The following is a 71,060-nucleotide window of genomic DNA, read 5'->3' as shown; positions in this document are numbered from 1 at the left end:
TGATTGGAGGAATGCTGTGGGGGGGGGGGTCTTAACTGGTTCCCAGCTTTTATTTAAACCAAACACAGGAACAGGAAGTTGTCCTTGCAACTGGGTCCCCCTGCTTAGAGCTGCGTTCCCTATTATACCTGCTCCTACTGCCTGACTCCAATCTCCTGGTAACCTGACACTGCCTGCTTCTTGACACCTGACTCTCGGTTTTGCCCTCTGGCCTGTCTCGGACTCTGACTTCCTGGCATCTGACCCAGCCTGACTCCTGCTCTGACCACTAGGGCAGACCACCCATGTCCAGGTCGTGACAATAGGGGAATGAATCTGCTCCAGCCCTTTTCCTGGTTCACCTTACTGCCAGTGCAAGCTGGCTCCAGCCCCTCCCAACCCTGCCTAACCTTTCCCTGCCCACCTGTGCAGATTGGGGAGCAGCAGCATGGGGGGTCAGTTCTCCCTCTCTGCAGGGTTTGGGGAGGTGGACAGCCAGCCAGGCTGCTCACCAAGCCCTTTACATGTAGGCGTGTTACTTTAAAGTACTCTAATAGTCCCCACAAAACGTGTTGGTTCCAAGTGTTATTTGGTCAACACAAGTAAGTGACGAGCATCTCTAGTATCTTGTGTCTAGAAGTAAAACCAATCATTGCTTTTCTTTGAGAGGAGCAGTAGAAATGGGGCATCCATCTTTAACCCCTTCCCATCCACACTGTGATGGGGATCAGTGAGAACATATATTCCTGGCCCTTTAAAAGCCCTGCTGTCCTGCATTAAGGGAAGAGTTTTTCTTTTACGGGCACTCAGTGTTACTAAATGGAATTAACCTGTAGGGCAGGAGGAATTTCAAAGGGTCAGGACTACCATACCCATACATTACCCAGACCCATTTGCCTTTAGTATGATAAGGAGCGGCCGTGGTTTAAGATGACTGCGTATTTCCTAATGGACTTGGTGAATTCCAAACTAGACAGGATTTCTGATTCCCAGATTCCTGGTCAAGTCTCCAAGGTCTACGAAACAGACAACAAGGAGTTGTGGTATCTGGATCCTCCCCACAGACTCCAGTCACACCAATGGGCAAGCGTGCGCCCGCAGGAGGAGGTGCGGAGGAGACACGCTGTGACGGGAGGCCCCAGGAAGAATTCTGCCTGTGTGGGCCCAGGTGGTAGCTCTGCCATCTTGCTCCCTGCTCTGTGTCCGCCAGCTGTTGTGAAGGGGGTGGAGTTTCAAGTTTCAGATTGCCCCTTCCCCACCTTCCTTCAGACAGTTAGTGCTCAAGGGCCATTGCAATGGACAGTGCCCCCCTGGGGGTTCTGGCTGCCTTTGTGCTGAGGCACAAGTGGAGAGAGGAGGTGGGAGCTCTTCGAGCCCTCTCCACCTCACCAGCCAAAATCTGGCAGTTGTAGAGAAGACACCCAGAGAATGCAGAGCCTGGGTTTACAGAGGGACAGAGCTGAGGGAAGAAAAGAGGCCAGGACTGTCCTTTCCCAGACTTTCAGATGCTGGGGTTCGTCTAATGTTTGCATTTTAAAAATACAGGTGTCTTGTGCATTTGTTTCTTTCAATGTCACTGACGCACCCTCACTCTCTTCCTCAATACCCCACCTCCCGTTTGCCCTTCTGATAACCCCTGTGCAGCGAGCTTCTGCTTCTGCGCAGAGACTCACAAGGATGCCGACTGTTCTCGCAAAGTTCTTGGAGTCAATTTAGAGCCTATCGGTGTCTGACTGGCTCAGACTGTCCCTTCCAGTGTGCATTACTTCATACCTGTGCAGTGAGGTGAGAGCTGAGAGCTGGAAAACTTACCAGGGTGCCCTTGAGGAAGACACGGGAGTGGGGGGTCAAAGGTGCAGTTAATCCTGGAACTGTGACAGCGCCAAGATGCCTAACCCTGGCTTCATGGATCTCAGTATGTTCCTGTGATTTTCTAGGCGCCTAACAGTTAGGTGTTGCAACGCTCAGCGTCACAGCGCCCACATCCCTTGGTGAACCCAGGCCTGACGGGATTAAAACATTCCTTCACTCTGAGATGTGCCCAAGTCCCTGCTGAATCAGAAGCTCACAGTCGTGAGCCCAGCTCATGCTCTTAAAGGAAGTTGTGTGTGATGCCTGTAGGAATATTTCATAGCTTGACAAAATGGTGCCATAAATGTGTCTTGGGTGTGTGTGTGTGTGTGTGTGTGTGTGTGTGTGTGTGTGTGTGTGTGTGTGTGTGTGTGTGTGTGTGTGTAGAGTCGCACTAACACTGTGTGGCATGTGTTAATTTTGGGGGGTCCTGCACTGATTATATGTGGGGGTGGGGATAGCATTAATTGTAAGGGTGAATTGTACGGCTGGCTGTATGAATTGTATGGGGGGACGTCATGAATTAAATTTGGGGACAGCCTGAGCCAGAGACCAGCCCTCTCCTAAACCCTTCTCCAGGCAGCCTTGCAAAGGGACCTCCCTCACTGACAGCTGGGCCCCACCCCTGTACCGAGCAGCTTGTGAAGGGACCCCCCCCTAACTGTCAGCTGGGCCACAAGTAGGCAGAATGTGGAACATCTGGGGTTTGCTGTACTTTGTGCCCTGAGCAATACATTATCATGGGTTTTTCAAGGACGTTTCCTCACTGGATGAGTTAAACAAACAGCCTTGCAAGCTATTCCAGGCTGCCATACCCCTGACACACACAGAGCCCTGAAGCATCTCACCACACAATGCCGTGTAGCTGAGAGGAAGGTGCACCAAACTAGAGGGCCTAACTTCTCATCCCAGCTTCTCCAATGACTGTTAATATTTCTGTGTCCTTCACGGCCCTTATTATGAGCCAAAGTCTCACACTACCAAGTGGGGATAACTGTCATCCGCCCATTTCACAGCTAAGGTCATTGAGAGCTCACTGCAGGCAGAGCTAGGACTGGAGCTCTGGTCTCTGAGGTAACAGCCATTTTACCAGAGAGTTGTCCGAAGGATTGTGCCAAATTAAGTGTCCATGTAATGCACAGTGACAATGTGGCTTTGTGTTACCCTCCTGCAGCCAGACCACATTCAGAGGTGAATGGACTCTGACCAGGCTCCTTAGCTCCCGTGCTGGAGGTTCAGGCTTTTTCATCCAGAGGTCCCAGGTTCTGTCACCTCAGATGACCCAGCCAGGGACACTGTTGTACTTGGCTGTGCTGGCTCTAACCACAGAGCTGGGAAGAGAAACCCAGACTCCTGATGCCCAGTGTCCCACTGCCATTGCATAAGTACTTGTGTAACCCACTGGCACTGTGTGTGGTGCCTCCCTGAATGGGCTGCTCCACCAGCAGGATCCTCACGCGCCCCCAGCCCAAAGTTATCCCTGGAGCAGAGCTCTATGCAGCAGAGCTGAAAATTGTTGGTTGATGGCCCATGGTGTCGGTGGTGGGGGGGATGACAAGAATACATCTATGGGTAAAGTTAGTGTGAGGACCCCGGAGGGAGTGTACCTTGCAAACCATTGTATTTAGAAATGAATGTGGCTGGTGTGTTGATGTTTAGGTTACTGCTGCATTTTAGTATTTGGTTAATGGGCGCTGTCCCTTGAAGAGCCCAGGGTGGCAGATGGAGAGCGTGTTTGAGACAGAGCGCAGTGGGTGGGAGATGCTGCCTGTGGCCGGGGAGGGAGAACTGGGCCTGTGACAGCACCACAAAGGGCAGAGTGTGATTCCATAAACATATCGTTGCAGAAAGCAGCCTCACTCTCACAGGTGTAACGTTAGTGCTCCAGGGCACTGCTCATCAGCTACAGAGCCTCTCACCTGTAGGTCACACCTGTGAATCCTGCCCAGTTCAGCAAGGGTTAAAAGCTGTTCCCATCTAACGGATGTTTGGAGTGGCACAGCACCCTCTAGTGCTGCGGGGTCAGCACTGTCAGAGATGAGAGCACCTCCTACTGATAAACCACACTGCTCCCTACAGAAGAGCACCTCCTAGTACCACTGACTGCAAGGAGACAGGGCCCCCTACTGAGCCCCTCACCTCGCTCCCTGCAGCACCTACACTTCCCATCTTTATACTTTCCCAAGGAGCTCAGGAGAGCAGCGAGGAACACGGCCCAGGTCAGAGCCGCAGGCCACGCACAGTACAAAGTTATCCTCAGAAATATTCTGAATGAGGCCTAAAGCATTTTCTGAGATGCAGCGGTACCACTTTCAGTGGCTTTATTTTACCCTGATAAGGCTGGATAAAATCCATATCCTTCCAGTCCTTCCCTTCCACACTGTACAGCCGCTCTTAGAAAAGCCCCAGACAAGAGCAACAGTAATAAATGCAAATCCCACTGTCTGGCTTGTGCCCAGCATTGCCACCCATCTCAGTGCTAATCCCAGCTCGGAGTATGACACATATCCAGACGGAAAGGAGTGATACGGAGCAAAGAATAACCCCTCTGATTCCCCACTGTCCCATGGCGCGTGCTCATTCCCAGCTGTGCAGTGAGAGTAGAAATTCTACTCTGGGTGTGAGTGAACAATTCTGGTTGGCTAACATTTCATATCCACGCTGCACTCACTTTCCCGTGTGCGAACGGCAAGATGTGAGGCAATGGCAAACCAGCCCCAAGGCTAGCATCAGCTAGGCCAGGGGCAGAGGGAGTCCCCACGGAGGAGCAGTAGCATCAGGCTGTGGCACAGGGAGGATGTGTTCATCCACAGAGATACCCTGCACCCAGACCACTGCTCAGGCTAGATGCTGGCATACGTGTCCAATCACGAGTGATCATGTCTCCCTCTAGTGGCTGGTCCTAGCAACTGTACAGCCTACTGCCTGAATCAAGAGTTAAAGCAATTCTCCTTTTGCTTAAGTGATAGAGACTTGTGGGTTTGGGCTCTGAATGTCTTGTTCAATCCTATTAGTGTGATAGAGGAGCTGTTACACTGGCTCCCTAGTGTTGACCATTAGAATCCAGTCCTGCTATCTCCTAACTTCAACAGAAGCAGGATCCCCTGGCTAGCAAAGGCACTGGCCCTCAACGTGGATTATGGCCATTCTGAGTTACATCCTTTATTGCTGCGTCTGTGTAGGAAGTATGGGGCTTTTCCATAAGGCCACAAAAATGCATTTTTCCCACTTTCCCATAACTCAAAAATGGATGAAGGGATTTTCCAGAAGGTCACCATGTGGCCATGCCTGAGCTTGAGAAATATCAGCCCAAAAGGCAAAAGGTTTTACTTTTCCCCCAGAAAATTATGAACCTGGAAAACAGAGGATTAAACTCAGAATGGAAACTGTTTTGCCATTTTAAGTAAAACAGTCACTACTGCCCACTGCTAGCTTATAGCAGTGGCCAGGGGGACAAAACTTAGTTAAGAGAGAGTTACAATTGTAAATAGTTATTAATAACTTGAGAAAACACCTTTAAATTTCCCTCGCTCCCCACCTCCATGTGTGCTCTCCATTTCTCAAACATCACAGCTAGTTGTCATGGTGAGCCCCAGATACCTTGCCATTTCACCTGCAGATATTCACATCTGAAGCCACACTCGCCGTGATTTACTCATAAGGTGGCTAAGCCAACAGAGGGTACCTAGATATATGGGGCTTAAGGTGACCAGGGTGGGATAATAATGGGTTGAAATGGTTGTAAAATTTCCAGTGGCCAGCACGAGGAAAGTGTATTAGGAAGGTGGGATGGGAGGGTGAACTGGAACCTGGTTTCTGGTGGAGTAGTGGGTCAGTGGTGCCTGCCTTTAGTCCAGTACAGTGCTGTTAGGTATGACATGATGCTTTTTCTCCACATGTACATACACTGCCTATGTGTTCAGTGCATGACATTAAAGCAACCTAGTATTTTGTATCACTATTAATTTATACTTTTAAAATGAAGGCTTGGTTGTTATATATTTTCTCCTTTTCTTATCATACGTATAGGGCAGAGTTAAGGTTGTTTGTGTGTTGCATTTCTGTTTAAATATGTTTATCTCATATGAGTTGTATGATTTGGCTAAAGAGTGTGTGTTCTATAAGTTGCTGTGGGTTGCTTGCTTTGTGTGTGCTCAATGGGGCTTAACTGTTAATTTCCTAGATATTTAATGTTTGTTGTGCTGGTTGTTTATCTTCACAACCTTAACTGTTACCCAGTGCAGCGTTTTTGTGCATGAATATATTTTGGAGCAGAGTGCAATTTAATCACAGCAAGAATATTCAAAAGATTAACAACCATCCAATCTTAATATCAAAACTTTGTTTCATACAGCAGACACAATATGAATCAGTGTGGCACAGTCACTCTGACATGACAGTGTAAGGACATCCACCATTCAGATTCTGAAATAGCAGAATAGGAAGTTCCATGTGTGTTTGTGTCAATGAGCAAATGCAGATAACAGGTGTACAACAGGGTGCAACAGACGTTCTTAAAGAATCTGATCAGGTGTTGAACAGACTGGGATGGATTAAGGATATTAAACATCACACTGATATATATCCTAGTATGCTACCAAAAATGTGTGCACTATGTAAAGTCTCATTAGCCCTGAGAGATAAAATATGAGCAGAACTTGATCAGATGATAAAATTAGCTGTTATTTAGCTAATTAAGACAGCAGTTGACTAAGTCAACAATATGGACACAATAATAAAACTAAGCAAGTTAAAGATTTGCTGACATCCAAAAGATCTGAATAAGGCAAGCGAGGTTGCAAAGCGAGGATGCAAACCGAGGTTGGGAAATGTTTTTTGTTCCCATGGAAATTTTTGACAAAAATGAAAAAGATTTTGGTTTTGTTAAAAATTTTCTCCAAACATTTTCAAGTTTTTATCAAAAAACTGGAAACCCCCAAACCAAATAAATAAATAAATAAATAGTTTTTGGTAACCAAAAACTGGATCAGAAATGGACATTTCCCACAAAAAATATCCATATTGACTTTTTTTAATAAAAAAAATTGAGTGAATATTTTTGAGCAGCTCTAGTTTTGGCTGGTCTGATTCAATACAGGAAGATCAACACTCTGCACCTACATCCCCTCCTTTACTAGCAACTTCCCTTTGTCATTGTCTCTGCACCTGACATGCTCCAAGGCATCACTTCCTGGATCTTTCAGAATGGGGATGGGACAGAAGTAACAGTTGGTGACCACGAGTGGAACCCCTACTGCCTCCATTCTCAAGGTATTTCTATGGTTCCCAGCTAGAGGAAGGATGCTACATCTTCCCTCAGTAATTTCTAGTGCAAGGTATGAGGCACAGCTTGGAACTGCCTGTACAGCCTCATCTGAATGTTCCTGGGTCCATCGCTCTCAGGTGATTCCACTATGTGTTGGGAAAGATAAGCTGCCAGATGGGACTAAAACAGAGTACAGATTAGGAAGGTTGTATCTGGGGCTCTCCACCGGACCCCAGACTTGCTGCTTGTCTCCACATGCACCAGGAGATACATGTACCACTGAGCTAGAGGATACTGAAGAAATCCTCTTTGGGAAGAAACGTGGCTTTTCCTTGAGAGACTCAGGTGGTCCGTGGTGTGGCCTCTGGGCTGGTTTCTGCCAGGAGGGTCCTGGCACTCAAAGGAGGACGTTACCCTTCTGTTAGCGTGTACAGATGCAGAGAGCTGAGAATGGCCCTAGAATCATACCCATTACCAAGGGGAGGCAATAGAAAGTGTCACTGCCCTACACCTGCCCTGCAGCCCCCAGCACTCAGCAGCCATGGGAGTAAAAGTGCAGGTCTGTCTGTCTGTCATGCTGCAGTTGCTCAGCCGCCCCCTGCTGTATGGACAATGGGGAACAGAGGGGGAAATAGGAGCTCCGGCTGCTCCCCACCTCTGAAAGCCCCAGAGTGAGCAGAATAGGTGCTTCCCTGGCCTTGCCTGATCCCTGGGGAGAGTGCATAGCACCGGATGGCTCCCTCCCCAACACAGCACCCATGACAGCATGGGAAAGGGGCACAGTGGTGCTGCCAGTACTAATGACCCCCCCCCACACACACACACACAGGTTCTTTGTAAGTTAATTGGGGGGCTGAGAATCAATTGTCTGGGAGGGGAATGGGATGGGAGAGGCGGGGGGGAGGAACTGAGAATCAGTTTTAACAAGGGTTTCCTCAAAGCTGTTCTGCCACTATTGGTGATACGAGCACCGTTTCCTGGGTAATATGCTCTCCGCACGCAACCTCCCCTCCCCATTCCAAACTCCTCCAGCGCCTCAAAAGTGCTTCAGCCAGGCACACTGAGAGCTTTCCCTTCCGCCCACCCAGACCCTGGCTTGCAAATCTAGACCAGTGGTTCCCAAACTTTAACAACCTGTGAACCCCTTTCACCAAAATGTCAAGTCTCGTGAACCCCCTCCTACAAAAGAATATTTCCAGGGATTTTCTCCTTTACCTGAGTATAAATTATAAAAGCAGTGATCTTGGAAATATAAAATTTGCTTTTATGACATGCTTATTACACACTATTATTAATTATTATTTATCATTACAGTATTTTTATTACATTATGAAAATGGCAACACTCTTCCAAGATCTCGCTTTCGTAGCTTGTATCACTTTGAATAAGCTTGTTATAAGACAAGGCTCCTATGTTTCATCAAGAAGTATCAGATGTGAAACAGCATGAAGGTATCTAAGAAGCCAACTCAAAGAGTTCCTCTTATACAAGCATTCAGGTCTTGAGCAGTTCAAGCAAACAACACACGTTACAACAAAGCTTAAACTTGTTCTTCATAATAATTTTAAAAACAAGACTAGCTGCCTATTTCATTTTAAAAACAGCAAAAAATATCCACCTCCCTTTCCATTTCTTATAAGGAGTCTTGAAGTTTAAATCTCCTCAGTGTGATAGATAGGCTTGCTTTGATCTGCTTAGCTCTTGGAAGTCCAGGGGCTCCGGGCTGCCGGCCCTATGCTGCCCGGGGTCCCTAAGGACAGCTCTGTCTGCCATTAGGGAATTTTTTCCCGAGAACCCCCTGTAACATTTCACGAACCCCAGTTTGAGAACCACTGATCTAGACAGAGCAAGGAGTCGATGCCCTTGGCAGGTATGAAAAATGTAGCGAGACTGTTGGCCCCTTACGGAAACTGAGTGGGGTTTGGTTGGCCCTTCCCCAGCACCAAAAGAAAGGGGAAGGGCCAATGAGAAATCAGAACCCTGAGACTGACAGCCCCCAGAGCCAATGGGAAGAGGCTAATGCCACAGGTCAGCCTGATGACAGGGCAGGCAGGCCAATGAGGGAGCCAGGAGGCTGGGGGGTCCCGTCCTCCGTGTGAGCTGGATCTGCCTGGGCCAGAGCGGGGCCGAGCTAAGGAGAGAGCGGGGCCCGAGCTGAGCTGGGAGCAGAGCTGCACTGGCCAGGGCCAGAGAAGAGCCCAGGGAGCCGGAGGCAGAGCAGCAGCAGCGCTGGGGCAGAGCGGTGGGGCTGGGGCTGGGGCAGAGCGGTGGGGCTGGGGCTGAGGCAGAGCGGTGGGGCTGGGGCTGGGGCAGAGCGGTGGGGCTGGGGCTGGGGCAGAGTGGTGGGGCTGGGGCTGAGGCAGAGCGGTGGGGCTGGGGCTGGGGCAGAGCGGTGGGGCTGGGGCTGGGGCAGAGTGGTGGGGCTGGGGCTGAGGCAGAGCGGTGGGGCTGGGGCTGGGGCAGAGCGGTGGGGCTGGGGCTGGGGCAGAGCGGTGGGGCTGGGGCTGGGGCTGGGGCAGAGCGGTGGGGCTGGGGCTGAGGCAGAGCGGTGGAGCTGGGGCTGGGGCAGAGCGGTGGGGCTGGGGCTGGGGCAGAGCGGTGGGGCTGGGGCTGGGGCAGAGTGGTGGGGCTGGGGCTGAGGCAGAGCGGTGGGGCTGGGGCTGGGGCAGAGCGGTGGGGCTGGGGCTGGGGCAGAGTGGTGGGGCTGGGGCTGAGGCAGAGCGGTGGGGCTGGGGCTGGGGCAGAGCGGTGGGGCTGGGGCTGGGGCAGAGTGGTGGGGCTGGGGCTGAGGCAGAGCGGTGGGGCTGGGGCTGGGGCAGAGCGGTGGGGCTGGGGCTGAGGCAGAGCGGTGGGGCTGGGGCTGGGGCTGAGGCAGAGCGGTGGGGCTGGGGCTGGGGCTGGGGCAGAGCGGTGGGGCTGGGGCTGAGGCAGAGCGGTGGAGCTGGGGCTGGGGCAGAGCGGTGGGGCTGGGGCTGGGGCAGAGCGGTGGGGCTGGGGCTGGGGCAGAGTGGTGGGGCTGGGGCTGAGGCAGAGCGGTGGGGCTGGGGCTGGGGCAGAGCGGTGGGGCTGGGGCTGAGGCAGAGCGGTGGGGCTGGGGCTGGGGCAGAGCGGTGGGGCTGGGGCTGGGGCTGAGGCAGAGCGGTGGGGCTGGGGCTGAGGCAGAGCGGTGGGGCTGGGGCTGAGGCTGAGGCAGAGCGGTGGGGCTGGGGCTGAGGCTGAGGCAGAGCGGTGGGGCTGGGGCTGGGGCAGAGCGGTGGGGCTGGGGCTGAGGCAGAGCGGTGGGGCTGGGGCTGGGGCTGAGGCAGAGCGGTGGGGCTGGGGCTGAGGCAGAGCGGTGGGGCTGGGGCTGAGGCTGAGGCAGAGCGGTGGGGCTGGGGCTGAGGCTGAGGCAGAGCGGTGGGGCTGGGGCTGGGGCTGGAGCAGAGCGGTGGGGCTGGGGCTGGGGCTGGAGCAGAGCGGTGGAGCTGGGGCTGGGGCAGAGTGGTGGAGCTGGGGCTGGAGCCATCTCGAGCTGGGTGCGGTGAGCAGCTGGGGAGAGTGAGGGGGACCCTGGGCAGTGGGCCCAGCGCAGGGAGACGCCCCCAGCCAAGAGACCCTGCAGGTCAGACTTGGAGGGGGATCGTAATGCCGACGGGGTAGGGGCGACACTGGGAAGAAGGGTCCTGCCACCTAGAGCCTGAGGGTGTGTGGCCACCCCCAGACCTGCAGCGTCCCTGCAGCACGGCCAGGGCCTGAGAAGGAGGCCTGCGACGTGCGAGGAACAGACTGAACTTCCCTGACATGCCAGAGATGCTGGTTGTGACGTCCCCATGCCACAGAGCGGGGTTGTGTCTTTTCCTTTGACTTTTCCCATTTTTCCTTATTTTTTTAAATTGTTGGTCTTTAATAAATTTTATTTGCTTTGAACTGTATGCAATTATTGGGGGTCAGGGAAGTGTCCAGAGTGGAGACAGCATCCCGGAGCAGGGACAACCTAGCCCCTGTGCTAAGTGCCCACGACAAGATTGGGGGTCGAGTCCCTCAGAAATCCTGGGCCCAGTCTTGTCGGGGTTACGAGGACTCTGCCACCCAGGAGAGTGGTAGGGGAGTCCTCAAGGTCAGGCAGGCCTCTGAGTAAAGGGAGTGGGAGCGAGGCCTAAGATCCTTTTGCTGTCCAATTCCACCAGGGTCGTGTATAAGCCAGGAAAGTTCCCCGCAATAGCAGGACCATTCCCCTCCTACATATAGCAAGGAGTTGATCACCTTGGTAGGTATGAAAAGTAATGAGTATCCTCAGCAAATTCACACCACTGACTCTAAGGGCAGAGATTCAGCTTTCTGATAAATTACAAGTAAATCTGTTAAACGCGTTAGAAGTTAGGGGTGATGCAAATTGCTCCTTTCTGAAATGAAAACTTGCAAGGTGGCATGCTCAGCTTCTAACAAAATCTCCCATGGAAGATAGTTTGGTTTTTCATCTTTGATTAAAATTCAGAAAGCACTGTCCACCTTACGTGTTTTATTTATTTTTAATGCATCTGATGTCAAAGCAGCTGGTGGTTTTAAGCACAGCTTGGAGTCACATTGGACAGGCATATTCTGGTACAAACCTTTCTCTCCCTCATCTCTTCACCCCATAATACAGCCCCCATCTGACCTGTTCAGTCATCAGTGTAAACATTTAGGCCAGGATTTTCACAAGTGACTAGTGATTTTGCATGTCCAACTTGAGACACCATGATTTTCGGAGGATGGGTGCTCAGCGCTGCCTGGAAATCAGGACCCTCTGTGGTTTATCAAGTTGGGCACTGAAAATTACTAGTCATTTCTGAAAATCTCGGCATCAGATTTTACATGTGTAAAACATAGGCGCTTACAGTTCATGCGCAGCAGACTGGGCTAGATTTGGGAACAAGAAATGTCTCTGGGCAAGAGAATCAAAACTGACCAGAGTTCAGCCCTGCTAAAAATCCACTTGTTCAACCCTCCTAACTTTCCACTCTCCTTCCTTTCCACTTCTCCAGCTGCTGCTCCTGCTTAGCTCTCCCCAGTCCAGGGAGAAAGTTAATTCTGTTGCTTGGCCTGTCCATTGATTCAAATCTTTACTATATGTGGGCCTTTGCAATCTGGTTTGTTTTGGCTTGTCACACTAGCACTCTTTTTTGGATTCAGGTGAGACCTGGTTTTTGAATATTTGAGATCAGGAAGCAGAAGGCCCTGTAACCTGAATAAAGTGGGGGTCTTTTGAGGGGGGGGAAAGCAGGTAAGTGAATTAATGTCTTTGTTAGATTAAGACCCTTCTACTTTGTCATGTCTGCCAGGCGGCTCAAATACATGTGTGTTTGATGAGTCAGCAGCCTGTGATTCCTGTGAAGTGCCTGTCTTGTCGTGCGTGTCTGGGCTTTGGTGCATGCCTGTCAGATGATTCAGGTGCTTCTGGTGTTAGTGCATTTCTGTTAAACAACCCAGGAGCACCATGTTTTCATGTATGCCTGGTTGGAATCAGGTCCTTGACCCTTGGCCACCTGGCCCTGGTGGAAGTTAGAGCATAGGTAGGCTACTCTGACATAGCAGTGGAGGGTCAGGTATAGTGCACCTCCTCTCTCCCACCCACAATACCCCATTCATGCCCCCTCCTTGCCCTCGCAATGGGAGCATGGGGCAGCTTATGTAGGCATGGGGAATTTGCTACTATCTCTGGCCACAAAGTGGCCTTCGCAGACAGAAGACCAGTTGTATTTTTCCATGTACATTTGGTGGCTTTATCTCCCAGAGGCTTCAGAAAGCTTCATTAGACAGATGCATAGATCTCTCCTTTGACAATGATTTCTTTCTGCAGCAGGTTTCTCAAGCTTTCCTATTAAGTGTATTTATTTAGCCAGGTACTAAACCCTAAGCAGGTCACAGGGTCCCTTCAGTTTTGCTTGAATCTATTGTTTCATTTTCCTAAAAACCCTGGTTTGTACAAATATTTTAATAAAAGTCTAGATTTCTGTATGGCTTCTCTCCCTCTCAGAGAATAATTCCCCCAGATCCTCCAAGACACTAGAGAAAAATGCAATGGCTTCACTATGTTATAAAAATATACGTTGTTCTCCTGCTGTGTCACTAGATCTCCTATTTGTCTTTGCCTCTGAATCTTTCAGTTCTCTTTTGACCACCATGTTTATGTACAAATGGTCTCCACACTTGATTTGCATCATCTCTTGTCTATTTTCCTGTTCTGTTGTTTTAAGTGGTCATTTCTAAAAATTAAATACAGAGTTTAAACACTCAAAATCTGGTATGATAAAAAAGATTCATGTTCTAATTTGAAAATGAAGTTAGAGGTAAAAAAATCTCTACTGTGACGTTCATTGTTCGTGCGTTTATGAAGAAGCAACAGATTGCATATGAGATCAGATTGGTTAACATGCTTTAAGATCTCCATTTTGCTGATTTCTGATAGGTAGATAAATGGTAGGAACTGTCTGATGCATCACATGAATGTTTTCAGCCAGTTGTGAGCCAGAACTATTTTTCTTGACTGTACCAGTATTGGTTGTATTTTTTGTTTGGCACAATTATGTGACCAGAGTCCTTTCTACAAGGAAAGAGCATGTCTCCCTGCCACCTTCCAAAGGTCATACCCGCACACTTCTTCTCAGTCGGAGCTAGATGTCCCACTCACAGCATTGCAAGGCCTTTGCCCAAAAGGCTGAAGAGAAGACAGCTAGCACTTTGCTCCGAGGAGCCAGTAATCTAGTCTTCCTCAATGTCACTCTGAGAGGCTGTGTAAATTCAAAGGAATGACTCAGACACTTAGGAGAGCTGTGTATATCACTGGAAGAATAGCAACACTTAGCTCTCATACAACAGTTTTTGCCTCCATAGATCTCAGAGCGCTTTGCAAAGGAAGGTCAGGATCATCCTCCCCTTTTAAAGATGGGAAACAGACACACAAGGGAAGGGATTTGTGCAACATCCCAGAGCTACTCAGGATTAGAACTCAAGACTCATAGGCCAATGCCTCATCCACAGGCCCAGGCTGCCAGTCCTGGAAAGAAGCTAGGCACCTGGCCTCAGTGCCCTGGAGAAGACTTTCAGCATGAGTTATCAGTGGTTCTTGCTGGCTTAGTTTACAATATTTCCTTTACAGCTGTTAGTCAATTCCACAGTTTTCTTAAGACTTTCTCCTTTCCCCCCTCCAGTCCTGGGGGTTGGCATCCTCAGACAAACAGGTCACAGGGTTTCTTCTGTAAAACACCCCTCAAAGGGGGCTATATTTATTGTGCTTCTAGTGACTCAAAATGTCCTGAGTCAATGAGCCCTTCCTCCTCAGACAGGGCTCCATCCTGTGCTCGTTGCCATCAGTGGCAGAACTCGCATTGACTGCAGGTGCAGGATCAGGCCTAAAGGGTCTGAACCTGCAAGGTGCTGAGTGCAGTCAATGGCAGTCGAAGGTGCTGATCACAGCTCAGGGGTCACTCAGTTTCCTGCAGGATTGGGCCCATGGCTAGAAAGTACATGCCGAAAACAGACAAAAGATTAAATTGTTTAAACAGAAAACAAGGGCGGACTATGTGATAAATGTAAAGTGAGAGGGGTTGGTCCTCATATAGCTGTTTCATTACAATTTATGACCGGTTGTTCAACATCTGAGTACATATTAGCTCAAAAGACTTACTACACGTTTATTTAGTTCAGACAGTACCTTGGTGAGTCGTATAAGCCGATTGTGATACCCCATCTTGGAGGTTGGAACCATGATTCAGTCACAGAATCATAGAAGTCGCATCTTAATACAGTACCATTCAGAATACACAATTCATTTTCATTTCTATGAAATGGAATAAGTTTGTCCAATATCCAATTTGGCCATTTTCTCCTCCTTTGTACAATGTGACGAAGTTCATGTAAGAGCTCCGATTGCTGAGAAGGGATCTTTAGTTCCTCCACAGTTAATGCTTGCAAATCTGTGGTACACACTGAAATTCTGTCATGCTAAGCCACCTGCTATCGGGTCAGAGGCAGTGTCTGGAAAAAGAAGAGGTCTCAAAGCATCAGCAACATTACTTTTTCCTCTGATGTGCTTCCTAGTAAACTCATACGGTTGAATTTTCCATCTTAGGTGTTGGATTTTAGCTGATAGGTGGTAGCATGATAGATTAGCTACGATTTAATATTTGAATTAAGGGTTTATGATGAGTCATGTAAACAAATGTACATCCCCAAACACACACATGAAAGTGTCCTATGACCTACACAAAGCCAGGGGGCTTCCTGTTCAGTCTGAAAAATAGCCTCTTCACATTTATAGTAAATGACTGGAGTAGGCCACAGCTTTCCTGGAATCATCATTTTGCACTTGGAACACACCTACGTCAATTGGGCTAACGTCACTTACAGCAAATATTGATTTCATTTGGTTTATAATGTACCGGACACAGTTTATTTGTTAAAGCATTTTGAATCCTTGCGAAGCTGTTGCTGTATGTGAATTCCACTGTCATTCAGCACCTTTGCTGACTGGTCATCAGAGTGGCTCTAAAATGTTTGGATAGTTTGAAATAAATTTCATAAGAAAACCACAGGTTTCTATAAAGGAGTGCAATTGTCCTGGCCTCAAGGCTTTAAGAACAGCTTCCCCTTTCTCTGGGACAGACTTAATACCATCTGCTGTGATGAAACCTTCTAATGTTTGTGTTTCATTCAGTTTAAAACAACATTTATTTCCACTTTCAATCTCCTTTCTTGAAATTGGTCAAAAAGATCTCAACCTTCCCTCCAGCTGTTACTCACTGTCACAAAGATGACCCCATCATCCATATAATAAACAACTCCAGGTAAACTACATAGCATTGAATCCATAGCCATCTGATAAGCCTTAGGAGCACTGGGAAGTCCACAAGAAATGTTCGAGTACCTGTAAGAGCCACAGCAAGTAATAAACGTCGTCAGATTCCAGGAATCAAGCAATGTCAGAAACTTGTTCTTAGCATCAAGTTTATTGAAAACTTTTGAGCATTGTGAAGTGTGGAGTATATTATCACTTGTAGCTAGAAGGTGATGTTCTCTAACTACAGCTTTATCTACTTCTCTTAGTCACCTTTTTTATATTCATTTTGTCCTCTCCTGCTCTTCAATAATTCTGTCACCTAGCATGTTATCCACTTGCTGGTTCACAGCTTCTGTCCTGGAGTGTGGAACACATCAATCACTGAGCTACTAGTGCAACTTTGTCATCTCCTGTGTCATTGTCCTTGAATTTCTACAAAGCCTTTGAATAACAAATCCTATACCCGGACAGGCTTATCAAACTGCTCTCTGGGATTTAGTGTTTCATTCTCCCATTCCCTGCTGGAGAATTTATACATCAAATCTGGTTTTCTGACCTAAAAGGGCTTTGATCTTCCCTTCAGTAATATACATGTCATCTCTCACACTGATGCACTGATTCAGCAAAGCTTTATGTCAATGGAGCGACTGGTGTGGGTATGGTTATTATTAATGATGTTTATTACATTAATACCTAGGTCAGGAGCATTGTCTAGTGGCCTGAGCAGTAAACTACCACTCTAAAGACCTATGTTCTCATACCGGGAAATCATGTCACAGCCCAGTGCCTCAATTTCCCCATTGGTAAAATGGGAATAACAATAATGACCTCCTTTGTGAAGTGCTTTAAGATGTGTGGTCACAAAGCGCTATGAAATGCCTGCGTATAATAATTTATTATACAGGCCAGCCCGGAATGGGCTTTGTGCTGCACAGTCCGTGTTTCAAAGCATTTACAGTCTAAATAATATTAATACAATTAAGCACAAGCTGAAATGCTTTGCTGAATCAGAGCCTATATGGTTTCCAACTGATCTGCACTTTGAAATATTCCATATAGTGAACTGGTATTGTCCAAATATAGATAAAACATTGTTTCTTACTGGATAATAATGTACCAATGTACAAACTGGGTTCTTTAAAGAGACAAAGCTATGAAAGATTCACTCCCAGATCAATGACCATTTCCAGCTTTTGTCTGTTAACGGTTATAGTTTCTCATACTTCCGAGTTTGTAAAATAAACAAACTCCTCTGCCTCTGAGTCAGTGCTGTTATCTCCTCAGACAGCTCCCGCTCTCCTATTTCCTTCAGGGACGGCGTTCATTCAGAACTTCTGTGCCCAACCTTTTCGCTATTCACTTTCTTTCGGCAATCTCTAGCTTAGTGCCCCAGCAGTTCTGCTTTCTTCTAGCACAGACAGTTGGCATTACTAGCCCCACATTTATCTTGTGGCTATGCAGACAGTCCCCAACACCAGCAAATGCTGTGATCATTTATAGTAGTAAAACCCATATGCTCTGCATATGCTGAAACATCTTTTTGATGGAAACAATTGGTAGCTATACAGTGAGACTGCACAAATGCTCATGGCTGCAGGCACAGCACAGAAGAAGCTAGATTCGGCCCCTGCTAAGCCACACAGTCACAGATGGGAAATTCAACCAGGGATTTCACTATTAGAATGGCTACCCTTCCCCATTCCCTTCTCCTGGGGACGTATGTTGGTGGGCAGGCCCAGTCCTTCAACATGTGAAACAGGAGGAGCTCCTACCACCTACCTCCAGTTGGACAAAGGCCTAGGAGCAGGCAGAGGAGTGTGGATTGCAGTAGCAAGGCTGGTCACACAAGTCAGCAGGGCCCAGTTCAGGGGAGTTTGGGGGGCTGGGGAGGGGGGGATTAACAAAACTTTATTTACAACAACAAAAGATGCCTTTCCTTATCATAGCATCAGCCCATTTACCCATCCAAATCACTCCATACGTGTTACAACAGACCCGGAGTTCTCCGTGGGATCTTTCCGCACTAGCCCTACAACTCTGACTCCCTAGCTTAAAGGGACTCGGAAACCAGGAGTTTTACAGAGGGATTCCCTGCCCAGAGCCCTTTACTGAGAAGGGAAGCCCTGCCTCAGACTCTCTGGATGATTGACAGTTTGTCTAGCCAGCCTGCTCTCTTTCCCTCACTCCTAGTTCTACAAGGCCTTCGCCCCATCACAAAGTGCCACTGAATATAGCAGGTGGAGGTTATAGACTCAGCAGGTCAGTCTGCTTCACTCTAAAGCATAAGCAGCAGCAGCACAACTGAAGCGTTTGGCCATTTGATCGTAAAACCAGCAGGGGAACAACGGCTCTGATAGCATTACTGCTCCTCACTCCTCACCAATTGGGGAAGATGAGGAGGGTGAAGATTTTGGTACTGACCTTCACCCACAACCTGGGAGAGTGAAGGGTGAAGATCCCAGATTTCCTCTCCTGCTGCATTGTAGGTTCCAGGTCTGTTTCACCTTGCTGTACCTGGGAGCAGCAGCCCTACCCAGGAACGGGGGAGAAACCTGGACCAACCCTGCCCCACTCAAGCCAGCAGGCCTCCCAGGCTAAGGTAAAGGGAGTAGGGGCAGAATGAAATGCTGCGGGAGGAAGACAAAGGGAAGGGGGAGGCAGGAAGTGGTTGTAAGGAAGAATGAGATGGGGAGAGAGCATCCCATTGCTTGTTTCAGGCAAGCCACTGGCAGCCTCCCTGGAGGAGTCCAGCTGCACCTTGTATTCTGCTTAGAGGTTGGTTGTATTTAAGCTGGAAGGCAGAGCAGTGATACAGGGGGACCTGCCGTCTTTCTCAAACTTCTTCACTAAACCACTGCTCATTGCCAAACTGCAGTATCAGCGATGATGCAGGGAGTCTCAGGACTCAACACAATGCCTCTGTCTAACTATCACGTCAGCACTGTGATGGATATAGGGTGACCAGATGTCCTGATTTTTGGGTCTTTTTCTTATATAGGCTCCTATTACCCCCGTCCCGATTTTTCACATTTGCTGTCTGGTCACCCTAGATGGATAAAACCAGATTCAGAATTGTACTCTGAGAACCCCTAAACTCCGGAGGTTTACACTCCAAGTCTCTCCCCTCTACTTCCTCTGGCCTCTGCACTTCCTGACAAATGCAGGCAGTGGCCACAAGATGGCACTGTGCAACATGCTCAGGGAACCCACTGGTCTTCCTATGCAACACCCCTGGGTGTGAGGGGAGATCAGCCATTACCTCCCAGGGCCCAGCTGGCATCCATGAAGCACAGTGGGCAGCTAAGGAGGAAGGAAAACAGCTGGGACTGCTAGGCCAGCTCCCAGTGGTCTGTACCCAGCCCTGCACCTCCTGTAGAGCCATTGGGTTTTCCCTTACTATAGGGACTGTGTGCTTTTGGTTTGGTTTGGTGGACCCCATGAATCCCACAGCCATTCGTGTAGCTCCAACCTCTTCCTTCCCTTTAGCCTTTAAAATAGGTCTCACCTTCACAATGATGCTACTCAACGCTGAAAAACAGTCACAAGCTGTAGTAACCCTATATTTCTTTAATCTTGTCTTGAATGAAGAGACGGATTAAGCAGCTCTCATTGCACCAGGCAGGGAACTATATAGCTGGGGCACATAGTTACAAAATGTCCTACTTCCCATTGACTCACATTTGTTAGCAGAGCAAACCAGATAAGCTGCTAGTTCAGATCCAGGAATATAAAGACAGAAAGTGGCTGGGCAGAATCAGGTACAGCCATTCAGGATCTTGAATATAAATCATAGAGTCATAGAAGATTAGGGTTGGAAGAGACCTCAGGAGAATTTTGAACCTCTTTGAAAATCAACCAATTTTGAACTCAAATACTTGATTTGACAGGGAATTAATTCAAAGACTTTAAAATAGGAGTAATATGCTCTGACAAACACGTGCCTAGAAGGATGCGAGTTGCTGTATTTTGAATAAGTGCATTCTACTGCTATACTGCAAGCAGGCGCTCCTGAAAATAGAGTTGGAAAGACAAAAGAGGGTGTTTTCCCCCCCAATAGCTCCACACCAGCTTGGCAAGGTTTTCTCAGTGGTAAAAAGAGGTTTCAGTAATGGACCTAAGTAATGTGTTCTCTTTGAATGCTCTTGTCGTGCCAGATGATATTGGCTGCTCTGGATCTTGGATTTCATGTCAAGCAGACACCTTGCTTTGTGGTGATCTAACATCCCTACCACCACCTCCAATAACAGGCCACTTATATCTGTGCTGTATGTAAGTGATGTGGGAGGACATTATGAATGGGCAGGGGGCTTCTGCAGATGAGACCCAGTCAAACCAGGTTGTTGGGGGTTCCTGGCTGGATTTTGAACCATTCACTTCCCCAGACAAGTTCAGACTCAGATTTAATTCTTGATACCTGGTTGACAGTCATCTTCCTAATCTCCCTGGCAGCAGCACTCCCTGTACAAATGAGACAACTCAAAACCTAACAGAGCATTCTAACACAGGAAATTTAACTGGTTGTTGGACACCGTGATAATTCTACAGAAACACCCGGGTCATTGGTGGTACTGTGCAAACAGCCAGCTTGTATAGTTCTTCCCTGCTGATAAAAACACCAGAGAGTTAGCTAATTTTTCCCAAATTCATTTGGTTGTGAACTTCTAAGCCTATTAAAATACTGAAGATGAAAACCAGACATTTGATTGGCAGCTGTAACTAGATGTGAATTGCCCACAAATGTCCCAGGGGCTGCCATTAATTTGTCCCCTCTACTTTAATGAGAATGAAAACGTTCTATACTCAAATATTCTAAGCACAAGTTCCACCTTCCTGTTCTCATAATCTCACACTATTCTCCCCCTCCTTTCTTCCAGGATCTGCCTTTAACATTAGTTGAGAGGCAGTCTTGTTGTCATGCTATACTTAAGATTTAGTCCTTGGACGCACCATAAACCCCTGTTATTGGAAGCTTAGAATCTAGCTATAAAACTGTCAAAAAGAGGAGAGTCTTATCCTTGAACAACTGTCAACTGTATTGCTAACAATCTTTAGCTACTGGCACTTGGCAATTTGCAAACTCTACAAAGGTAAAAAGCACAAGTTGGGAGTTCTAGACGTAGTTTTGGAAATTTCTGAAAACAGTGGGGTTAAACTGCTTTAAGGCCTCTTCATAACAGTCCTTGGAAACAAAAAGGGAATTATTAGACTAAAAACCAAGCATTACAATTTTTCACAGATGCATAAGAATTATTTTTCATCCTGAAATATGGCTATTCTATGTCTCCCTTCCCTTAAGAATTCTCTGCACTTATTCTCCCTACATTCAAGGTCTGTCTAAAGCCCATTCAAGTCAGTGGAAAGTCTCCCATTGATTTTCATAGCCCCCCAAAGCCCAGAATATTCCCACATTTTCTTCACTTTCAGGGGTAAACAGAGATCCTAAACCCCCTAACACCAGAAATCATCAGATCAGCAGAACAAAGCGGTCATGATCTGGAGGTTGAATTGGGGAAGAAGGTAATGGTGCTTTCCAGGGTCCACCCACAACATATGCTCCGCCCACTTGACACGAAAAGTGGTAACATGTGCGAGTGTTCAAAACTGATCATAGGGGATCTCTGGATTCCTTGATTTTAGCTCTCCCGCATTCAAGTGTGAATATACCTTGGCTGAGCTTCTTGACAGGCAGGGGGCAAGAGGGTCAGAAAGAGAAAAATAAAGGGCCATATCTCCCAAGCTCACCCACTCAGGGTGCCAAAGTGAACTGCCACCATAGAACGTGTAGCTCTGGAAGAAATGGGGTCTAGTGGTTAAGAAACTGGATTGAGGGATCGTCTACACAGGGAAATTTACTGGCATTATTCTGGGTAAACTCCCCCTGTGGCCACACTTATTCCAGAATAAGAATGTGCATACAGGGTGTTATACTGGTATAACTCTATAGCAGTATAATTATGCTGGTAAATTTCCCCCACAATCCTGGGAGTGAGAAGACCTGGGTTGTAATTTTGTCTCTGCCACTGACCTGCTCGGTGACCTTAGGCAAATCCCTTCATCTCTGTGCCCCAGTTTGCTCCCAGCCTCTGTCTGTCTTGTCTATTTAGCTTGTTGTCTCCTTGGGACACGGTCTGTCCCTGACTGGGTGCATGCAGCGCGCAGCACAAAACGGTCCTGATTGCACTTAGTGCCAATAGGTGGTACTGGAATCTAAATAATACTGCATAAGATCCTCATGGTGTGATTGTCCATTTTCTCACCTGCTTTGAGCAGTGACAGTGTTACAAGGGTGGCATGTGAAGGCTCCTCACTGGTGTCTCAGTCAGTCTCCCTATTGAAATGACTGGGGCTACTCAGAGCTGCTGTTTCAGGCTCTCTGCAAACTCAGGCAGATATCTCCCCTTCAGCTGCACTCAGCTCACATTTTCAACATTTGCAGCTAGCCAGTGACTTTGAATGCAGCTGAGATGTGAGAGCAAGAAGCCAGCTTAGGAGAGGTCCAGAACAAGGTACGGGGGGGGGGCACACTGGCCCAGTTCGAGCCCCACCAAGAACTATGGGGCGCTAACCCTCCTCCCAGCCTTCCCGCTGGCAGGGCTCTGGCTCTCTCACGCCCCGGAGAACGAGGACTGGGGCTCTGGCCTGAACCCCAAAAGGGTGGGCTGGCCCAGCGGCAGGCTGTGGAGAGACCCGCCGAGGAGCAGGGCTGGGAGGAGGCGCAGCCGATGAGCCGGCCCAGGGCGTCCCGTCCGGCTCGCTGTGCCGCCCGCAGCGCTTCTCCGGAGCCGTCCCTGTCCCGCCCTGGGGGTGTCCCCAGCCTGCGGACCCGCCCAGGTAGCCGCATCCTGGGGCCGCCCCTGCTCCTCCCCCCGCCCCCGGCCCGCCCCCCGCTCGCTCTCCCCGCGGCTCCATCCCGGGATCGGCCGGCCGAGCTGACAGTCTGGCTCAGCGGTAGCCGCGGGCGCATCAGCCGGGCAGCGCCCCCGCTCTGCGCCGCACCTGCCCTGCCAGCTCCGGGGCGCCGAGGATCGGCTGCCCGGCGGGGCGCCCGGCAGCCCGGAGCAGGGGGTCCCCCAGCCGCTGCCGCCGGGGCTCCTGGCTCGGGCAGGGCAGCTGCCCCGCCGGCTCCCTGCCCGGCTGCCCTCCAGGATGAGCCCGCAGTACTCCCTGCGCTCCCTGCTGCTGGTCATCCTCGCCGCCTTCTCGGCCAACGCCAGCAACTGGCTGTAAGTGCGGGGCCGGGGAGCGGGCTGGGGGCGGACCCGCCGCGGAGCAGGTGCCTCCGGCTCCCTGCCCGGCGCCCCCGCGCTGGGCTCCGCGGGGGCACTTCGCTGGCGGGCGCCGAGCGGAGCCGAGCCGGCCGCTGCCGGGCAGGGGGGTGTCACCGCGGGCGGCACTTGCTCCGAGCCCTGCGGAGCCGAGTCCGCCTGGGAGCTCGCTGCCTTCAAGGTGCGGTGCCGGAGGGGGAACATGCGCCAGCCTGGCCCCACGCTTGGGGGGCGGGGGGTCCCTCTCGCCCTTTTGTTCCCTCCCTAGGGCTGGGATTCCCTCCGCCAAGCCAGCCGCCCCTCGCCTTCCCCACGGAGGAAATCCGAGGGGGCAACCGATTAACCCGCCGGGGAGCGGGGCTGGCCGGGCTCAAGAAGTGACCCCCAGTGGCGGTGCGCGGTGCTTTCTTTCTCTTGCTCCGTGCTCGGCAGCGGGGCTCTACCTGATCAGCAGCTGCAGGCGCTGACATTGGCCGCCCGCTGCACTCCGCTTTGCTCCAGGAAACGTCCCAGGGTCGAGCTGAGCCCCCTTACTTGCTTATCTGTCCCAGTCCCAGCATGACCCGTGTCTCCTGCCGCCGCCTCAGGCAGCCCTGCTCGCAGCCCTCCTGGGCTGGGACCCCCCTTTCCTCGGAGTGTACTGGGGTCCTAGCCAGTTAAAGAGCAGTACTGGTGTAGTCTGGGTTTCCATGGAGATCAGGGGGTGCTGGACGGTTTCTCCATGTGGGGAGGAAAGAACAAATGCCCCCTGTGAAATTGCCCTACCTGTCCACCCTGCTGTTGCTCTGAGGTCATGACCTGCTTCCTGAGAGACTCCTTTTGGGTCATGGTGTCGCTAACTGGGGTGAACTCCGGCACTCAGGCGCCCAGCAGAGGTGAGGCAGAACTCTTCCCCTGACGAATTATTATTTATTATTTAGGCTAGTTATAGTATAACTTTATGGAAGCAGAAGCTACATCTGCATTTGTTCTTAAGTTACTAATCTGTGTAGCACCAAGGCCCTGAGGTCAGAGCTCAGGTCAAAATGCAGCCTGGGTTTTGCTGCGGTTATGATAAGCGTGTGAATGATCGGGGACAGGATTTGGTGAAGTGGGGAGAGAGAAAATGGCAAAGTTACAAACCTACAGCCCAGTTTAGCAGAAGTCTTTTCTCTTCCTCACCCCTTAGGGCCTGTCTGTGCTGATGGACACTGGATCTTTCCTGGCCCTAGTTAGAAGAGTAGGGGTTTGCTTCCCCTCCTCCTAGCGTTCTCCATCTGGCTGGCACACTGTGTCCCAGAGCTCTGGAGATCAGTGGTGCTGTGGGGCTCTCTGGGATGAGGAGCTCTAGAAATGCAAATTCTGAGGGTATGATATGCAGTTAGATTAGGAAGACCTGGAACAAACACTGAGATAACTTGTAAGGTAAACACTGAGGAAAACTGCTGCATGTTCTAGAAAATTTCTCCAGAGCTTTGCCAAGGCTGAGGGAAGTGCTCCCTGACACCGGCTCTTGGGGGGGGGGGGGGGAGGGCTCTGCTGGGGGGGGGGGGCAGCATCTTTCTCCATAACTTTGAATTAAGTATCAGTTTGACTAATTAATATCTTCTGGTGGGTGAGGAGGCTGCTGCTGCTCCCAGCTTTTATCAGCCCCCGAGGCTGTGATTGAATTCTAATTAGAGCCCAGTTCAAGGGTTTAACTAATCTAGTCTCTGGTCAGAGTGACTGTTGCACTATCCATGGCTTGGGTCGCAGCAGTAGCACAAGCCACCATGGCTACATTTACCACTTGTAGCATAACAATAAATATGAAGGGCCGGTTTGCCTCTTCCTCTGCACCTCCATCTCCCATGGGCATGAACAGGAGTGATGAATGTTTCATTAAAGGGGATTAATCTCCAGAGACATTACATTTCAGCTCTCACAATGAATAAGGTAGGACCTTGTCATTTCTGCCTCAACTCAATACTGTATGTCTAGCTTATGCCCCCCTGCAGACATTTCCATTGTCCCGTCAGCCACAGCAAGTCCATGCTCCCTATTCCACTCTGTATCCACAGGTGCCAATGCTTTATCCCTTGTTTAAGCCAGTGGTGGCTGAGTGGTTTTAGAGGATGCTACTCAGCCCAAGGAGACCAAGGGGATGACCAATCTGTGCCTGGAGTGGCCACTGTCATCCTTCAAATAGCCAGAAGGGTGCTATAAGGAGCCTGTTTGGGTCACATAAATTGCCCCATGCTCTGTTACTGGGCTCCCCTTTTTTCCCCTTGTCAGGTGGAAAGAGTTTTGTGGCATGGGTCTCTTGCAAACGCTGGGTGGGTTAAAGCAGACAACAAGGCGGCTTTTCAGCTGCCTCACATTTGGTGAAGACGTGTCCTGGATCTATGGTGGTGGTTTCTGCAGTGGGCAGGACTGAAAGGGGAAGTACTGGCTGAGGATAATGGCCCTACCAGGAACCCTGCAGAGGAGTTGGCACAGACGCTTGCCAGGCTGACTTTTGGGAAAAGGGGAAAATTCTGTAGGTGGAATCATCTTAATATTTGGGGATTTTTACAGGGACTCTGAGCTCTCCAGCACGTCCAGGCTTCTCCCTGCGCTCTGTTTTGATGCAGTACCGACAGAGCCGGGTTTCCCACGTCCACCCAGCCATTTGGCCCATCACACAAGGTTACCAAAAATTGAAGGGGCCAGGGAATGTGTAGCTGTTCATCTGCCAGTGGGTGGGGTTTGTGTGTAACAGGAAGGTTGTCATTGTGTAGTAAAAGTAGATGTGTGTAAGAGGACGGCAGCGTGGAGATGCAGTGGTGGGCGTGGAGGCTGCTTTCCCCAGGACTGTCCTCTGGACAAAGAGGGTTTGACTCACAGGAGTAGCGGGCAGGAGAAGCTGTGTTGTAACCAATGAAAATGGCCTTCAGCGAAACCACCCTGGGGAGTAAGATTTTTTTTTTTTTTTTTTTTTTTTTTAAAATAAGGGTTGGCTGTACTGAGAGGGATTTCCACTGGCTGGGTGGGATTATGCATTAACTTGTGTATTTGTATTACAGCAAGGCTGAAAAATGCCTTATTATGATATGTAGTCCTGGTACCTAGGCCTCTATACACTGCATGACTGGAGCTGAGTGCGTTGCAGCATTGCAGCCCACTTGGTTCTTGTTCTAGAAAACCGAGCATAGGCGGCTTTAGCTGCCAGCGACTGGGGGCTTGTGTGCAACAGTTTGTACTTTCTAGGTTATAGTGGATCTCTCTAAGAAGATGGACATGTGGGGATGAAGCTCTGTGGGAGTGGAGGGCTCATTCCAAGCACTTACTTCCAGGCACCAATTCCTGCCAACAGTGTGGAGGGAAAGCAGAGATTCATTTCACTGCTTTTGGAAGAAAAGAATGGAGTCTGGCATAACAAATGTAACTAGTCCAATAAAAAGACAATCTACAACTTGATGTTTTTATTCTTTGCCTATTGGACTCAGGCAAGTCCCGCTCCTGACATCAAAAAGAAAGGGCTGCCCTCAGGCAGTAAACACAGAAAGAAGGACCCGGGAGCGATCAGATAGTCTGAGAATGAGTATACCCTGCATGTTTCCCACATACCATGTGTATTCTGTGTAGAGTGTTGTCTTGCTTTAGGCCTGTGTATACTGCATGTATGTGTGTGTACAGCACACGTGGCCCATGGCCATTGCATTCAGCCTGGGCAGGCAGCGTGTGGCTCTTTTTGATATGTGTTACCTTATGCCCAGATATGTAGTATTTGTGTGCATGTTTCTTTAGGCTTGTGTGTAGGTGTGTATGTTCAGTGGCACAGCTCTGTAGAGAGTTTGCTTTTCCAGAAACCTGCTGGATTAGTGATTAAGCTCAGTGAGCGTTTCACAAGACAAGAGTTTTTCTAAAGCTTCTTTTAACCTGTTGGAACTCGCATTCCCCAAACGCTTCAGAGACAGACAGCTTGTAACAGTTGAATTGGACATTTTCACAAACTCCTTGCTTTGCATGGACGAGCTCTAAGGAAGTAGCTGGGGAAAGCCTATTTAGATTGGTTCGTATGCCAGTGTTTATGCGTTTTATAATCTGTAAAGGAGAAGCATCTTGGGATCTTCTGGAATGACTGACCTGCAGTCCCTCAGAGGGATCCCTCTGCTACAGATTTTCAGAGTTGGAAGGGAGTTTGCAAAATCTGATCATTAAACAAACCAAGATACTTTATATCTGGCTAGAAAGTAAACCTCAGGCATATTTTGTCAGTCTCTGGATGTTGGGAGTTGCTGCTGGGTTTGCTGCATGTCCAGGAAATCTCTGCCCTTAAGCCATTTCCAGATTTGGAACTAGAAACTTTCTCCTGTTTGATGACACCTGTAGCCTTGCTTTTCCTCCTACATTTCCAGGCTCAGTGGAAGCCTCATACCAAACACTATACTGAAGTGAAAGGTCAGTGCCCAGTAGATCTGAGCCCCAGAGTGAGGGTATGTGCCAGGGGAAGGGAACATCTCCTTTGGCCTCTGCATGCCTCTCACAGTTGGCCAAACATTATCTCCAGCAGTGCTTAATGTGTGCCAGGGCTTGCCAGGGATGAGCCCTGGTATCTCTAGGCTTGGCAGTTCATAGCCCAGGCACCTCTAGGCCCAGCACCTCTGGACTTGCTGCATCAGTTATGAAAGTAAAAAAGTTTGCTTGAGCCCTGGCACCTCTTTCATTACAAATTAAGCACTGATCTCCAGAGGAGCAGAGAAGCTTGCTGCACGCATAGGAGTTTCACTCCTGGATAGTCCATGGCTTGTGTTACTTTCCAACGCATTGCATTGCAGGTGTTACTGTGACTGGCTTATAGGACTGAATTAAATTCTTGATTCGTTGCTATTTTTGCGCTAAAATATTCCAAACCCTGCACCCAGTGCATGCACTCAAAAACATGGCTTGTATGTGCCAGGGCGTTTTCTAGGTGGTGCAAATGGGATGCATGTGGCATTTTTCCAAAGGGGCACTGACCCAAGCACTTAGCAGTGTACTAGCTGAGTACCTCACCGAAGTGGGAGAGGATGGTCAGAGTTCTGACTCTAGGTGCGCAAATGAAATCGTCACCGAACAACTTTGTTGGCAAGTTCCAATCTAACTGGGTAACTGTAGCCAGTAAACTAACAGGCACTACGAAGCCTGGTTTCTCCTGATTCTGTATTTGACACTATTGGCTTTTAAGATGTGACTGGTTGTTTGGATTATTAGGATGACTTTCTCGAAGCTCTAGAAAAAAGATCCCTTGTGTGTGGAGAACCCTGGGCACCCGCTCATCCAGAAACCATTAGCGACTGCCTTCATTTTCATGCTGTTATCCAGCTAAAACTGTGTTGGTCTCTGGGAGCTTTGCAGGAGGCTCTCCATGTGCTGTAAATATTCTGAGATGCGGTTATGCTGCTGTATAGCAGGGTGTGCCGCCAACAGCTCTTTAACCCCTGTAAATAGGGGGTAGAGATGTGGCAGTAACATTTCCCTCTGGGCTGAGATTTGGCTTAAAGGGCCAGGAGCACAGTTGTTGGGTTTTTTGTTTGTTTTGAGGGGGGAGGAAGTGGGGAGGTGTTTAAATTTTAAGAAAGTGGATTTGACTGTTCTATGAATACCTACAAATCTGTGACTTACAAAGCGAGGCCGGCTGGAAAGTTGGTCTCTGTGGTCTCATTCTGTTTGCGTTAGAGGGCCAGAGAGGAAGGAATAATGCTTTGCATTTCTACAGCCCCTTTTATCCGGAGATCTCCCTTTGCTTTGCAAACACAGGGCCTGATTCTCCTCTGCCTGGCACCTCATCTCATGGACACCTTTGAAAGTTGGTGTTGTGAGTTCACAATTCTAATTTGGTAGCGCTTACTCTGCTGGTGCTGGTGCAAATGGCTATCCATGGTGCAGGGCGATGGGGAACTGGGCCCTGGGTTGATCATTCTCCCTCACTTGACTGTCTGGTTGGCTCTGCTCTTACAACTACCTTGATGTGGATGACAGAGTTCTCTTCAGCTAGAGGTTTCCCAGCTTCCACCAGAGCAGCAAGAGGTCCTGATTCTCAGGTCTGGCTAAAATCCACTCATTGTGGATTTTACCTTTACATCATCCTTGTAGCTCTAGATTTTCAGCCCAGCTGTGGCCTGGTCCAGCCCAAAACTGATGTCTGGCTGCCGAGAGCCCCAAGGTGCTGATCTGGTGCAGGTGGGAATGGCTGGAACATAGAGGCACTCTTGCCATGTCCCCTTTCCCCTGGTCACTCTCCCTGTTCCAGACCTTACATAGTGGACACTCCCAGGTAGCCAGCCTATGGCAGACCAACACTGCAAGCTAGAACCACAGTCTCTTTACATACTGACCATCTTGTTGTGAGCGCGGTCCTGGAGGCAGAATGAATGGCTGACTAGGAGTATTCCGGGAGAGGAGAGATTTGAGGACCCAGATTTGGGAACAGATTCTGTGAGCAGGGTGGGGAGCTCCTTTGTGCTGCCCCAGGGTTCCTTTGGAGACCCACCATCAATGTTTTGTCACTTCATATTTTGCTCTCTAATCCTGAGGGAGGCATTGGGTTGTCCATGCAGCAAGCTCTCCCCAGAGTCTCACGCAGCAGGGGACACCCTTCCATGGAGGGCAAAAGGAAGAAGAGCTAAAAGCTGCAAATTATTCTGTAGGACATTTGTATTTCAAAATAGATTAAAAAATCTTGCAACAGTTTACGACAAGCCCAGCCAGCTTTAGTTTTCCCAGAAAAACAGCGAGTGGTTTAAAGGTTTGTATCTTGGTGGCAGAAAAAACAGTTTGAAATCTCCCAGACCTTGGGATTAGCTGGGATGGGCAAGGCCCTGATCTCGGGCTCCTTTTAGAAGCTAGTAATGCCATCAATGACCAGGTCCTAGCTGGCAGGGAATCTCCAGGACTAAGTTTGTCAGGACATAGAAGGTAACTTGATCAGCAATATTCAGATAGCTAGTGATGGGGAACATCCTTATTTGGGGCATCTTGAGCAGGTGGTAAATTGATAACTTGGTGGTTCATGGCAGGCAGGAACCGCCCTGAATCTGGGTGTGAAGGAGGGTATCTGAGAAGTGAAACTGAAATAAAAAGTGCTGCCTCCCAGGCTGAGAAGGGGAAGGTTCCTGCGAGCTCCAAGGCCAAAACAATGGCAAGGAAAATGGACTTCTGTCTGCCTCGTTCCTAGTACTGCCTGTGATGCTAGTTTCTGAACCTATAATGGACCCTGCAGTTATCTGAGCCTGCGATGCCTGTTACAGTTGCTGCTATTTGTGTCACTCAGCTATAAGATTGTCACATGGGGGCTGGAACAATTTTTATAGTGAAGGTGCTGGGAGCCATTGAACCAAACTGTAAACCCTGTATATGAAGGAAACCACTTCAAGCCAGGGGGTGCTGCAGCGCCCATTCCCACCCCACCCCCACTTCTAATTCCAGCATCTCTGGTTCATTGTCCTCCCTCTTCACTCACTTGTCGTCTTGGATGGCGTACGTGGAAGCAGTCTATTGACTTTCTTAAAAGTGATAAAAGTGCCAAACAAACTCAAGAATCTGTTTCCGACGTGTTTTCGTACGTCTTTACCAAGGCAGGTTCACTAACTTTCCTGGTATTTTGTGGATATTTTTAAGCCTTGGATCCTGGAGTCATGTGAATACAGGAGAGTCTCAGCTTTCGCTTAAAAAGTTTCTAGCCCTCTTAGTTGCAGAGGGAAACTTGAAAACATGACCCAAGTGTTCCCTAAAGGCTCAAGCCAGAAGGCAAATAAACCCCCAAATGTGCTAGTTTTGATAAAAATCCGATGACCTGGGGGGCCCTGACTCAGGATTTTTAGACACTCGGGTTGGCAATATTTAAGGCTGTAAGAAAACTGTGGGCAGCGGTTTTGTGGTGGCAACTGCAACTTTTAGCAGACACAGCAACTTCTTATAGTTGCTGCAGATTTCAGCACTGCCAGCACTTGGATGCTGCAGGCAGCAGAGGAGCAGTTTCTCTTCACGTATGGAGGAAGAGACAGTGAAGAGTTAATATTGTGAGTTTGTGCGTTTATATTCAGTTAAACCAGTTCATGAACTCCTGTAAGTTGTATGCAAGTTAGCGCTGCCCCTGGGGTCCTGTCAGCCTGCCAGTGTGCACATTGGGGTAATGGCGTTGTGAAGTTGGACTCTGCTGCAATATGTTTCCTGATTTGAAGGTTGAGCAACAAGATCGAGTCAGTGCCAATGGCACTTTTCTCCTTTAGAATAATAGCAATTGGACCGTATTCAGCACTGCATGACAGGCTTGTGACAGTGTCAGCAGCACAGAGAGAGTCAGCAGTGACAGCATTTCTCAGACTCTGTGACTGTTGTGGCAAAGAAACCTTGGCACAGAGCAGTAATGTGTGGCAGAGCACGTCAGTGTGTGCCAGCATGCAGCAATGGGTTTGCAAGGTGTGCAACATGCGGCAGTGCATGTGTGCCATAGTACAGAGCAGTGTTTCCCAGCCTTGTGCCTCCCCCAATGGGTCTGGGGAAGGCTCTAGGTGGGTCATGGGCCTGCTGGTGGGAGAGTGAGCTTGCCCTGCACTCACCCTGCAGCAGTGGCTCCTATCCCAGGGGGCTGGGCCTGGCTCCCTGCTCCAGGAGTTATGACAGGTTTGGTCTGGCTGATCCCCCATTGTGATGGGGAGTGGGACGGTCAGCGAGGCCAATTTTAGGAGCGGTGCTGCGACTGGCATGCAGGGGCAAGTGGTGAGTGCGAAGCCTAGTGTGGCAGAAGCTGTAATCATGTGGAAGTGTCACACTGAGAGACTGACCTAGTCACTCTAACTAGAGGTGGAAATTGGGAGCTGCAAAGCCAAGCCAAGAGAAGAACAAATGTGTGGCCGATGTGACAGGAAGATTGAGAGATGGACACATCCTAGTCCAATGCCCGAAACAGAATCAATTCAGGGACGACGCTTTCATTAAAAAACAGTTACGGAAAACAGTGTCTGACTAATGGGAGATGGCAAAGGGCCTGTCTCGGTAGGATGCTGCATAGTGAGATGTTGCCACAGAGCCATGAATGACAAATGGCCGTGGGTGAAAGCTCCCAGACTTACCTGCCCAGCCTTAGGCAGATGTTTGATGTATTGTATCCACCTCTGACAGATGCCTGGGTTTTGTACTCCGTTCTCTGGCAGCACACACAGCTGATTGTGCTAATCTAGGATTGCTGAATTGTGTTAGTGCATGACATGGTATGTCTGTGTAGTAGCACAGAGGTATTGCAACATGCCCCATATTGTGCAATGCACTTACTGCTACACCACAGCAGAGTTCGTGTGTGGGCTGACAGATGCTGGAGGTGTGCGGCATGACAGGCTGGGGCAGTGACAGTAGTGCGGTGTGTGGCAGTGCAGAAGCACATGAATGTACCTAAGGAGTGTGCAGAATACAAATGGGGGCTCTCCAGCTGTTCACAAGGACACTCTCCACTGTCAGATAGAGGCCAACAGGAAACCACAGGAAGTGGATTCCCTTCTCCCTGGCCTGTAATTGACTCCTGAAAGAGTCATGGGTGGGGGGAACTGCTCCAGCCCCTTCTCCCTGGGTGGGAATGAGAGAATCCTCAAATTGCCCCTCTTCCTTCCAGGTGCATCCAGTCAGGACCTTTCTCTCCCTCTGGCAGCAATGCTCTGAGCTCCTTTCCCCTTCCTGGGGAGCCTCCCCTTTCTCCGGGGAAACCGCTCTGCTTGTGGCAGGCCCTGGGGAAGGGGGGTAAACCCCGGTGTCCTAGAAGACCCAGAGGCCAATGTGGGGAGATGTCTCTCTCTGCTGAGGAGGGAGCTCCTTTTGCTCTGTGCAGACGCTGGGGCGGGGGCTAAAGTTAACTCCCCCCTCGCCAGCTCTGGCAGCCTCTGGGGCTGCTCCAGTCACGCTCCTTTGATTCCAGAGGCCAAAGTCTCGGTCTCTCCCCTGCATTCCATGGGGCATCATCCCTGAGGCACAAACACCTCCCTGCTCCCCGGTGCTGCCGCTGCTTCTCCCCACAGCGACCGTCTGCTATGGAGCCCTCAGGCTCCAGCGTCCCGTCCGACACGTCTCAGTTACAGCAAGAGCCTAAAGAAGTTCCATCGATCGAGTTTAGCCAAGAGAAGGGTCAGAGGTGACCTGAGCAGGCTGTAGGTACATGGGGAGAAGATTTCTGATGGCAAAAGCCGCTTGCATCTAGCAAACAAAGGCAGAACAAGATCCAGTGGCTGGAAGCTGAAGCTAGACGTGTTCAGACTGGCGATAGGGCAGATCTCTAACTGGGAGGGTAATTAACCATTGGAACAGCTTAGCCAGCAATGTGGTGGAGTCTCCATCGCTTTAAGTCAAGATTGGACATCACTTTCTCAAATATCTAATTGAGCTAGAGCAGAAGTTCTAGGCTTGATGCAGGAACTGCTAAGTGAGAAATTCTCTGGCCTGCGCTATGCAGGAGGCCAGACTAGATGATCATAATGGCCCCTTATGCCTTAAAAGCTGTAACTTGCCCTTTTTAAACTGTCACAAATAAATGTAAGACAGACTGCTTGAAACGGTCACTTTTAGAGGCCCTCAGCCTTTTATAGCAGTGTGACTGTGTGTCCTCGTGTGCTGTAGTCCAGGAGGATGAGAGTGGTTGTGTAGATGAGGCTATATCAGGCAGATGGTGCCATAGTCTGTGATACACAGGCCATTGGCTAAACAGAGGGCAGCTTTTGTGCTATGGCCAGAGTGAAAACCAACCTGGCACTGGTGCAGGTTGTTGTGTGCGAGGTCACGTGGGAGATTAGAAAAGGCAACTTTCTCCAGCATTTTGCAGAGTGGGGAGGATGGAGATAGGGCAGTGACTAGAGAAGGTGTCTGAGTCAAGGAAAGCAGAACAATTAAACCAAAAACAATCCTAGGCCCCATCCAATCCCAGCCAATGCTTTCCGTTGTACGTTTACTAGTGTTTGGCCCAGTCTTTTTAAAAGTTCTGGCAGCCTGGTCTGCTTCCCCTGCCCTAGGCGAACTGTTCCACAGTCTAACTAAGCTCACTGTCGGGGTGTCTTTCAGACTGAGTTTTCTGTTTAATTCTAAACCAAATTATTCTTAATCGTTCCTTGAGCCATCCACCCTTCTGCTAATTTTCGTGACTCTTTGGAGCTCCCTCCAGTTTGTTGGTATGTTTCTGGCAATAAGGTCTGGTGGCACTAGAGTCACAGAAATGGCCCCGTGCTCACTACAATAGTCACAAAACAAGAACATCAGAGGCACCAACACACCCAGAGTAGATTTGTTTAAAAATCCAAATGGCTTCTTCTCTGCAAGACACTTGCTATGTCTTTGTCTTTACTGAACATCTCAATGACTCAGATTCTCTGTAGTGGGAAATGCAGAAGTTTATCTCCCCTAATTTCTGTTTTATCTGCCAACCTGCATGGGCTGTCTTGTTCTTGCTCCAGGAAGCTTTCTCCCCTGAAGTTGCTATTATCCTTGGGTATATTTTAAATAAAAACAAGATTAATTTTTAAGAGCCCTGGGGTTAGGAGGGATCTTGTAGTGTTGCAGACAAAACAATTGCAGAGGGGATGAGTCGCAGACGTTTTTGAATTGAGATTTGGCCTAGTCTAAACACAAAGTTGTACTGATATAACTAAGGTGGGTCTTTATCCTGCCTTAGTTAAACCAGTGCAACTTGTGTGTAGAAGAGCCCTTTTGAGTTTCTAAACAGGAACTAGAGTTGTGGACAAACTCCTGAGACATAAAGGCTAAAAGAAAGAGGAGTGACAGGCACGACACTGCAAGCGACAGTGTCACTAAAAGGAAGCCAGCCCACTACAAATGAGCCATGGGACTAATTGGCTCCTTTGCTATGTTCTAGGCCCAATATGAGAGAGGAAGGAAAATACCTATTTAAAGTAGGATCTAATGCCTTCTCTGTGGTGCCTTGTTGTTTGCTTATTGTGCTGAGGGACTTTGTAGAGGAATAGTTCCAATGGAAACAGTCAATATGTAGGTGTGGAGAACTTCAAGGAAAGTTTGAGAGACTCTGGTTCTGATTCTGTACAGCCCTTGAAGGGCCTCCAGCTAGTTACTTGGGGAAACAGTTTGAAGCAGAAGTGACTTAGAGAGTCCCTTACTTTGGGAGCCAAATGATGCTTGGGTTATGCATATTCTTCTTTCCACAAAGGCCCAGCACCTGTACTCCGGTGGGTCAGTTTACCCGTGAGAATCTGACTTCCTGATCTTCATAGGATCCATTTGCTAGCTGGATCCCTAGACACATCTTATTGGAAAGGAAATTCATAGATTCTAAGGCCAGAAGGGACAATTATGATCATCTGGCTTGGTTCCTGTATAACCCAGGCCAGACACCTGCCCCAAAATAATTCCTAGAGCAGAGCTTTTAGAAAGAGATCCAGTCTTGATTTCAGAATTGTCGATAATGGAGAATCCACGACAAACCTCAATAAATTGTTACAATGGTTAATTATTCTCACAGTTAAAAATTTACACCTTATTTCTAGTCTGAATTTGTCTAGCTTCAACTTCCAGCCATTGGATCGTGTTAGACCTTTCTCTGCTAGACTGAAGAACAATTATGAAATATTTGTTCCCCATATTGGGTACTTACAGACTGTAATAAAGTCACGCCGTAACCTTCTCTTTGTTAAACTCAGTAGATGGAGTTCTTTGAGTCTATCACTGTAATGCAGGTTTTCTAATCATTTAATCATTCTCATGGGTCTTCTCTGAGTCCTCTCCAGTTTATAAACATCCTTCTTGAATTGGGGGCACAAGAACTGGACACAGTATTCTAGCAGCAGTCTCACCAGTACCAAATCCAGAGGTAAAATAATCTCTGCCTACTCAAGATTCCCCTGTTTATGCATCCCTGAATCCCACTGGCTGCAGCGTCACACTGGGAGCTCAGGTTCAGCTAACTATCCGCCATGACCCACAAATGTTTATCAGAGTCATTGCCTCTCAAGATAGAGTCCACCACCCTGTAAGTATGGCCTGCATTCTTTATTCCTAGATGTATACATTTACATTTTGCTGTAGTAAAATGCATATTGTTTGCTTGCACCTAGTTTACCAAACAATCCAGATCGCTCTGAATCAGTGACCTGGCATCTTCATTATTTACCAGTTCCCCAGTTTTTGTGTCATCTGCAAACTTTATCATTGACAGTTTTATGTTTTCTTGCAAGACATTGATACAAATATGAAATAGCATAGGGCCAAGAACTGATCCCTGTGGGACCCCACTGGAAACGCACCCATTCAGTGACAATTCCACATTTACAATTACATACTGAGACCTGTCAGTTAGCCAGTTTTTAATCCATTTAATGTGTGCCATCTTAATTTCATATTCTAGTTTTTTAATCAAAATGTTGTGAAGTCTAAGTATATTACATCAACACTATTACCTTTATCAGTCAAACTTGTAATCTCATCAAAAAAAGAGATTTTTGGCAGGTTCTATTTCACATAAATCCATTACCCTCCTTTAATTCTTTATAAGTCAAGTCCAATATCAGCCACTCCGCACTCTTGTCTGGGACCGATGTCAGGCCGACAGGCCTATAACTACCCAGGTCCTTCCATCTCGACTGTGTTGCTTAGTTGTGGGTTTGCTGTCTGGCGTTGCTCAGTGGGACTGGCCTTGTACATAGAGGGGTTCTCTGAAGACTTTAGTAGTTTGCCTCAATTTGTCACATGTCGAAGGGATGAGGCAGCCATTGGTCAGCGTGCTGGCTCTTGCCCTCTGAAGATATGCTTCTCATTCCAGGCCCAGCAGTTTCCAATACAATTGCATGCCAGGTTTAGGAGCCCAGGGTCTTGAAACTATCCCTATAGACTTGAGAATTGGCAGGCTAGTGAAACTGGAGTTGAGCTGGAAGACAGCAGGAGAAGGAGCAACGGCCTACAGCAAAGGAAGGGAAATTCTGGGGTGTCTCGAAGACAGCTATTAGCAGCAAAAGCAATTGTGCGCTAGAACAGACTGCAAGGCAGGCTGTCCGGACATGAGCACTGCAGTAGAGCTTGTTAGATATGGTACTGGTGGAAATGAGGGGTGGAAAGTGGTCCTGCAGAATGCAGGCACTGGAGTGATTTGCTCCTGCAGCCTTAGCTTGCGCGTGTGCAAAGGGGAAATGACTGTCTAATTCCAGAGAAAAAAATGCTATGACAGTGTCCCTTTTAAGGGCAAGATGGAATGATGGAGCCCGAAGTTTCCATGGTCACAGTGAAGGGAAGCTGGCAAGATGATTATGCCTCAGTCCGGGGCCTAAGGCAGCTTGGTCCCCACCTCAAAATGGTTTAGAAATACTCCGTAGCCTCCCCTGGGACAAGAGGGCCGATGCACCACAAAATGTAGGCATGAAACCTGGGGCCCTCTGATCATGGGAATGTGCGGTGGGAACAGCCCCAGAGATGGCGGATGGGGGACTGCCCTCTTCTCCTAGAGACAGGGAGGAAGAGTGGCTATTTACCTACTTCCCCTCCTAACCTGTGTCTGCCAAGGATCAGGAGAAGAGCAATGTGAGATGCACCTGTTTTTCTTCTACCCCGCCCCACCTCGGGGGAGAGAGGAGCCCGCGCCAGGGCCAACATCTCTCATTCAGCTTTGTCTATGTGGAGCCATAGAAGTTTCCCGATGCTTTGGGGTGCTGGCCTGCTGCCAGCACCCATGCCTGCCACATGCCATGCTTCGCTGGCCATGTAACGTCTCCTCCCACTGACTGTGGTAATCGCCCATCAGCAGTCACAGGTCTCTGCAGTTCCTCTCCAGTAGGGTGACGCAAAATGGCCCCTTGGCCTCACTGCCAGGCTCCAGAAAGCAGCATTCGGCCTGCTCCCAAGTGGCTGCTGAAGCCTGGCTTTCTCTGTAATGGCAATACCCAGAATGCTTTGTATGCAAAGGACAGGACACGAGTGGAGTGGGATGGACTACAAGGAGACCACCCCCATGTGCTAAAAGGCAGAGTAGGGCTGCTCTCCGGTACCTGAGCACAGAGGGAGAAGGGGAGTGAGAGCTGGAGGGTATCACTGGATTTACGGTGGAGAGGGAGGCTGGAGAGCTTGTCAGGCTGGAGTCAAAGCAGGGGAGACTAGAAAGATCAGAGCAGCCTGCAGAGGCAGCGACATGAGCTGAGCAGGCAAAGGCATCCCTAGTTCAACCAACTTAGCTCGCATAACCCACCCCCTCTCGTAGCTGTGATGCGATGGCGACTTGCCTGGCACCCCGGAACCTTGCTCTGCCAGGACCCCCCAGAGCCCAGCCCTGACAGGAACCAAGTGTTTCCAGAAACTTCTTACTGAAATGTGTGTGTGTGTGTGTTTGGTTTTGTTCTCAAGAGGGGAGGCTGTTTCCCCTGGGAAGAGGCCCTGAGGGTATCTGGAAAAGTGACTGGGCTGTACACATCCACAACTGAGGCCGTGGTTACGTGCCATAGGCCCACATGACTTGTGGCTGCCGGGGTTGTGTGGTGTGATTCAGGACACCGGTTTGAAGTTATAGAAAGAAGTGCTCTGTTGTCTCCTGCCGGCAGACCTTCTCCTTGGCTTCCAAGAGGCCCCCTAGTGGACTGTCTGTGGTAGTAGCTCAAAGCACCACACTTCACAACTCCCCTCCTTCCAAAGAGAGCAAGATGTTTTTTTTCATGTTCATCTCTTCAGTTTCTCTGGCTGGCTTCTTGGGGACTGTCTTGCACTTTGGCAAGGATTTTTTGTTGCATCAGTGACCTGGCTGGACTCCTTCAGCAACAGATCTGGTGCTACAGTGAGGTCTCCTGAAAGAGCTTCGGGAGGAGATGCGTTTGGAAAGCAGGTTCTGCGTAACAGTAGGTGAGGCCATCCTTGAATAGATCAGGCCCATGTTACATTGGCAGTCGGACTGTGCTGTCGCCGGCAGCGGGGGTGCGTGCTTGTGTTTGTGTGCTGTGCATGGAGCAGTGCTGAACAGCATTGAGGGGTGGGTGCATAGACGTGGTGAGTGGAGATGGAGGCATGTGGCTAGCCCCCATGGGGGAGGGAGTAGTTATGAGCATTCTGGATAGCTTCATCCAGCCTGTGTCTCTTGTGCATCCAGTTAACAGCTCCTCTCTCGGTGACAGATGCAGTTCTCTGAAACATCTTTTGTCTTTGTTTTATCTTCTTAAACAGTACAGTAATAAGTATTTGTTTGGGAAGCCTCTTATCTGGAGCATCTGCTTGGAAAGGTTTGAAAGGGCCCTGTCACGCTTCTCTTCCTACGCTGCTTTGAATTTCTGACTCCCCATCGCCTGGAGAATTCTGCCGAGCTAGAAAGAACAGTGGGTCTCTGAAGCAATTTTCTCCTCTCCCATTTGCCAAATAGAGTTTCCCCATGTGCCGAACAGAGCTGACACTAACATGGCTGCCTCCAGCAGCTGCTTCACCTGTGGCATCACTTCCTCCTGCCAGCTTGTTTGTGTTCAGACCAGTTGCTGAATCGTCGGTGGTGCTGGCTGCACAGCTGTGGAAAGTGTTAATTAGGGGGGTTTCTCTGAGCACTAGGAGGTGCCCCAAATACTGCATTTGTGGGCATGATCCAAGAACGGGAAAAAGGAGAACATTCTCCTGGAATGGGTTAGGAGCCAGGAGTTCCGTACCCCACTCTGTGGCCCTGGTCTGTACTTTTATGGCACTCTCCCCAAGGGGATAGCAAATACCCTTTCACAGAGGAGAAAGCCCAAGGCACAGACATACTGCATGGAATTGGTGCTGCAGTTAGAACCCAATTTTCCTAACTCCTACTCCCATGACTAATCCACCATTGTGCAAGTCTCTTAACTCTTCTGTGCCTCTCCTTCCATATCTGTAAAACAAGGATCATAGTTACTGAACTCCGGGGAAGGTGGGGGTTTCAAGGTAGGTTAATGTCTCTTCAGAAGCAAAGTAGTGATGTATTATCTGCCCCTGTCATCTTGGAGGAGCAGAGAGCAGCTTTGCATGGAAACAGCAGACATCCCTCCCAGTATCCTAGCCTGCCACAGATATCTCAGGACCCTGGCTTGATGGGAGGAGGTGAGGCTCTGACAGAAAGATGTCAAACCTAGGTTTGGCCACAGTAGAATTTCCAAGCCAATAATGTACATTAAGGAGTCACTGAGGTGCTTTTACATAAGCAAGTAATTGTCTTAAAAGAACATAAATTCTTGGACAAGTAGATTTAACTGGGGTTAAGGTTGGAAAAGAGTTTCACTCTAAAAATATGGCAGCAAGACACGCCATGTTTGTCTGTGTCTCATTAGCTCCCTATCAAATGTGCTCAATTTACAAGTGAAAATTGCATGCTTTTTCTGACTGCCAGCACTCCCATGGGACCTGAGAGTCAAGCTGGGTTCTGTGTCTTGCACATCATTAGTAATAGGGATTCCACAGGCCAGATTCTGCCTTCAGTGACACCTGTGCAGCCCAGACACCAGAGGTGATTTTGTACAAGTATAACCAATTGGAATTTAGTGAGCAATTCTCTTGATGCGCAGGAGGGAACAGAATCCAGCCCTCTCCTGCTGAGCTGGCTCCATAGAGCTAACACACTGAAAACTTCTGTACTGCTGAAGTCAGCAGATTTGACACTTGAGACCCAAGGGGAGCAAACTGTGCAATAAGGAGTCACTCTTGTGTAGTCCCTTCTCAGAACAGAGCTTCACTTTGTAAGGGAAGGATCCTTAACAGAACATTGTAAGACACAAACTCCTGAAAATCAGGAAATTCAAAGACCAGATTCTACTTTCAAAAACAAATTGACCTGAGGTGCTTCAAACAATCTTAACTCTGCCCTTGCTGCTTCATCTTGCTGTGCCAGGGTAGCTAAATGTAACTTCGAATTTTTCTGGCTGTCAGCTATTTCGGGGGTGATTTTAAACTGTCTGTCCAAGCACTGAATGGTGGTAAGGATTCCCCCCGGGTTTATTGATACATATTTAGTCCTGACTCCAGTTTCAGAGAGTAACTTGTCTGGAAGTCTGCCCTAAACTGTAGGAGCTCCCTACCCCTAAAGGCAGCACAGCACTTTACTGGCAGTGCCCTCTCCAGCACGTCAGCGGGAGCCAGCGGCTGCAGACAGGAGAGTGCTGTGTGAGGGCAGAGTTTGCCAGGGGGTCCCTGGCTGAGTCTGCTCTGGCAGGCACACGGGTGCAGAGGGTGTGGGATTATCCAGGGACCTGTAGGAATAACGTACCAATGTCCCGAGCTACTCAGAAATAGTGACCGAGGGGATCAAAATGCCAGGGCAAGAGGTTGGGCCTTGGGAAGAAGATCAAATAATGGTCCTCCAAGAAACCTAATGAACCTCCCCTCACTGGACTGAGCTGGGGTGGGATCGCCAGCCCCTCCCTTCCAGAGTCCGTGAGCAGGCGCTCACACTTCTCTCCTGAGCGTGGGGGAGCCCAGGCAGTGGGGTAATCCTCTGGAAGCCCATGAAGTCTTGTGGGGGAGTGATTCCAGTAACTGCCGGGAAGTGGAGTAGGCCTGGAGAGTGGCAAGGGGATAAATCACTGGAAGTGCAGGTAGTGGGGAGGGTTATACCCCCACGTGCACCTCTTCCCCAGAACACTGTCACTGAGTACCCCTAGCCTCAGGCTGGCGCAGCAGCCTCAGCATGTCCTCAGTCCTGGATGGCAATGTGCAAGGCAACAGGAGAGTGCAGCCTGGGTGCGCAGGGAAGCAAAGGCAGCGTTTTTCAGGTTGGTGAGCCCTCAAGCCCATGTTTGTGAGCGGGGACCTGGAAGGTGCCCCACTTCAAGCCCCACTAGAATTCCAAGTGGTGAAGGCCCCAGCAGTCTCCTCCCCCAACCACCCACCAGGGCTGGATGCCCACGAGAAGATGGACCAGGCAGCCTCCACCACCCACCAGGGCTGGCTCCCCACGCGAAGGTGGCTGGGGAAGCTAAAAGCAGGGCTAAGAAGGGAAGTGGTTTGAGGGAGATGTTTGTCATGAGTAGAACACAGCCGGCGCTGAGGGAGCCGTGTGGCAGCTGCCGCTGGCAGTCGAGCTGCTGCACTGCTTGCTTTGGCTGACTTGAGAGACCTCTGGCTTTTCCTAGTAGCACTTGGATATGCTGGTACTCGGGAGACTTGACAGGGCATATTCAGAACATGCCGAGAATATCCCCCTCCATGCTAGGCAGACAGAGTGGAGCTGTTGAACAGCCTCCCTGCTGAGAGATGGAGTGAAGGTACTCCATGCTGTAGCTGGGCAGGAGGGCCGTACTCTCCCCCAGTGTTGCTGTCGGGACCCTTGCTCTGCCCGGAGGCAGAAAGGCCGTTCTGCAGAACTGTCCCAGCCAGCCTGACGATGCAGAGGGACCCAGGCCTCCAGCTCCAGTGAGGAAGGAAGGAGAGGAGAGCAGCTTGTGTCTTTATCCAGGCTACTGGAAGGGGCCACGTGGGTGGAGATCTCCCCAGCGCTGGAGGTTGTCAGTGCAATAGCAAGGGGTCTTCCCAACCTCAGGAGTGCAGGGGTCTGTGCCCAAGGCAGTCCCTGATATCCAAACAGCTGCCTGGGGAGGGAAACGAAGGGGCAGCATTTCCCAGGGAGAGGCTCCTGCGCTACAAACCTTTCTAACAGATGTTGCTGGGTGTGCTGACAGGTACCTGGCAAAGCTGTCCTCCGTGGGGAGTATTTCCGAGGAAGAGACCTGTGAGAAGCTGAAAGGGTTAATCCAGCGCCAAGTGCAGATGTGCAAGAGGAACTTGGAGGTGATGGACTCGGTGCGCCGGGGAGCCCAGCTGGCCATTGAGGAGTGCCAGTACCAATTCCGTAACCGTCGCTGGAACTGCTCCACGCTGGACACCCTGCCGGTCTTTGGCAAGGTAGTGACACAAGGTGAGCGAACTGTCTGGAGGCGTGTGCTCTTCTGGGCAAGGGAGTGAACTGAACTGAGGCATGAGCTTCCAGGTGGGAGATAACGAGCATCCAGCTGGGGCCATAGCAGTGACGCAGACAGAGGCAGAACTTGGGGGAAACGGCTGCATCTTGTAGACCAGGGGTTCTCAAACTGGGGATTGGGACCCCTCAGGGGGTTGTGAGGTTATTACATGGGGGTCGCAAGCTGTCAGCCTCCACCCCAAACCCCGCTTTGCCTCCTGCATTTATAATGGTGTTAAATATATAAAAAAGTGTTTTTAATTTAGCACTCAGAGGCTTGCTATGTAAAAGGGGTCACAGTACAAAAGTTTGAGAACCACTGTTGTAGACCCATGCAGCGTGTGCACACCAGTACTCCAGTGTGGAGTCCGATTTATTTGGCAGCATCAGAGCTACCCTGTGATGAAGGGCAGGAGATGGCCCGATGCTATCGTTTCGCTTCAGCCAGAAATGCCACCTCTCCCTGCCACGCCCCCGTGTATAGAACGGTAATGTGCTACTCTCCCAAAAGACAGGCACAGCTTGGTTTTGCTGGGGGTTGGTGGCGAGCAGTTGGGGGTTGGAGATGGCAAGTAGCCATCACTGGGGACTACCAAGGGGCGCAGCCATGGGATTCTGGCACAGTCGCTGTTTGCGGCTCCTGGACTGGCTCAGTTGGCTGTGGAGGGCCATGGGAAGCTGTTGAGGATGTAGACAGAGTGGTAGTAAAGCATGTGGTACCTCCTGGTCCTGTGACTCCCAGACATGCTGTACAGGAAGGTTCATTGGGGCTATTTTTAACCTGGCCCAGTTCCTTAGCTGCTGTCTGCATTTCTGTTGTGAACCCCAATTTCCGTGCCCGTGCTGCAGAGCCGCCCTCTGCCAGCATAGCAGGGCTCGGTATGTACCTGGGCTGGCCATGGGCTCTCAGCCTGAACTCTGTCTGGCAGGGTGTTTGAGGTGGAACTGGCCCCGCAAAGCTACTCGAGTAGCTCCCCCTTGCAAGGGCCCAGCAGCAGCAGGATGCTTTATTTATTTGGTCTCTTCTCTGGTCAGTGAACAAGCCGTGAGCTAGGCCTGTCAGGGAGCACGGCTGGACCGTTCCTTACTCCTGGGTGAAGCAGGCTGGGGGTGAGACCTGGGGACGATGCCCTCTGCTGCCCAAAAGCAGTAAAACACTCATCGCTCTCTGCATGCTGCTATGCCGGCTCTGGCTCTCACCCTTCCAACTACAGAGACTCCTGTTCTTCTATAGACTCAGAACCATCCATCTCAATGAAATGATCTCTGGCGTGGACTACCCCAGCCTCCTGCATTGTAACCGTCTGCGAGCACTGTGCTAACTTCCTGACGGTGCTGGGACCAAAGGGAACGAGCCCCAGGCGTGTTGTAGAGCAGGGAGGGCGCAGGGGCGAGTGGGGCAGAGCGCCGGGTCAGGACTCAGATGTATTTGTAGAGCTGAGGGGGACTAGAATAGTGTGGAGGCGCGTCAGTATTGAGATGCATTGGCAGAGCTGGGGGTGGCCAGGACCATAAGTGCTGACTTTTATTTCCCCTGGGGTGCTCTGCCCCTTCCCCCAAGGTCCCGCCTTCCCTCCGACTCTTTCCCATCCTTGCTTCGTCCCCTCACCCAAGGCCCTGCCCTTGATCTGCCCCCTCCTCCAAGACCCCACCTTCGCTCCACCTCTTCCCGTCCTCTCCCCGAGGCCCCTGCCTGCTCGCTGCTCTCCGCCCTTCCCCAAGCCCCTCCCCAAGCTGCCAAACAGCTGTTTGGTGGCGCTCCCAATTAGCTGAGCACCCATTAGTTTTTTTTCCATGGGTGCTCAAGCCCCAGAGCACCCGCAGAGGCGGCGCCTATGACCAGGACTAGAACAGCAGGAGGGTACAGGGCAGAGCAGATGCGCTTTGGAAGAGCTCGGGAGGAGTGATGAGTTTTCTCCGTGGCTGGCTGCATGAGGCCTGTTTCTGGAGCCCCGTTGTTCTTTCCTGAAGGCAGCACTAGTTTCTATGGCAGAGGGAGCTGCAGTGACTTCCCCTTGCTCAGATCTCCCTCTCTCCTGGCAAACTAGTGACCAGAGGCATCTCCACTCTGACCCCCTTTCCTCTGTCTAATGGCTCTGTGGGTTAGATTAGCTCCTGGGTGTCCCCTTCTCTGGTGTGACTCCTGCTGTTCCCTCTTCTCTGAAGCTCTGGGCACTCTCTGCTCTGACCTACCAGGACCTGCAGGCCCCAGCCTCCCCCAGTCCAGCCTCAGCTCCTTATTTAACTTTCCTTCCCTCGGCATGGGGGTGAAGATTTGTGCTTGTGAAGGTTCAGGACTGGAAATACCAGAAATACCAGAAACTGAAGTCGTCTCTTTTTAGGCAGCCACAGCACAAACCGACCAACATGATCCTACTATTAACCTCGATTAACTTGGAGGTGATTCAGTCCCATGCTGGCTGGGTCCTAACCAGCCACTGCCGCCCAGGCCAGATTACAGCCTTGGCCACCAGTCTGAGCTGCGACCACCAAAGTTGCTCCCCTTTGTCTGACCAGTCAGTTGTGAGCAAGGGCCCGAGAGGTGAAGGGCAGATCTCTGTTCACAATGGTACGCTTCAGCTGCCATTGAAGTGACCCTGGGGGCTCTTGCCCTGAGCTTCCAAGTAGCACAGCCTGGACTTTAAATGCTGATCCCTTCAGTCTACAGCACATGTTCTGAGACAGAAGGGCCTGTGGTGTCCTAGCCGCCTTGGCTTCAGAGCGTGACAGGAGCCAGGGAATTGGGTGTTGCAAGATTTAATTGATGACCACTAAACCCACAATCCTCACACACATGCAGAGAGACACTATCAGTGAGAGAGAAACACACACACAGACATGGGCACACCCTTTATATGCACCTTTGCAAAGCTCCCTCTTCTTTTGCAGCTCTGCTTTCACCCAGGCCAATCTCTGCTGGCACAGCTGGCCGAAACCTGGCCATGTGTCCTGCATGTTTGCTCTCTCCCTCGTAGCGGTTTGAAGTTCCCAACAACTGCTTCCTCAATGTGCAGTAACCACTCTGGTAACCATAACAAGCAGCGTGAAAGGGGCTCTGTCCCCAGCTGACGGAGGGGTAGGGTTCTGAGCGTGGGGCAGGGTTCTGGAGCAGAGCAACGTGAGAAGGATTTTGCAGGTGGGTTTTGGGGATGGGGTGTGCAGGCTAATATAGGATTCTGCTTAGAGCTGTTAAGGCAGAGGGAAGCTTCTTAGGCTCCAGGGGCAGCTCCATGTGGGGTTTCCTGAGTATGGGATTCAATCTGGGAGGAAATGGTTTGGGTGTGAGGGCTCTAGGTGAGGATGGAGGATGGATTCTGGCTGAGATGCACTCAGTGCAGGGGTGGGTGGAGGGTAGGCAGCGGTGGGCCTGTCTGGGGGCTTGGCTAGACCTTGCAAAGCTAGATCAACCCTAAGGGTGCTCTAACTTCCCCATGGGCTGCCTGTGTCATGTTAGCTGGACCATAGCAGTGCTTCAAAAAGCCCTGGCTGGGATGATTGAGTTGGGGTTGGTCCTGCTTTGAGCTGGGGGTTGGACTAGATGACCTCCTGAGGTCTCTTCCAACCCTAATCTTCTATGATTCAACTCAGCTCCCAGAACTTCTTTTACAGCGTGGGCTGGAAGGGGATTTTACCAGAGCCATTCAGGCAAAGAGCCCCGCTATGCACTTCTTCATTCCATGGGGAAGAGAGCCGCTGCCTGGTTATTATTTATTTGCACTGTCATAGCACCGAAGTGCCTCCTCACGGACCAAGACTCCTTGCGCTAGGCACTGTACTACGGCCCCTTTCTCACTGCTCCTTAGTTCAGTGGAGAACCGGGCCCTGGAGGCTCTGCAGGACTGTTCAGGGTGTGGGGCTGCTCTCAAAGGGGTGTTGGGAACAGGTTGGAGGGGTGGGGTGGTTCTGTTTGATCTCCTCTGGGAGGCTGGGGACAAAGGGCTGGGGAGAGCTCTCACCATTTTAATGATATGCCCCTTCGCTTTGATTCTCACTGTCAACTTAAGCTGGTTTAATTGTTTGCTTCAACTGCCTGGGCCCCAAACAGCAGGTTCCAAATGATTAATAATAAAAATTAGTTGTAGTATGAAGTAGAATTTCTTGGGACTGCATCAGGGTCTCCAGCTATAGGGTTTTCTGTGCAGGGTTTGGGCTGCAGGAAAGTTCTCTGCTGGGTTGCTGTGTGAGGGGCTCGGGGGGGGGGGGGGGGTGGTTCTCTGCCCCAGACTTGGGGTGAGAGGGAAGGGGTCTGCATACAACGTCTGCATTTGTGGTTTTGTCCAGAAAAGTCTCTCTGCGAGTTTCTGGAAAGCGTTCTTTGGAAGGGGTTTCTGTGCTGGGTCTCAGGCTGTGGGGTGGTGTACTTGGGAGGGGGTGAGGTGTGAGACTCCCTGTGCTGTGTTCTGCATGAGGATGGGGGGGACTCGGGATCCATGGCTCTCAGTGCTGGGTTCTGCATAGTGTGTGTATTGGGTACGTGCAGAAATTTCTGCCCGTAGGATCAGGGTATTGTGTGGCCTTGTGAGATAGGGGATCTGTAGGTAGGTTCTAGGTACATGTATTCTGGATGGGGCATGTGATGATAGGAGGTTCTGAGTGCCAGGCTTTTGATTGGGAGGAGCTGATTGCCAGGATCTCTGTGTCAGGTAGGTAGCATGCAGGGCTCCTCTGTGCCACACAACTGCATGTGGGGGGGTGGGTCTGGATCAGGCAGTGGCGTCAGTCTGACACACACATGCGAGTGTGTGGGCCTGGGCACCTCTGCCCTCAGCTGTGCGTGTGAATTTGAAACGATTCCCCACTGCAACTTTTGTCATTCCAGGGACACGGGAAGCAGCTTTTGTGTATGCCATCTCCTCCGCGGGGGTGGCCTTTGCAGTGACTCGAGCCTGCAGTAGTGGAGAGCTGGAGAAGTGTGGCTGTGATCGGACTGTGCATGGTGTCAGTCCTCAGGGTAAGTCCTTACAGGAGTACGATACAGGAGGGCAAGAGTGGAGGTGCCAGATGGTTGCTAGAGGTCTTCTCTAGGCTAAGCACAGGATTGCACAAGATCCACTGGGCTTGTGCCTGCCAACTAGAGAAGAGAGAGGAAGAATAAGGACAAAGGAACAGAAAGGATCCCTTCCCCAATCACTCCCTGCATGTCTCTTTCAGACGGGACAGGTGGGCAGGTCACCCATTTGTCTGGCTGTTCAGGCACACAAAGGCTCCCAGGCAGCTTCCACATTTTCAAATAACATTGGATGGTTTTCTCTTGAGAGTGCCGCCGCCCCACGGCCCAGTGCCCCAGGTGTGCCTGGGTAAAGCGCTCCTGCTGCATTGCCGATCTTTCCAGGTGTGTCTGAGTGTGTGCCTACCACACTGCCATTGTTAGCTCTGACTGGGCACAGCCTGGTGCACCCTGGGAGAATCCCTACATACTGCTGAACACACTACCAAGCCCTGCGGGCGCCTTTCGGCTGAGTGACTCCTCCGCCCTGCAGGGCAGTCAGCGTATGTCGGCTCACCGCTGTGCGAGTCTAGCCGGAGTGCTCACCGCACAGCCGTCCGAATCCAGGGAACAGTGGGACTTAGGGGAAGGCTGCAGCCCAGCAGGCAGCATGGCAGACCAGCCACACAGGAGATAAAAATCGGATATTAGCTTCGTGTCGCAGGTTACGGCTTCACAATTTGCCTCTGAGCAATTTTTTCCCTTTGTTTCCAAAGAGCCCCAGCAATTTTGGGGAGGGGGGTTGCTTATTTCCCTTCCCTAGAAGGTCCTAGATGGCAGAGTCCTAGTTCTGGAGCTGCTCTTTACGGCAGCAGCTCTGGCTCATGAAGTCCTTTCACTAGACACTGGTGGCAGGAGGTGACAGCAGCTGTCCAGTGTGAACTCAAAGGAAACCGACCTTTGGAGGGAGAAACAGGAAGTGGCCAGCTCCTCTGTAGCTAGACTGTGGGGACTGGAGAGGGAGAGGGCAGGCCGAGGAGCCGACTGATTGTCCTGTCCTCCAGCTCTGCCTCGCCCTCATTTCTGCTGCAAATCACTCTTTCCAATCCCTGCTGTACTTTAGGCTTCCAGTGGTCTGGCTGTTCTGATAACATCGCCTACGGAGTGGCCTTCTCACAGTCTTTCGTTGATGTCCGGGAGAGAAGCAAAGGTGCCTCCTCCAGCAGGGCGCTCATGAACCTCCATAATAATGAGGCTGGAAGGAAGGTAATAGCTCCTCAGAACACCAGGGCAGCTGCCAGACTTGGGCCAGTGGCCACTGCCCACGCTCCATTTCCCTTCATCTGACCATACTAATGGTTCCTGCACTTCATTGCTCACTGTCCTGTCTCTTCACCTGCAGCAGGCACCTCCGTTCACTCTTGCGCTAGGTCACACTTGCATCACACTTGCTGGTCTTCCTGCCCTGCTGCATGGTGTGTACTAATGGGTCTGGGTGCGGGTGCCTCCTGCAGGCAGCTGACCGCTCTCTTCTTTGTGTGCTCTTTCAGGCTATCCTGAACAACATGCGGGTCGAGTGCAAATGCCATGGTGTGTCAGGCTCGTGCGAGGTGAAGACCTGTTGGAAAGCAATGCCTCCCTTCCGCAAAGTGGGCAACATGTTAAAGGAGAAATTTGATGGGGCCACAGAAGTTGAGCAGAGAAAGATCGGCTCCACCAAAGTCCTGGTGCCAAAAAACTCCCAGTTCAAACCACACACGGATGAGGACCTGGTCTACCTGGACTCCAGCCCGGACTTCTGTGACCATGACCTAAAGAATGGGGTCCTGGGGACCAGTGGCCGGCAATGCAACAAGACTTCCAAAGCTATTGATGGCTGTGAGCTTATGTGCTGTGGGAGGGGCTTTCACACAGACGAAGTGGAGGTGGTGGAAAGGTGCAGTTGCAAGTTCCACTGGTGCTGCTTTGTCAAATGTAAACAGTGCCACCGAGTGGTAGAAATGCATACGTGCCGGTGATGCCGGGATGTCCGTCCCCTCTATAACGGACCCTTCCTCTCCCCTGCCTGTTGCCCCAGGACTGGCGGAGGTGATCCGGACACCTCAAGGAGAGGGTTGTGTAAAGAGACACCGAGTGCAAGAGAAAGATATTTAAAGTTCCAAAAGTGATTGTTGTATTTTTGCCTTTATTTATTGCCGAAGCCAGAGCCCTCCTGATCTGCATGTGCTGGAAGGGTCGCACATGCGCTCGATGCTGCTGCTGGGCTGGGGCCAGGCAAGGGGCCTTTGTGGCGCCCACCCCCAAGAACCTGCCTCCGTCAGACGAACTCCCACTGACTGACCAATGGAGCATTTCGGTCCGCGTAGATTTTAAACTGAAACAAAACCTAGCGTTAGGCACTTTTATATTGGTCTTTTATATTACAGCTACTTCAGACTAACAACAAACCACAGGCCTGGCCTGAGGCTCCCGGAGTCTCTTCTCATATTGGCTGGTTCCGTACCACATGCCAGGAGAAGAGAGAGGGCAGAGCCAGCGCAGCATCCCAAGCTGCCCCGGGGATTGTGCTGTTGCCAGGAACTGAGCTGCTGGGACCAGCTGATTCCGCAGACCAGAGATCTTTGTGCAGAAGTTAAAATGTGGGGAAGGACAAAACTAGTGGTCTGGTTCCAAGCCCCTGGCTTTTTCTTCGTGTCGTTATGCGGTAGGGTTCTCCCTTTGGGTCTAAGCCACTGGAAGCGGTGAGGGACGCTGTCCACCACAGAAGCAGGAGTCAGGAGAACAGAGACCCAACTGCACAGAAACTATTTCATCGAAGGTGGAATCTGCTTCACCAACAGCCCCCCTGGTGCCATGAGCCCATATCCACTCTTGCTGTTCAGCTCCAACCGCCCTGGGAGGCTGACGGCCTGTCATCTCTTCCCATTCCCAGCTGATGCCTGTTGTGGTAGTACCCTCCTACTTAGAAATAAAAGAAAAAATAATCGGGCTGATGAGTAAGTCCCTGAGCGCTTCCCAGGCCCCCCACCCCCTCCGTAGCCTTCACCACAGCAAAGCCCTGAGCCCAGCCTCTCCAACACTGGTGCACACTTCACCCCAGGCCTTGCATGTTTCCTGCCCCTAGCCCCCGCCTAGTCCACTGCAACCGTGGTGCCTCCTGGGCTCCCGACCTCAGATGTCAGAGCTCCTCTGGCTGCCAGGCCAACCCACAGCCCCCACCCCACATGTACCTGGGGCTGCCTAGAGGAATGGTCCCATTCCTCTTACAGCCTTTGCCTCACTGTGGGCTCTGCCCAGCCTATTAACCACCCTGGGCTCCTCTCGCCACGTCCACCCCTCCCCACGCCCTCTGCTTCACACCAGCCTCTGCTCCTCCTCCACAGCCTGGAAACCACAGAGGGCTCCTAGCCCCACCCCCATCCATTACCCCACAGATCAGGCCTGACCCCAGCAGGTGCAGCCCCTCCCCCCAACCTTTGCCATGGGGCTCCAGCCCCTCCCCCCAACCTTTGCCACAGGGCCCTGACCTGACCCAAGCAGTGCTGGCCCCTTCCTCTCAGGGGGCCCTGGCCTGACCCCAGCAGTGTTGGCCTCCCCTCCGCTGCTCCTTCCAGGGCAGTTTCCCCCCACACCCCTGAGATGCCCCCAGACAGCTGATCCTGAAGCCCCTGTGTATCTGCTGGGGTCACTAGGCGCTGCAGCACAGAAACTGCAGCCTGGACCAATTGTCTGCAAAGGGACCTTTATGCCTCCCCGGTTCTGGGGGCTGCAGGAGCAGCTCCAGGGGCTGCTTTGCTGCCAGCCGAGCTAGAGGCAGGCTGCTGCTGCTACGCTCTCATACCCCCAGTAACCATCCTCCTGCGGCTGTTCCCCAGCTCTGTGCACTGAGGGCTGGGCTGGGGGAAGGACACGGCCCAGCTACGCTGGAGCTATTCTCTGGGGGCCGTTTCTATCCCTTTCCAACACCAGAGCAGCATAATGGGGCCTTATAGGGGTCAGCATCTGCCCCAGCCTTTTAGCAGGAAGTCACTTGAGATTTCTTCAGTTTTTCCAATTGCTGCATCTGCATCCCCGGTCCCAGTCTGCAGGGTCTCAGAGACCTGGCCTCCCCCTTCGCTCTCTCTGTCTCTGCTCCCCGAGGGGCCCATTCTCCCCGGCCTTTCTCATGAGGACTCTGTGGAAAGAGGAATCTGGCTGTGTTCGATGTGGCCAGAACCATATCCATTCTCAGCCTTTGGTTCGTAGGGGGGTGGAGTGATTTCCGAGGAGGGGGAAACAGTGCTGGAGTACTACATGCATATTGGCCTTTGCCTACTGCTGCTGTCCAGCCCTAAACGCAGGCACTGCGGAGGGGACGAGGGGCACTGGGCTATCCTTACTGGCCACCATTTGCTTTACAAACAACATCAGGAAATGAACACACCAGAGGCTCAGCTTTTCTTAAGGCAGAGACCTGAACACTCCTCCTCCCCTCAGCCTTCACCTTGCAGCCGGGCTGGCTAGTGCCCTGTTCAGCTACGCTCTCTCCCCTTCCTCCCAGGATGAGGGTCATACAGAGCCCTTGCTGCTGCTTGACAGAGTGAAATATTTGGAGAATTAATAAGCTGTGGGGCACTGAGGGGAGGTGGCACATGAAACACTCTCCCTCTGACCTCGTGATGTGCAGAAGGAAAAGGTGGAAAAGGCAGGTTAATCTCCAAAATCACGCCTCCAGGTGAGAGAGGAATCTGCTGTTGGCAGAGACCAAAGCAGGACCCTGTCACTTGCTAACAGCTCCTCTCCTGCTAGCTGAGTGGAAAACTCTGTGTGCTGATGGTGCCAACCCTCCATCTCGACTGTCGTTCCCAATCCAGAAAAGCCCGGACTCTTCTGCTTGCCCGTGATCCATTCTCTTTAAGACCGAGACAGAGGTTTAAGAGCTGAATCCATGCAGACCTTAGGCCTATATTTTTTCCCTCTTCTTCCCCTTAAAGAAGAGGCGAGGGGAAAGGTTAGAGGGAAAGGCAGACACGCATGAAATCCCGTCTGTGCTGTGGCAGTGATGGGACGGGGGAGCGGCTGTGGTCGTTGGAAGGACTCCAGACACCGTCCGGCTGGAACTTTTCTGACAACTGACTCGGCGCAGCAGCAGATGCTCCTCCGGAGGCTGAACCGTGTGCCCAGAACGGGCCCCTGCTCACTCTGCACGCTACACTTCCGCTTTCTGTGCAGTGTGGGACAAGGAAGGATTCCACGGGGTGAAGCCACCAGTGGGGCAGAAGATCGCTTCTCCCTTCAGCCGACTCCACTGGAACGTCTTGGTTTGTCTTGTAACAGCCAATTGCTTCAGTGCCCTGCGGAAGGGCTAAGCAGCAGACTGCAGCTCCATTGCCATCCCCCAGTAAGTGCAGGCCTCCTAAAGGCAAAGAAGAAACTTCACCTGGTGGACTCAAGCCCCTTCCAACCTGGAACGCAGCACCGCTTGCACCAGTTCATTCACTCTAATCGAAACAGGAGCTATTAACTTGAGCAACACCAGCTCTGTCCTGCACGGCGGGAGTGATTTCTGTTCTGCACCGCTTTGGTTTACATATACTATGATATTCAATCACCTTTTGCAGGTATCTGGGCTTTAACTCCCATGTCAAGCTGCTGCCTCAATTCTCTGGGCTCCAGTGTGTTAAGACTGTGAGTTTTCAAGTGCCTTGAAGATTCTTTATACTATTTCCCAGCTAATGCAGTGGGGGCCGCTGACCTCAGGACGTTGGCCAACTTTTCTGCTCGTTGTCCAGCTAGGCCGAGGGCCAAAGCTGAACGAGACAATCCAGATCAGTGTGGAGATAATCTCTCTGCACGGGGTTTTTTCAAACTGCGATGAAAGCTGATCCCTGGAAATGTCACCCCCGAGGTCCCCTGGCTCTGCAGCTCTCTGGCGTGTCTCACAATTGTACGTTTCAGCACCAGCACAGCAACGTTGCCTTTTTCTGATTTACTTTGTCTATTAAATAATGATTTTGTGCTAAATTAGCATAGGGTGTCCCCCCTCCCCCCAGTCATGGAGCTGCACTGTGCTATGTGAAACCAGTGCTCTCTGCAAACAGCCCTTCCTGGCTGTTCTGATGTGCTGGGACTCCTGCATTTAGAAGGGGAAGAACCTGTGTGGGTGAGGTCTCGGTGCCCATCTCATTGAAATGCCTGGGAGGAGAGGCCTTCAGCTGTCACTTGACGAGCATCCCAGGGGAGGACCTGCCCACCTCCAGAATATTCATGTGGTGAGACGTCTGGGAGGATCCTGCTCTTCAGGCTAGTGGCTGTCTCCTCTTGATATTCCCATCATGGATGTTCGGTCTGGGCCCCTCATCAGTGCTAATTCGGTGTCTGCGATCACAAGTGCACTCACGTCCTTCCTGTTACCAGAGCGCCCCCCCCTCCCCCCAGTGCTTTACAAAGGCGGGTGGGTATTATCCCTGCTTTACAGGGGAAGAAACTGAGGCACAGGGCGGCAGTGACTTGCCCAGAGCGTCATTGCTGCACCTGGGAACAGAACCAGTTATCCTGACTGTTAATCTCCTGCCTTAACCACTAGACAGGCTGCCTGCTACACCCAGGGTTGTGAGTTCAATTCTCGAGGGGGCCACTTAGGGATCTGGGGCAAAATCCTGCTAGTGAAGGCAGGGGGCTGGGCTTGATGACCGTTCAGGGTCCCTTCCAGCTCTATGAGATAGGTATATCCGCTCAAGAGCAGCACGTAGCTTAACTCTCGATAACACTGCAATGTCATGTTGCCAAGAGCATGGGGATAACGATCAGTTTAAAACAGTCCAACATCCTCAGCCTGCAGGCAGGGGTCACAGCCGATGCTTTGCAGATTCTCTGCCCTACTCCCCGCTCTTTGTGCTACACAGGCTGGCAAGGGAACCAGAAACCCCACACCTGCCTCCTGTTAGGGATTCCCTGGGTGTGGAAGAGTCCCCAGCTGTGAGCGTAGAGCCAGTGGATTTAGCTCTGTCATCTCCAGCCCTTGGTATAGGCAGCATTGGGCTATAGAGGTGGGGTGGGGGTGGCTGGAGTGCACGGCACTCTACCCATCTCCATCTAATGCTGCTCTTGTTTGTGCTGGGGCAGAGATCCAGGGGCCAGAGCTAGTTCTCGACTTCTCCTTTTCTCTCACCTGGGGTGACCTGGATGGCTGCTGGGGAGGGAAGCCATCCTGTGCTAGGGGCTTCCCTACGCTCACCGGAGCCAGTCAAGCTCTGATCCGGCCCTCCTTGAAGCTCCTACAGCCTGGCAGCGGAGCAGCCAGAGCCGTGCTCCTCCCTCCCCTGCGGTGCAGATGGGGGTCAGGGAGGCAGTGCTTAGCAGGGAAGGGGCAGCAGCTGTTCTGCGCACTCCTGGGATGCAGGGGAGGTTGTTTTGGAGGTGGCACCCCCCAGTTTCTTCCTGCATCAACGGGGCTGATTCCCCCGCGGCTCAGGGCTTTGCTGTCAGCTCAGAATCAGATACATATTCTCTCTTTAGCACGGTTGTCCGGTGGGCCATGAGTTGGAACCCCCCGGGTTTGAAGTGAGCACTAAGGCCAGAATTTTCAAAAGGGCTCAGTACCGGCAATCGGGTCCAGATTTTTAAAGGCCCATTGGGTGCAGAGGGCTTGAAAATGGCTTCCTTCGGTGGGCCCCTGGCGTCTGACATCTCCCAGGGTAACGCTCTGCCCAGCTCCCCCAAAGCCTGAGAGCTGGTAATTCCTGTGCTCAGGGGGATGTGAGGCGGCATGTTCCCATAAACCAGAGACCCGGCCCAAGGTGTTACTGCTCCCTCGGCTCCTTCCCTTGCATGAGTGTCTTTGGGCCTCTTTTCAGGAGACATTGGGCACGAAATCCTTGGCTGTTTACCGAGGCCGAGCCCTAGGCAATCGGAAGCTGTCATTACATGGGGTCCTTACACATAAAGAACTAGCCCCAGCGCAGTGTTCTTGTTCTACCTCTCTTCATACGAATGCCTGGGCAACAGCACAGATGAATCCCCCCGAAACCATGGCATTGCTTGAGCCTCAGGCATCTGGGAACAACAGGCTCTGTTATCTGCACACACATGCGGAGCCATCTGTCAGGGCTCAGATTCTGGATGTCCCCATGCTCAGCATCTCTGATCGACACTGTCAAATACGTACATAACCCTGGAAAGCTGTCAACCTGTGCTGCCCCGGGCCAAGGTCTCTGTGTGTCAAGGAAATGTAGCTAGAAACCACTTCCCATGTGTGTTTCCCCCGTGCCCTTGCTGTCTGGCGCGGAAGCTGGGTTGCTGTAAGATATTGGATGCTGCTATCCCAAACTGTGTGGTACTCTATTATTTTTGAATTTTAGTGTCCTATTTTTATACTATGTAATTGGCTGTAATGTTTCCATCACATAGTTTGACTCACATTTTGGTGGCATTCACTATAAAAATGATTACTTCTTGCATTCTGGCATCTGTGTGTGGTTTGGTTTTTTTAAGCGCGACCATTGTTGCAGAAATAGAACATCCAACAAATGCAGATTCTGCAGGAAATGGCCTGAGTCCCCTCCTCCTTCATGTCTTTCCAAGCAGCGTTATTTCTCCTCCTGGAGACTGGCTGACTTCTCTCTCCTCCTGGAACCCCTCAGTCTGTCCCACTGGACTCTGTCCTTGCCCACTTCCTGCGCACCTTCCCTGATTCTCCTCATTCCTACTTTCTCTTCCTCATCTGCTTCCTTTCTATCAGCCTTCAAACACACCACTGCCAACTGCCTGAAATCCTCCCTTGACTCCTATTACCGTAATGCCTTGGACAGGAGGAGAACTAAGGTCCAGAGAGGCGAAGGCCGTGCTGCACAAAAGGAGTCAAGCACCTGGAAATTCCCTGCAATTCACACAGCCTGAGTGTGGTAGCCCAGGCTCCCTAGCCCACGAGTGGGGAGAGAGGCGCCGTGGACTGTGATCCACCATGCAGCCCGCTGGGTAGGGAGCCATCGAAGTTAGCCAATCAGAGAGGCTGATGAGAGGGGTGTGTGCTAAGCCCCGCCCCTCTCAGAGGGCTATGCACCTATCTCTGCTAGTGAGTCACAGCTGGGCACGCTGGTGCTAGGTGCTGGTGCAGGTTTTGCTGGGAAGGCAGAGGCTCCCTCCTACCTTGTAGCCTAGTGGTCCGGCTACTCACCGAGGCTCTGGGCAACCCCGCCCCAGTTCAAAGTCCCCCTCCACCTGAGGGGGAGACGGGATTTGAACAGGTGTATCCTACGGCTTCGGAATGTGCTCTAACCACTGGGCTCTGGGATTGTCGCTGTGGGCCTCCCTCAGTCTCTCCTGTTGAAACGGTTACACTGGATGAACAAGGAGAGAGTCATTTGGGCCAGAGACAGAGCACACATGGGATAGAATGCTATAGCCTAGTGGTTAGAGCACTCATCCAGGGTCCGGCCCCCTGCTCCAATGAGTCTTTAATTATTTATGCAGTGTGCAATCAATAGGAAAGACTGAGGAAGGTTGCCTTCAGAATATCCCATAGCTCAGTGGTTAGGGCAGAGAGGGGAGTTGAACTGGTGGTCACCCACATCCCAGGTGAGTACTGGGCTAAAAATTATGTGGGAGGGCCCCTCCCCTTCTGGCTGCTTTGTGTGAACTCCCCTGAGGGGCCTGAACAGGTAGGTGTGCTCAGAGGGCATCTCCTGGATCTGGCCCTGCATGTGACTGAGGCAGCTGTACACCTATTTTCCCTGGTTCGCGAATTGCTCTGGGGCTTAGACGCCTAGAGGGAGGCAGCCGTGTGCGTGACCGCAGGCAGAAACATACTTGCCGAGGGAAATTTTACTGCAAAAAATGTAGGTGCCAAGTGAGTTTAGGGCCTACAGGGCTCAGAAGGAGTTTTGTGCATCTCAGTGGAGCTTAAAACTGGGACGTAGGCACCTAAGTACTTTTGTGAACCTGAGCCGAAGTGACTTGCCCCCCGTCACACAGGAAGCCCATTGGAGAGCAGGGAACTGCGTCAGCTGAGGCAGTGGGCTTTTATTTTGACACTTATTTAATATATTTTTAAAAACACCCCCAAAAATTGCAATTGTGCTGTGGGGGTCTCCTTAGTAACCATGTCAGCATGCGGCTGTGGCCACTGGCTGGTCGTCCCCCAAGAGCCACTATCCCATTGTCTTGTTGAAAACTATTGAGGCAGGAGCCCTGTGTGATTAAATTGGACCACGAGGTGCTTTGCAGACTTTTAGGTGCTGTAGAATAATAAGTAAAAGAAGATGATGGAAAAAAGGTGAAACCTTCAGCGCCAGAAAAGCGATGAGAGGCCTGACCGTTCTCCCCCGCTGTGGGGAGCAGGGGGGTGACATTGTGCTCACCATGTGCTCACATCAAACTCACTACTTCCAGCACCATGCAAAACTGCTGACTTTCCCCATCCTCTCTGTGACATTTCCCAGGGCACAATCTGGCCTGTTGAACAGCTGGGTCCCCTCAGTTCTCCAGCCTGGGGTGCCTTTTACACTGCTTCACTGTGAGAGCAACCACTCCTGGTCTGCTCCCGCACAGCCTCCAGCATGTAAATTACTCTCAGCTGTAGTGCAAGAGTGATTCAGCCAGCCACCCTTGAATTACATTGACACCAGCAAATTCCCAGTCCCAGACATTCCCCCAGAAATGTGCATCTTGTATTGCCCACGCCTCCTGGGCGACACAAGCTCATGTAAAGTCCGTCATGTCATTAATAGAAAATGATAGGCACACATCTTGTTAATGAAGTTTCCCAAACACTTCAATTCAAACATGCACTGGTTTAGATAAAACAATAAAACACGTTTATTAACTACAGAAAGATAGATTTTAAGTGATTACAAGTAATGGGACATAAAAGTCAGAATTGGTTACAAAGAAATAAAAGGTAAAACACAAACTAATTCCTAACTTATCAAGCTAAGTGAATTCAACTCAGAAGGGTCTCTCTCTCACCACATGCTCTTTTGCAGTCTTACTGGCTGGGTGGGTGCCTTTCTGCCAGGACTCCTCCTCCAGTTCAGTGATGCTTCCTTTGTCTTTCAAACATTGTTGATGCCATGAGTAGAGATGAGGGGAGAGAGGTAATTTGAGGCCTCTGCTCCTCATTTTTATATCTTTTCCTCCTCTTTGAGGATTATCTCCAGCTGGGGTTCAGGCAACAGCCAGTCTGTTTACATGGGAACCTCCAGTTGTTCCATTGCCAAGATGTAAATGTCTCACTCAAACGCTTCTTCCCGCCAAAGAATGGCTGCTTAACCAGGTGATGGCCCATTTGATTTTGCTGACACCTGGCTGAGGCATCAGTTTGCCTTTTATCTCTGAGGAACTGGTTTGTGCTGCTTTACTACACTTGGAGCATGTCTCAATAAAGTCACACAGTAGAATTTTATAACGTTACTTGCAATGTTGCCACACATATTTTACCAGGACAATAATGAACAGCAAATTATGAGTTTTCAAATGATACCTCACAAGGCACTGTGTACAAAATTGACCATAGTCTTGCAAAAAGAGTGACCATAAGGGGACAGACTGTCACACTCTCCTTTTACCCAATGGGCTCTGGACCCCAACATTTTCCTTCAGATATCTCCTGGCAAAGTCCTAGGCCCTTCCAGCATCTTCAGAGAGGCCAGCTGACCTGCTTCTCCCATCTTGGAGCACACTGGCTGCCCCCATTCACTCTAGCTCTTCAGGGGAGTGGCTGCCTTCTTGTTCGACCATTCAACAGGACCAGAAAGAGCTCCACCTGCTCAGCTATTACCGCTCCAAAAAGCTGTAGGGCTTGAGACATCCCAGGTGGTGACTGAGAGATGGGAAACCTTTTTGCAGATGATACTAAACTACTCAAGATAGTTAAGACCAAAGCAGATTGTGAAGAACTTCAAAAAGATCTCACAAAACTAAGTGATTGGGCAACAAAATGGCAAATGAAATTTAATGTGGATAAATGTAAAGTAATGCACATTGGAAAAAATAACCCCAACTATACATACAACATGATGGGGGCTAATTTAGCTACAACGAGTCAGGAAAAAGATCTTGGCGTCATCGTGGATAGTTCTCTAAAGATGTCCACGCAGTGTGCAGAGGCGGTCAAAAAAGCAAACAGGATGTTAGGAATCATTAAAAAGGGGATAGAGAATAAGACTGAGAATATATTATTGCCCTTATATAAATCCATGGTTCGCCCACATCTCGAATACTGTGTACAGATGTGGTCTCCTCACCTCAAAAAAGATATTTTAGCACTAGAAAAGGTTCAGAAAAGAGCAACTAAAATGATTAAGGGTTTAGAGAGGGTCCCATATGAGGAAAGATTAAAGAGGCTAGGACTCTTCAGTTTGGAAAAGAGAAGACTAAGGGGGGACACGATAGAGGTATATAAAATCATGAGTGATGTTGAGAAAGTGGATAAGGAAAAGTTATTTACTTATTCCCATAATACAAGAACTAGGGGTCACCAAAAGAAATTAATAGGCAGCAGGTTTAAAACAAATAAAAGGAAGTTCTTCTTCACGCAGCGCACAGTCAACTTGTGGAACTCCTTACCTGAGGAGGTTGTGAAGGCTAGGACTATAACAATGTTTAAAAGGGGACTGGATAAATTCATGGTGGCTAAGTCCATAAATGGCTATTAGCCAGGATGGGTAAGAATGGTGTCCCTAGCCTCTGTTCGTCAGAGGATGGAGATGGATGGCAGGAGAGAGATCACTTGATCATTGCCTGTTAGGTTCACTCCCTCTGGGGCACCTGGCATTGGCCACTGTCGGTAGACAGATACTGGGCTAGATGGACCTTTGGTCTGACCCAGTACGGCCTTTCTTATGTTCTTATGTTCTTATGTTCCTGTTACCCAGGTTCTTGGATACCTTGGGCTCCACCCTGAGCTATGGGCATCTCACTCGCTCATTACATGGAGGGACTGCAGAACTCTGGGGCACAGAACTACAGGCAGGGCAGTCCTGTCTCCTCACGGTGTACATTGATTTTGTTAATAAGAATGTAAAGAGATAATCCCTGCTTATCACATACGGTCTGGGGCACCCCATCTCCCGAAGGGTGGCATAGCCCCTAATTCCTCCAGCATCGGGGGCTTGGTGACCCACGTTCGGGCCAGAAGGCTCTTCTTTGCACGGAGTTCCTCCAGCTAATGGCTGGGTGCGTGAGCTAACAGTCCCTATGGCCTCTAGGACATTGCAGTTTATAAATACGGGAAGGCAAGGATCTGCAGACAAAGAGGAAAGCTAGGGGTAAACAGAGGGGGAAGGGCAGGAAGCAGGGTAACATGTAAATGAGTGGCTAACCAATTGCACAGCAACAATTCAACACAACCACCGTCAAAGGCCCGGCAAGTGAAAGGAACGGAAATGCCCCATTGCCCGAGGGTGCCCACAGGTGTAGCTGGCTGGTGGAGGTGGAGCTCAATGAAAGGGGCTGGAGTCCCTTGCTGGGAAGACGACAGTTCTCCCTTTGCGAGGGAATGGGTCCATGGAACCCACACGTCCCGGCCGGCCCCTGGCTTTCAGTGCAGGGGGCCCAGCCAGCAGTCTGTCCTCACGGGTGCAGCGGAGCCCTTGGGCTCAGGCTCTTTGTTGTGGAGCTGGGAGCTCCGGGTCAGTCTGAGAGAGACAAAATGGCACCTCCTCATCTGCTGCAGGGACCATCTCCAGGGCTGCCTCCCCTCCGGCTGCTGGCCCCCGGAGCCCTGGTGCCGGCTCTCTCCACAAGCACAGCCAGGCTCAGCACGAATGCTGGGAAGGTCCCCACCAGATGCAGGCCTTGCAGTGGGTCACCCAGGCATGTCCATCAGGCTCTGGCCCGGTAACGCCTCCTCCCAAACCGGGTGTCTGAGGTGGGTGCCCCCCACCATATGCAGGCAGTTTCTGGGACCTGCAGTGGGTGACCTGCTTGTCAGTCAGGCTCCTGGTCTGGTCTCCACAGGGAGCTGCCATTTCATTGCAGTGTCTGATTGTGTGCTGCTCTTGGGGGAGCTGCTTCTCTCACGCCCCCAGACTGGGGAGGGATCACTGGTTCGGATAAGGGAGAATGACGTAGTTGTCATATTTCAATGGAAGTCACTCTTCCTGGTGAAACAGCCTGTGTATAAAAGGTTTGACAGACGGCTCTACTTATATTTTCCTTTCAGAGCACAATGCTTTCGATGGAAGGTCACAAACAGGTGATCTCATGTACTAGGAACATTGCTTCATTAACAATGAGCCAGGCTTACATGCTAGCTGGCTCACTTTATCTTGCTGCTGAACATGTAGTTCTGTTCCAAGTAGTAACATTGTGTTTTCACGTCTGACTAGCTCTGCAGTAACGTAGACAAGTGGGGAATAAATAGGAAAGAATGGGCACGCACAGCAACGGGGCTGTGTTCGGTGCACAAGGAAAGTTCTGCATTGCTGCTGAGGTTTTTCAACTCCAGCCGCAGAGTAGAACAGATGGAAGAAAAGGACCCAAAATTTGGGGGCTCAGTGGACTGCAGAGAGCGTGAGAGACCTGGATGTGCTCTATTGGAGCTTGTGTCTGATGAAATGGGCTGGGTAGGGAGACAATCCACCACCATGAAGATTAATAAAGAGTAAGGACTGTACAGAAGGATTCGCTTTACATACACAGTATGTCAAGGGATAGGGTGGGTGCTCGTGGTGGCTTCTCCACCACTGACCATTTTCAAACCAGGATTGAATGTGTTTCTAGGAATTATTTGCGGGAAGCTCTATACGATAGTCCCTTCTGGCCTTGGAATCTATGACTCTATAGGGCCACCATGCCTAGAATATTGTGTCCCTTTCTGGGCAACTTTGTACCAGAAAGATCCTGACAAACGGAGGATTTCAAAAAAGAGCACACAAATGGCTGGAAGGGCTTGACCTACAAAACGTGTGTCTCGCTTGGCCAAATGACTGTGTAAGTGCTGGAAGAAAGAGATGACCACCACCTCTGAATACTGAAAGGTTTCAAACCCCAAAAGGGATTGTTATTTAGCACAATAAAGCACCTTAGCTGGATGTTTCTACTAGAAAGATCAGCAGTGAAATAGTAAAACAGTCACACTGAGATAACTCTTGTTTCAGGCTGCCTGCAGACTCAGGCCTGCCAAGCATCAGTTACACTCAAGTCTTGTTTCTGAAGTGTTCTTAGTAGCCAAAAAGGATGGAAACATTCTTTAAAGCAATAACACTTGGATTTTGAAACACAATCCTGTGGCAAGGAGTGGATTGCCTGGCCAGTGCTGCAGCCATAGAATCCCAGAATATATTGGCTCTTGACAAGATGGAGTAATCCTGCACTGGCAGAGGAACCATCCAGAGTCCTGGGAGATGGGGAGGAGCTGGGAACTACTAAAGACTTCAGAAGGGAAAGAGGGGTTGGCTGCCATCATGCCTACCAGAGAGATCTAAATATTTAGTTGGGGGATGGTAGAAGAAAATGGAAGATTCAGAAGCGTAAAAAGCCTGGAAGCTGCAAAAACTATTTTAAAACACCGTACAAGAGGCACAAAGTAAATGTGTACCCCAAATAAAAACATACACTAAGAGGACCAAAAAATATCATCATGGCTAAACAGCAGAGGGAAAAGAGCAGTTGGGGCAAAAAGGCATCCTTTAAAAACGGGAAGTCAAATCCTACTGAGGAAAATAGAAAGGAGCATAAACTCTGGCAAGTCAAGTGTAAAAGTATAATTAGGCAGGCCAAAAAAAAATTGAAGAGCAACTAGCAAAAGTCACAACAACTAAAAGCAAATAAAAAAAAAAGTACATCAGAAGCAGGAAGCCTGCCAAACAGTCGGTGGGGCCCCTGGACAATCCAAGGAAGACAAGGCCATTGTGGAGAAGCTAAATTAGTTATTTGCATTGGTCTTCACAGCAGAGGATGTGAGGGAGATTCCCACACCTGAGCCATTCTTTTTAGGTGACAGATCTGAGGAACTGTCCCAGATTGAGGTGTCATTAGAAGAGATTTAGAACAAATTGATAAACAGTAATAAGTCACCAGGACTAGATGGTATTCACCCAAGAGTTCTGAAGGAACTCAAATGTGAAATTGCAAAACTGTGATATCCAACTTATCACTTAAATCACCACCTGCACCAGATGACTGGAGAATAGCTAATGTAACGCTGATCTTTTAAAAAGGCTCCAGAGGCGATCCTGGCAATTACAGGCCAGTAAGCCTAACTTCAGTACAAGGCAATTTGGTTGACATTGTTGTAAAGAACAGACTTATCAGGCACATAGATGAACACGATATGTTGGGGAAGAGTCAACATGGCTTTTGTGACGGGAAATCATGCCTCACCAATCTACTAGAATTCTCTGAGGGTGTCAATAAGCCATGTGAACAAGGGTGATACAGTTGATATAGTGTACTTGCCTTTGACAAGTTCCCACACCAAAGGCTCTCAAGCAAAGTAAGCTGTCATGGGATAAGAGGGAAGTTCCTGTCATGGATCAGTAACTGGTTAAAAGACCCAAAACAAGGGGTAGGAATAAATGATCAGTTTTCACAATGGAAAAAGGTAAATAGTGAGGTCCCACACGGATCTGTACTTGGACCTGCGCTGTTCAATATATTCATAATTCCCTGAACCAGGGAATAAAGAGTGAAGTGACAAAGTTTGCAGACGATTCTAAATTACTCAAGATTTTAAGTTAAAAGCTGACAGTGAAAAGTTACAAAGGGATCTCGCTAAACTGGGTGACAAAATTGTACATGAAATTCAGTGCTGATAAATGCAAAGTAATGCACATTGGAAAACATCATCCCAATTATATGTAACCCTTCTGCCAGGTGGAGTTGGCAGCAACAAGGGGTGGGTGCAATATCATGAGGTTCCTTTATAACAATACAACACAGAACGGTCTTGATCCCCTGCCCAGTAACCCCTGGGTACCTCTAATAATATTTCCCCTCTTGCAAGCACTGAGTCTGTGTGTAGACAAGAAACTTTTAATAAAAAGGGGAAAGTAACCCAGAATTAACTTGTGAAAACACCACAAGCAAAATTCATAAGCACAAGACCACGAGCAAAACACCCACCCCGGAATAGGTTGGGCAGTGTCCTTCTGCCTCAGGTTCTCACTTTGCAGTGAGAAAGTCCAACAAACAAAAGTTCCTTTAACATGCCCCTCTGTCTCCACCATACCCCACTCACAGTAGTTGTCCTTGGCAGCAAAGATGCAGAGTTCAGAGATGCATTCTCATGAGTTCACCTCCCACTCATCGGGGGAAGGTACCTTGCTCACTCCACCAGCCAGTGACTACCACCACGAGCTGCTCACTCCACTGCAATATCTGGGATATCTTGAAGTCCCACCACTTAACACAGCTCTCTGTGATTTCAGCTGTTAGCAGGGGACCCTCACTGCTAGTGCAGAGTAGGCAGTCTCTTGCAGCAGAGACACTGCCCCAAAGCAGATTTAATGCTTAGACCTGGTTATCAGTGACTTCAGCTCTATTGATCTGCAACAAGACTCTCAATTTAGTCTTAATCAGCTCTATCATTACAGAGTGGCAAAGAAGAGCTCTAGAAACCTTAGGTACAGGCCACACCACTAGATACACACATCTACCCCCACCCTCTCATCTTCTCTGGGCTTTGGCACCCCTGCCCTCTGCCTAGCAAGTGCAGTTAAGTTGAGGGTGAGTCCCCCAAAAAGGCATGCCAAGAACAATTCTGCCCTTTATTCACACAACAAGGGTAACACTTTATTACCCCTGCCTCCCAATAACAAAGTGACTTGTGATCCAACACCAGCCAAAAGTGATCAGTTGGGCAAAGCTGCTCCATCACGTGGCGCACCTAGGCAGCGTGGGCGTGTCTATGCAAACAAGGTCAGTTCCTGAAGTCTTCTCCCCCAGCTCATCACTAGATGTCAGGGGAGAGCTCATTCAGACTCTACTTACATAGACATACAAAACGATGGGGTCTAAATTAGCTGTTACCACTCAAGAAAGAGATCTTGGAGTCATTGTGGATAGTTCTCTGAAACCATCCACTCATTGTCCAGCAGCAGTCAAAAAAGTGAACTGAATGTTAGGAACCATTAGGAAAGTGATAGATAATAAGACAGAAAATATCATAATGATGTTTAATCCATGGTACACCCACACATTGAATTCTGCATGCAGTTCTGGTCGCCGCATCTCAAAAAAGATATATTTGAAGTGGAAAAGGTACAAAGAAGGGCAACAAAAATGATGAGGGGGACAAGAGGGGGTGGATCACTCAAAATTGCCCTGTTCTGTTCATTCCCTTTGAAGCATCTGGCATTGACTGCTCTCAGAAGACAAGATACTGGGCTGGATGGACCTTTGGGCTGACCCAGTATGGCCATTCTTATGTTCTTATATGCTTTGGGGGAGGAAGGAAGTTCTACTGGGTAGAGGGGAGATCTAAACCAAAGGCATGTTTGTGAAGGAGACTGTGTGGCGGAGGAGGAGGAGGAGGAGGATCCCTACCCAGGTCCTCTCCAAGGTTCACTTGAATCTGGATCAGATTGCACAATTCACCATGTCTTGAATTCTGCTGCACTTGGCTGCAATGGGACAGGATGATGGAAGGTCGAAATCTATGTTGGGCATGGGCTTGTGACAGCTCTTGCAATGTCTAGAGGGCATCTGCCAGGATAGTTTTACAGGGCTTTATTACAGGAGGATTGGTGAGGAAGTCAGGAGTCTCACCTATTGTGAGGATTAGTCCCAATTTCAGCAATCAGTGGCCATTAAGCTTACAAGCATGGGGGAGTTTCACCACTGCAAATTAAGGCTGTCCTTGTCTGCATTAGGGGTTAGCACCAGGACAGCTACTCCAGTTGCTTGTTGCCAGTGGCTGAAATCAAGGCAAAGCCCACAGACAGACAAGGGCGAGACACCAAGAGAATTAAGTGCTAGCCTTTTCTGACCCTGTAATGTGATTCTGAACTAGAGGAGCAAGGACTACTGGCCAGAAAGCAGATGAATCTTGGTTCATAATAGATAGCTCATAAAGAGAGTGAGGACAGTGGGGTTGAGGGCAATGTCTGTCAGCTCTATAAAAATTGTCTTGTATGGAGCATAGACTGCGCTTTGCCTTTAGAGCCAGCCAGATTATGTCTGGGGTGCCTGTCAAAGCGTTTTGCAGTGGCTCAAGAGGATGAGTACCGGCCTCAGGGCAGACTGTTAAGAAGCAGGACACACAACCTAAATTGGCGGTGAGTTCTATACTTAGATTTTACCGACCAAGTGTAAATGCCTCAGGCACAACAACAACCTAAACATGGAGTCACAGACAGTCCCCTTGGGTACTCCGATCTAGCTTGTCACCTAGGCAAGCTTGCTGTTGTGACAGATGGTTTCTTACACCAATAATCACGAACATATTCAGGTTACTCCCAGTCCCAAAGGACCAGTCACTTATCCCAAGTCAATTGCACCTTAGATCTCACACCAGAGACAATGCTTGTAGCCAATCCTATAATAAGCTAGCTAAAGATTTATTAACTAGGAAAAAGAAATAAGGAAATTATTTACAAGGTTAAAGCAGGTAAACACACACACATGAGTTACAGTCTTAAGTTTCAAGAGATAATAGAAGCTTGTATAATAAGCAAACACTATATGTCCCTTAGGGCTAACCCAGGCTAAGCAGCTGGGAATCCCTTGCGTATGCCTAGAAATCTTGCCCTCAAGAATCTAAGCAGCAGACAGATACAGTTTCTCCTGTAAGGGATTTTTATTCCCTTTCCCTTGTCTCTAAGCCATCAGCTCACCTGATGGGAGGAATTCACTTGCACATCCCCTCTTCATGGTGCGGGGGTGGGTAGGAGAGATATCAACAAAATATTTTTGTCCTCTTTGAGTCGTCTCTTGTTCACTGTGGTTTGGAGTTCATAGATTCAGAGATTCCAACGCCAGATGGGAACATTGCGATCATGTAGTCTGAACTCCGGTATAACAAAGTTATTGCTAGAGCCGATCTTTGAGATAAACATTCAATCTTGATTTTAAAATTGTCAGTGCTGGAGAATCTACCACAATCCTTGGTAAATTGTTCCAGTGGTTAATTACTCTCACTGTTAAAAATGTATGCCTTATTTCCAGGCTAAATTTGTCTAGCTTCAACTTCAGCCATTGGATCATATTATAGCTTTGTCGGCTAGACTGAAGAGCCCATTATGAAATATTTGTTCCCTTTGTAGATACTTGTAGACTGCAATCGAGTCACCCCATAACCTTCTCTTTGCTAAGTTAAATAGATGGAATTCTTTGAGTCTGTCACTGTCAGGCAGGTTTTCTAATCCTTTAATCATTCTTGTGGCTCTTCTCTGACCCCTCTCCAATGTATCAACATCCTTCTTGATTTGTGGCACAAGAACTGGACACAGGATTCCAGCACCGGTTGCACAAGTGACAAATCCAGAGGTAAAATAACCTCTCTGCTCCTACTCGAGATTCCCGTTTATGCATCCCAGGATCTCACCAGCACTTTTGGCCACAGCGCCATTGGGAGCTCATGTTCAACTGATTACCCACCACGACCCCCAAATCTTTTTCAGAGTCACTGCCTCCCAGGACAGAGTTCCCCATCCTGTGAGTCTGACCTACGTTCTTTGTTCCTAGATATAGACATTTACATTTAGCTGTAGTAAAATGAATATTGTTTGCTTGCACCCAGTTTACCAAGCGATTCAGATTGCTCTGAATCAGTGACCTGTCCTCTTAATTATTTACCACTCCCCTGGTTATTGTGTCATCTGCAAACTTTATCAGTGATGATTTTATGTTTTCTTCCAGGATACTGATGAAAATGTTAAATAGCGCAGGGCCAAGAACCGATCCCTGAGGGACCCCACTGGAAACACACTCACTCAACAACGATTCCCCATTTATAATTACATCTGTTAGCCAGTATTTAATGTGTGCCATGTTAATTTTATATCATTCTAGTTTTTTAATCAAAATGTCATGCAGTACCAAGTCAAATGCCTTGCAGAAGTCTAAGTATATTAAGTCAACACTATTATCTTTATCAGTCAAACTTGTAATCTCATCAAAAAAGAGATCCTGTGAAATTAACTTGAGATATTTTCCATAGACTCATGTTGATTTGCATTAATTACATCTCCCTTCTTTAATTCTTAATTAATCAAGTCCCATGTCAGCTGATCCATTATCTTGCCTGGGATTGATGTCAGACTGACAGGCCTATAATTACCTGGGTCATCCTGTTTACCCTTTTAAAAAAAATTGGCCCAACATTAGCTTTCTTCCAGCCTCAGGAACTTCCCCAGTGCGCCAAGACTTATCGAAAATCAGCATTAACACTCCAGCAAGCTCTTCAGTCAGCAATTTTAAAACTCTTGGATGCAAGTTATCTGGACCTGCCAATTTTAAAATGTTTAACTTTACTAGCTTCTGTTTAACATCCTCCAGAGCTATTAGCGGAATGGAAAGAGTGTTATCATCACCATGTGATGGGACTATACCTGTTTTTTCCTCAGCTACAGAACAAATATTTATTGAACACTTCTGCCTTTTCTGTATTATTATTGATAATTCTACCATTTCCATCTAGTAATGGACTAATACCATTGTCAGGATTATTTTGTTCCTATTATACTTATAAAACTCCTTATTGTCCTTAACTCTTCTGGCCATAGAGTTCTCCTTGTGTCCCTTTGCTTCCCTTATCAATTTTCTACAATTCCTAACTTCTGGTTTATATTCATTACTGTCAACTTCCCCTTTTTTCCATTTGTTATAATAATATATATATTATTTTTTACAGTTGCCTTCACTTCCCTTCTAAACCAGGTCAGTTTTTTAAACAACATACCCTTCTTCCTTGATTGTGGGATTGTGACTTTTGGGGCATCTAGTAAGGTGTTCTTATATGATTCACAATTATCATTCATATTTTTCTGATTAAATTCTTCCTCTCAGTTGATTTGGCTTCTAATTGTTTTCAGCTTTGTGGAATTGGCCCAAGCACGAAGTATATATATTACTGGTATGGACTTTATTCTGCTTGTACATTATAAATGTGATCAAGTCATGATCACTTGTAGCTAATCTACCCTTAATTTTTAGTTCTGTGATCAGTTCCTCTTTACCTGTTAGGACAAAGTCTAATAAAGAATTCCCCCATATTGGCTGCAACAGTTTTTGAGTTAGGAAATTGTCACCTATAATGGTTAGAGATTCAATGGATGTTTGGGTACTTGCAGCATGAGACCTCCAGCATACATCACTCAGATTGAAGTCCCTATAATCATACAGCTTTTTCCCTACATGTGTAGATAGCGGCATAAGCAGCTGGTCATCCTGTTCCCTAGTGTGATTTGATGGTCCGTACCAGACACCAACTAATACCCCATATTCTGCTTTATCTGTCAGGACATTGAGCCATAAGCATTCAAGATCATTTTCTTCCAAGTTATCAGGTGATGCCATTTTTGATGTGGAGTGCCCCTCCTCCTCCCCTTTTGCCCTCTCAGTCTCTCCTACATAGGTTATAACCAACCAGTGATTGTAACTTTCCAGTCATGTGAATCATCCAACCAGGTTTCAGTAGGACCAACTAGACTGAATTTATGCTCATGAATGAGCAGTTCCAGTTCCTCTCGTTTGTAACCCAGGTTCCTAGCATCAGTGTGTAGGCAATTCAAGACTCTGCTCAGAGGCTATCCCTACAATAGTCTCATCCCACCTGCATGTTTGTCCCCAACATCAAGATAAGTCAAACTGAAAATAAAGAAAACTTCGCACACTAGGGATAGAAGGTTCCTGCCTGTTATCTAAAGAGACACCCGCTTTGTCGCTGTCAGAAAGCTTAGCGTAAATATGAGCTGGAACCACTCTCTGAAGTCTAGAAGCCAAATTTTGCAAGGTGCCGAGCACCCTTGGCTCTCACTGAACTAAAGGATAGTCAAAGAATCTCAGCACCTAGCAGGATCGGGCCCTGGTATATTTTATAGACTGGCCGAGCACAAAGCCTGTTTCAGAGATATTATTAGAAGAGGCAACAATCTGTGCCAACATTTTTGCATCCAAATGTGGCTGAGGGATACAGTCCTATACTGTACGCCTGACATACCACAAGGTCTTGGGTCAGTTTTAAAAGTACAATAAAAAGCCCTCCC

The 71,060-nt window shown here is 49.6% G+C and overlaps 1 protein-coding gene across 1 annotated transcript; it reads left to right on the top strand.

Moving 5' to 3' along the window:
- The first annotated feature begins 23,039 nt into the window (after positions 1 to 23,039).
- Positions 23,040 to 49,952, top strand: WNT4 (Wnt family member 4). Its single transcript, XM_065421463.1, has 5 exons — positions 23,040 to 23,116; positions 42,730 to 42,965; positions 47,827 to 47,958; positions 49,058 to 49,200; positions 49,485 to 49,952. The coding sequence occupies exons 1-5, from the start codon at positions 23,040 to 23,042 to the stop codon at positions 49,950 to 49,952; spliced, it is 1,056 nt and encodes a 351-aa protein (XP_065277535.1).
- Positions 49,953 to 71,060: the final 21,108 nt, after the last annotated feature.

The sequence above is a fragment of the Emys orbicularis genome, chromosome 22 (assembly GCF_028017835.1).
Source record: "Emys orbicularis isolate rEmyOrb1 chromosome 22, rEmyOrb1.hap1, whole genome shotgun sequence".
Lineage (NCBI taxonomy): Eukaryota > Metazoa > Chordata > Testudines > Emydidae > Emys > Emys orbicularis.
Note: the sequence above shows the minus strand (reverse complement) of the source record. Positions and strands in the feature narration are given on the sequence as shown.

Coding starts and splice junctions, on each gene's coding strand:
- WNT4 (XM_065421463.1), top strand. CDS start 23,040: ATGAGCCCGCAGTACTCCCTGCGCTCCCTGCTGCTGGTCATCCTCGCC. Junction 23,117..42,729: donor GCCAACGCCAGCAACTGGCT/GTAAGTGCGGGG, acceptor GTGTGCTGACAG/GTACCTGGCAAAGCTGTCCT. Junction 49,201..49,484: donor ATAATGAGGCTGGAAGGAAG/GTAATAGCTCCT, acceptor GTGCTCTTTCAG/GCTATCCTGAACAACATGCG.